The sequence below is a fragment of the Chenopodium quinoa genome, unplaced genomic scaffold (assembly GCF_001683475.1).
Source record: "Chenopodium quinoa cultivar QQ74 unplaced genomic scaffold, ASM168347v1, whole genome shotgun sequence".
NCBI classification, from domain to species: Eukaryota; Viridiplantae; Streptophyta; class Magnoliopsida; order Caryophyllales; family Amaranthaceae; genus Chenopodium; species Chenopodium quinoa.
Window position 1 is genome coordinate 2359006 of NW_018743050.1, and position 72089 is coordinate 2431094.

At 33.6% G+C, this 72089-nt stretch overlaps 2 protein-coding genes across 6 annotated transcripts; one reads left to right on the top strand and one right to left on the bottom strand.

Moving 5' to 3' along the window:
• Nucleotides 1-7573: 7573 nt before the first annotated feature.
• Nucleotides 7574-33770, bottom strand: LOC110730907 (E3 ubiquitin-protein ligase PRT6-like). 5 transcript variants are annotated; one of them, XM_021910733.1, is made up of 20 exons: nucleotides 33349-33770; nucleotides 30040-31149; nucleotides 20544-21652; nucleotides 20187-20327; nucleotides 18161-18404; nucleotides 17360-18061; nucleotides 16594-16773; nucleotides 15854-15946; nucleotides 15282-15778; nucleotides 13748-13799; nucleotides 13031-13673; nucleotides 11708-11916; nucleotides 11092-11624; nucleotides 10260-10364; nucleotides 10094-10160; nucleotides 9826-9903; nucleotides 9527-9595; nucleotides 9313-9415; nucleotides 9100-9234; nucleotides 7574-7869 (listed from the first exon to the last, which is right to left on the bottom strand). In XM_021910733.1, exons 1-18 carry the CDS (start codon nucleotides 33415-33417, stop codon nucleotides 9341-9343), a joined length of 5976 nt encoding a protein of 1991 aa, XP_021766425.1. In that variant the 5' UTR covers nucleotides 33418-33770; the 3' UTR covers nucleotides 7574-7869; nucleotides 9100-9234; nucleotides 9313-9340. The 5 variants fall into 5 exon arrangements, with proteins under 5 accessions (XP_021766425.1, XP_021766424.1, XP_021766423.1 ...); XM_021910732.1 differs by having other exon boundaries at nucleotides 15282-15946; nucleotides 20562-21652; XM_021910731.1 differs by having other exon boundaries at nucleotides 7574-7806; nucleotides 15282-15946; nucleotides 33349-33769.
• Nucleotides 33771-43228: 9458 nt separating this feature from the next.
• LOC110730788 lies at nucleotides 43229-48312 on the top strand. Its single transcript, XM_021910610.1, has 5 exons — nucleotides 43229-45168; nucleotides 47581-47771; nucleotides 47959-47988; nucleotides 48070-48196; nucleotides 48309-48312. Exons 1-5 carry the CDS (start codon nucleotides 43229-43231, stop codon nucleotides 48310-48312), a joined length of 2292 nt encoding a protein of 763 aa, XP_021766302.1.
• Nucleotides 48313-72089: the final 23777 nt, after the last annotated feature.

The window sequence follows — 72089 nt, forward strand, 5'->3', positions numbered from 1 at the left end:
TATGATCATTTACATTCTTACCTTACATCTACTAGCTAGCTTAGGGTTCATTATTGAGAGAAGATTACCCTAATTTTGTTTATGATATTTACATATGAATGTTTACTGATATTTAAACATATGTTTATTTGAAGGAAAATTTTTAAATTACCACCCAAAAATGTAACCATTTTCGAACTAACCTCCCGTTTAATTTTTTATTTTAAATTACCACCCTTTAAATTACATAAATGCTCATATTACCACCCATTTAAAAAATCCGGTGGATTTTCCGTCTATGGGCCCCATCTAACGCTTATTTTGACCCTTTTGATTGATTTTTTCCTCGAATTTTCTCTTTAAAAACGCTCTCCTAACTTCAATTCACATTTCCTTCACCAAATTCTACCCCAATTATAGTGCAATTTGGTATAATTTGGTGAACGAAATGTGAATTAAAGTTAGGAGAGCATTTTTAAAGAGAATAATCGGGGAAAAAATCAGTTAAAAGGGTCAAAATAAGCGTTAAGTGGGACCCACGGATAGAAAATCCACCGAATTTTTGAAATGGGTGGTAATCTGAGCATTTATTTAATTTAAGGGGTGGTAATTTAAAATAAAAAATTAAACGGTTGGTTAGTTCGAAAATAGTTACATTTTTGGGTGGTAATTTAAAAATTAACCTTATTTGAATGTAAATGCGTACATGTTCATTCTCATATTGAAAATATCCACATAGACTATAATAATACATGTTTAACTTCGTATTAAATTATATGCTCATGAGCATCATTTGAATATTATATTACATACATTTTTGCTCTAATATTGATAGATGCTTATTCGAATTTGATACATAGATGTTCATTTGGATATGTGTATATTATTCACACATATATTAATGTACTAGTTTTTTGCCCGAGCAAACGCTCGAATATTCAAAAGAATTTTTTTCTTATATATATATAAATTATGCGTAGTATCTATTTATATCATCAAATTCATATAGATTAAATACATTAATGTAAAGAACTTATCTCTAATTTTAGTTTGCTGACATGTTATGAATTTGAAATTGAGTGAATTTTTTTTTTTTAAGTAAAAAACAAACAATACATAGATTAAAGTGAATATATAATGCATTTTTACAGATTAACGATTAAATTTATTTATTTATTTAAGTTGTTATTGTTGTTACATTTTTTAGGTTGTTTATTAGGTTGTATATTCTCTTTTTATTTATTTATTAGCTATTTTATTATTCTGAAAATAAAAAAGGATATTAGGCGGGAAAGTTTTTAATGTGAGTGTGAGACGTGTAATTTGGGGATAATGCTGGTGATTACTTTAGTATATAGTATTGATGTTCATTCACATGTCAAAAAATGTTGAAAAATAAATTACATATTGTTCATTCATCATAAACCTTTGATGATTCTATTTTGAAATATGATTCTATTTTAAAAAAAAATTCAAGATATATATATATATATGTGTGTGTGTGTGTGTGTGTGTGTGTGTGTGTGTGTGTGTGTTCATGTTATTTGTGATAATTTGTTCATTATATAAAACAGAATGTACATTTTTGTTTTGCCAATTGAACATTCATTAAATTTGTAATATGAATATAATGTTTATGCATATATATTGATATACAAACACAATATATATTGTAGTGATGTTCTATATAGAGTGAAACACACGTTGCAATAATTTAGAGATGAAAACTCTAAGCCTATATTTATACAGGAGATAATGCCATCAATTATATTGAAAGATAAATATGAACAACATAGTAATTGGTGGGAATCATATATTGATAGAAACATGTTGAACCACAAGTAAGTTAATTTGACATATAGCATAATATTCATTTTTATAACAATGAATACACACATTGACATTGTAATTTGTTTGAATTACAAATAAACCAAATCAAGAAACTGAAAATGTTCATTATCAAGAAGTCATATGTTCATTATTAGAATAAAATAAGTTCAATTACGTGATAGTTATAACGAAATACAATAACATAATCATAACCAAAAAGGCAAATGTTCAGTGTCAAAACAAAATAGGTTTAGTTACATATCACTTATCAGGAAAAAAAAAATTAAGCTCGAACAAATATATATTGTTTCAATCTAAATTCTTACTTATTATTATTTGTCAACCTATTCGCTACATTAGTGTCAAAAAAGCTAACAACCTATTTTTCTTAGAAGAAATATGTTGACTAGCTACCACGTTGAATACTTTGAACATCTCTTGGAACACTTGGAGGAACTTGAAAATTTCTTGGAACACTTGGACGAAATTGAACCTTTTTTCTTGACACACTTAAAGAAACTTGAACATTACTTGGAGCACTTGAAGGAACTTAGCCTTTTCTTGGAGCGCGCACTTGGACAATACTAAACTCTTTCTTATAAGCATATTCATTGTACCTTTCATAAGCTTCTTGTTCAGATTTAAAATCTTAAAAAAGTAACTTTGATTTAGTTGTTACTTCATACATAATTTCATCACTAGCACCCACTGCATAAGTTTTTAAAATCGATAACAGATATGTACAATACAAAACAATACATATATAAATGATCATTTAGCATTATCAATTTGATCAAAATAATAAAATAAAATAAAGTATTAAATATTTAAAATATAATTTAAACAACTATAACAGAAACAGTAGTTTGAATTATAATGATCATTTAGAATTATGGAATTGATCAAAATCATAAAACTACTAAAAAAACACAAAAACGTATACAAAAAATATAATCAATCACTGAAAAAATCTACTTAATCACAATCAGCAATCATTAAATTAAAAACAGCAAACAAACTTGAATTATATTATAAATCATACTTATCGAAATAAGAGACTAAATTAATTAAAATAAAACTTCAATTCACTTGAATTATAACAACTAACCAAATTGAACTAAAATAGAGGCTAAATTAAATATAAAAAACTTGAAAAATCGAATAAAATCAGCAAACAATTTAAAACAAAATAGCTAACAAAATTGAATCAAACAATTGACCAGTAAGCATAAATTGAAATTAGGGACAAAATTGATCAAAATTGAACAGCTCCAATCAGAGACAAAATAACTTCATAATCGCGATCAAATTCTGCAATCGAAGAATGCAACACTTCATTATCACAATCAACAGCTCCAATCAATGATTTATCCATGAATAAGAAGGAAAAAACGTGATTGAAAGAGAAATAATGTTGAAGAAGAGAGAGAAAATGCAAAAAAAAAATGAACAAAAAACAGAAAATAGGTTTTGAATCATATATATAAATGACTTGAGAGATAAAAATAAAATAATAAGAAAAAGGAAACAAAAAAAAACCCAGAAAATTAGAAATTGAGTAAAATGACAATGTATAATTTGGGGGAGTAGGCAGCATTGGCTAAAGGGGGTTGTAGGTAAAAAATTTCACTACGGCCCACTCTTCAATCTTCGTGTCGTGTCGGGTCGGGTCGCTAATGGGCTCGTGCCATTCCGGGCCACTTCAGTGTTGTGCTGCCCGCAGGGCCCCACGACCCATGCCCAACTCTAATCAGAACTAAAGAATACGCAAACCATTGAGAAATAACATATACTATAAGGGAAAAAAAACTTTCAATTTATAATAAAAGAACATAAAATAAAAATATAATGATCATGAAGTTTATACCGGTCATTTGAATATCCAATGCTTTCATGTAGAAGTTATTTAATTATCATATATATACAACTAATAGATTGAAAGACCATACAATAATAACTTAATGAACATTCAAAAATAATATGAGTACATCATAATAACTCGATGAACATTCAATAATAACTCAATGAACATTCAATAAAAAAAATCAATAATAACTTATTGAATATTCAATAATAACTCAATGAACAGAAAAAATAAACAACACAAAAATCAAACAACAATAAAAGAAAAAAAGTCAAAAGAACATACAATTGATTTTTCGTATGAATTACATATAAGTCGAAAATCAAACAATAATAAAAGCAAAAAAGTCGAAAAAACAGTTTTTGTATGAATTGCCAAAAAAAAAAAAAAAAAAAAAAAAAAAACGATCAAATTTCAAAATAAACACTCATGCATGTCGAAATTGTACTTACATTTTGTTTTTGTCTGCCATATTTAAGAATTTTGCCTTCATAAGTACAAATTTCTTCAAAAACTGCTTTGATAGGGTTTTAAAGTTCAATTGGTTTTTTGGATTTTTTTTTTAACTTTTTGGGAAAGAAAACTCCCAAAGAGAGAAAGTAGTTTTTTGGTAAACTCAATAAATTGAAATGATACTCCTTTTGTCCCTTATATGCATGTATTATTAGAATTTATTTTTTGACAACATTTCCTCTTTTTATGAGTTCTCTCTCCTTTTCTTTTCTTCTTTTTTTTTATTTTTTTATATACTTTTGACATTATTTTCCAACACTTTCTCTCTATATATTTCTTCAATAATTAAAAATTACCTTTTCTTTTTTCTATCACTCTCTAACTCCACATGCTTATTTATACTTCCTAATCATGAGTTTTACATTTTTTGAGGCAATCATGAGTATTACTAAGTTCCTTAACTCCCGTGAAAAGTAAGAAATAACATGTAGATAAGGAATGGAAGGAGTATGTCATGATTGCGCGGTAAAAAATAAATTACTCCCTCTGTTTTTTTAAATGCATCAATTTGGCCGGCACATTTGCCAAAACGAAACTTTGACCATTAATATTTCAATTATTTTTTGATCATTAATATTTCTAATTAACTATTGGTAATACTTGTAAAAAAATTATTTTATGAAAGTATACATTGTGACGAAACTAATGATATACTAGTTTAGGTCCCATGCCATGCACTATAATATTCAATAGCTATTTTAAATTATTGCTTTTAAAAATAAATTTATTATGAAAGAGTCTATTATTAGAGGAATAAGTATTTTAAAATACGCATATATTTATATTTATACACGGTATATTTCACCTATACATTTATATCATTTTATTCTTGTTAACCAAATGAATATGTTAATAATATGTATTTAACCCATACACATATATCCTTTTTACCCATTATTATTCATTTTCTCATACAAGATATCGTTTCAATAATTAGGTGATAAATATTTTTTTCATGTCTTTCACAGCAAGCTTTTCACACATAAGTATATACAATTTTTTTTTTTTTTTTTTTTTTTTGACAAGATATACAAAAAAATTTCTTAAACAAATCCTTGTTGTAAAATGGTAGAGTTGTACATAATAATATGTATGTAACAATTTATGATAAGAATTTGATTTTATTTTATTTTTGTTACTTAAGTTTATGGTGTTAATATATAATGTGATATGATACATTAATTTTTTAAAATTCTTTTATTTATGTAAAATATTTGATATTTTTTTAAATAAAAAAAAACAACTAAGTGACACACTAGAAAATAACGCGTGTCATTTTTGGTATGTCTTTTAGTATATATTGATTATATAATAACATTTGTTTATTTTAAAATAGCAAAAATATAAAGTCAAACATAACATGTAGATAGTGTAAAAATCAAACTGATGCATTTTTTTAAAAAATGGACGGAGTACTTTTTATCTCTTGCCTTTTTTAAAAATTAGACTTGCTTAATTTTCACATTCCTTATAAACCAACCTATGTTCTTCTAAAAACTTATGTTCTTTTGCTTCAGGATATATGTTCTTTCTGCCTTTTTTTTTTTTTTTTTTCTATTAATCTAAGCAACTAAAATACCTTCACTTTTTTTTTTTTTTGAACCATGTTTTATTTACAAAGAAGTGTTTTTTGGAGGGGATGCACGATAGACGCTTACAAGGACCACATAGTATCCTACATACTACTCCCTCCGTCCTTTTATTATATGTCTATTTCTCATTTTGTATGGGAATTAAGAAAGTTAAAGATTTTTTAAAACTAATAATTTCTCATTTTGTATGGAAATTAAGAAAGTTAAACTCATTTTGGGGTTAACAGAGAAAGAAAAAGTGATTGAGAATTAGGAGAGATAAAATATTGGGAATTAAAGTCACAAAATAGAAAAAGAAAGGAAAAATTGCCCGGAATAATCCGACCTTTGCCTCATCCGCCAAAAATAATCCCACCTTTCGATTATTTTTTAATAATCTGACCTTTTATACCAATCCGCTTTAAATGGTCCCAACCGGTCATTTAACTTGTTATAACAAGTTACATGACACGTGTCGGCATTTGATTGGTTTAAAAAAATTAAAAGAACAAATAAAAAATTAATAATTAATAATTAATTAAAAAACCACTTGTTTCATAAAACTAAAAAAAAAAATAAAAAATCACCCCCACCATGCCCACCAGCCCACCCACCATCCACAGTTGTCCACCCCCACCAACCCTCCTCTCTGCCTGCCGCCCGACGCCGGAGTGTCGCGCCGACTTCTCTCCCCTCTCCCCGTTGAACCGCCGACTCCTATCCCCTCCCCCTAAACCACCAACCACCATCGAAAAAACCCTTCCTCCCAATTCCGACCTTCATTCCCTCCTTCCCCTATCCCTTTTTTGACTCCATTCCCTTCCCCTATCCCTTTTCCGGCCCTTTCCCCTTCCCCTCACCCCGATTTCGGCCCCCCTCCCCTTCCCATGCCCTAGTTTCGATTTCGACGACCACCCTTCTTTTTACGTAGTGCGCCTTGGTTTGGACGTTTGGTGGCTTAGAATTGACGAAATGAGCCGGGGTAGGGGCGTCGATCGGCGCTGGGCTGATGACCGATCTGGGCGCCGGAGTTGGGGTCTGGAACGATGATGGGCGGGGAGGTTTCTGGCTCAGGCTGGTGGTGGTGTTAGATTTTAATTATTTTTTTAAAAAGTTAGTTTTAAATTTGTTAATTAAAATTAATTAGTAATATCTTTTCTTAAATAGAATTAAAATTTAAAGTTATAATTTTAATCAATCACGTTGTGACAAGTGTATATTAAACTTAATAAGAAAAAAAATTACCTAGTCAACCAGTTGCAGGTCACTTGGGTCCATTTGAAGCAGATTGGTATAAAAGGTCGGATTATTAAAAAATAATCGAAAGGTGGGATTATTTTGGGCGGATGAGACAAAGGTCGGATTATTCCAGGTAATTTTTCCAAAAAGAAAAGGATGACAAATCATAAAAAAAGAGAATTAATTTTCATACCCAAAAGGAAATACAGACATAATAAAAACAAAAAAAAAAAACAAAAGGAGTACTAACTATGAAACTATGGATATACCTGTGGTACAAACCCTACAATACTTGGAATAATAGGACTATATGAGTGACTGACTACTGACTAACGGATGCTAGAAATTAGGACAAGGATTCTTTAAGGCCTTATTTTATTCACCTTACTCCCATAAGTTCCAGGAAAACAAGTTTTGATAAAAGTTCGTAAGGAATGATGAAATTTAATTTATAACTAAAGTAATTTTATAATAAAAACCGGACAATTTGAAATAGATATAGAAAATAAAACCCACCCTAAGGATCGAAGAGGTTAGAGACCCTGATACATGAACACATTAAAAGTTGCGACTAAAATAACATATTCAACAGCAAGCAGTTCCTTTTATGCACAATAATTTACATAGAAGCAAAGATTAACATCAATTATAAATAAACAAAATAATATTAAAAACAATGAGATAACTTTACATGGGAGCATAAAAGCTGGCATATGTAGCAAGTAATTTTTTACAACAGACCAACAATTGCATATATGAGACATTAAACCCAACATCTCTTCACTTGCTGTAATCCTAACTTCCTAAGCCCTGCCACATAGTTGAATCATCCATCAGCATCCATAAAAGTCAAGCTTACGAGTTGCATAATTACTGCATTAGACGGTGGAAAATAAAAATTACAAGTAAGCTGAAGGTCCCTGTAAAAGGAAAGACAAACGAAACAGTGACAACAAACATCTTCTAAGCTAAAAATGAAGGTTGATTGAAATATAATAAAATATTGAATACATGCAGCACCATAGTACTCAACTACTCATAGATCAAAAGTTGATACAAATTATAAAAAAAAAAAAGGATATGAGTTAGCAAAGAAAGCCATGCTCATTAGTCATTGTGCAGAAGCCTTAATAGATTGAAAAAGCACTAGTCACTACATAAAACTCCAAAATCCCAGACTAGCAGGCCATCCTCAATTACAGTCGAATCAAGCATCAAAAAGAAAAAATAAATAAAATTTCCTCCATTACAGAGTTAACTAAATATCTCAATTTGTCTAATTCAAAACTTAATACAATATTTGCGTAAACAAAATTATCCCCAGTTAGCCCAAGTTTGTGTTTTTCTTCATAAATTTTCATCACTGTTTATAGCATTTAGAGAAGTGTGACTGGGAGTGAGGGGAAAATACATACTTCCTTGCAAAATAAACAGTGATTTTATTATGTTTATTATAGGAAAATAAGTACTGTGAAGTTCGGGGAAATAAGGGCTGCCAAAGTTCAATTCACTTAAGTTTCAATTTCAGGAAAAAAAGATAAAAGTTCAGTGCCAATATGGGCTACCCAATTGCAATTCACAATTACAAGTTCATGCAAGTAAAGCCAATAGGTTACACAATACTAAGGGCTAATAAGCATGGATAAGTAAAATTCAAGTGAGGAGAACAGTCACACACTCACACACCCTTAGTTGCAGGCCATAAGCTTAAATCACACCCTATCCATAATCAGCAGTTCCTTACCATGGCAGGATAGTCCACCATCTCAATATGAGCTTAGCATACTCATTTTTATCTTCTCTCTTGAAACTAGCATTCAGTGAAGAGGGTTGCCTCATACCCCACCCCAAGGCAAGCTTATGTGTCATTTTTGCAAGAAGTAAACTAGCTCATCTTAACTAACAAACTACAACTACACCCTTTGTAGTTGTTGGACTCGAAACACTAATGATTGTTATCCCCAGAAATCATACATTAGGGCATGTGGAACAGCTGCTCCCATGAAACATAGCATATGAATACAGGCAATTACAAAAACTATTACACAAGAAAAAGAATAAACAATACAAGATACGGAAATGAAAAAAAGGGAAGAACTTTACATGATTGACCAGCACGAGGGCTCTGCAGATCAAGGGTTTGAATGTAGATAAGGACCCTGCGGAATCTTTACATCTCCTATTCTCCTACCCTTTAATGTCATGTCATGTAAAATGCTCTTGCAGAATGGAACATGTCTGATATTAATCATGAATTTCAGTAAACAAAAAATAAAATAAAATAAACATTTACACAAATCAGGATAGTAATCACACCTAGAGCTTTGAAGGACCAATTTAAGAGTTAAACCATGAAGAAGGTGCCAATTGTGGTTTGATGAAGAACTTTAGAACTCCGATCGAGGCCATGAGAAGCAACCTAAATGAAAAAGTTTTAAGTGTGCCAAAAGGTGATATTGAATTATTGTAATAAGGCATGATGGAAAACAATCAAAAATAGAGTAATATATAGTAGACTTTCATCCCTCACCATGTATGTCAAAGCTGCATAACGTTCTTCATTCAGGAACAATGGTTTGCCCCGACGCATTTCAACATCCTGCAAAATAAAAAAGTACAAAGAGTTAAGTAATGATAACCCAAAAGTTCTCTACATTGCAAATTTCTTGATTTAAAATACATACAGCTTATTACAGCCTATTTATCTGACCTAAAGAATTAACGTGCCCTAGATAACATTGGTTTAATCCAAACATCAACATAAAGTGAGTAAATGTATTCCACAAAGAGAAACTATATGCGCAACTTGAGCAAATAAATCTTCGGTACCTCTTCACCATATGCATCAAGGTAAGGTGAGGGCCAAGGAGCTTGGCGTGCATTTCTCTGAAGCAATATCATTGTTTTCTATTCACAGGGGTAAGAAACTAAGTTAGCAAAAACCTACACGGCCCCAAAAAAAAAAAAAAATTTGAGGGGGGGGGGGGGTGGTGAGGGGATAGGCATGAAGTCCATCTAAAAAGGGAGCAATTTGACAATAGGAAGACAACTATAACAAAGAATATGTACTAGCATAGAAAAGTCTTGGAACCCCTACCCTGATTAAAAGGAATACCCCAGTCCCAGCACCACAGGACGCTGCATGAGCTTGACATCCACTTTCACTATAGAGAGCAATAGTATCAGAAAGCAGCCATAACAAAACAGTTAAATATATATATCAAAACTACTGATTCAGTAAGAATGAAAAATTAATACTGGACCTGCAGCAGGACTTCCAGGCTGGAGAGCACAGTCTACCACACAATAGGCATAAAGCAGGTTCTTCTTGCACAACTTCACAATTAGGGCATCGAACTTTTATAAACCTGAATAAGAAGGCGTCAATACATTAAGATCTTTAGCATAAAGCAGACGTGAACATACACATTGGCATAAATATACAGTTGGATTCAACAGGAACAATAATTATGGTTAAAATTAAAATAAATAATTACATTAAGGCTTAATACTAATTCAACAGCTGGATTCAACCAGAGCACCAATTATGATAAAAAGTAAAATACTAGTAGATAATAGCTACATAACGACATAATACTAGCATAATAGTAATAGCAAGGAAAGAGTTGAAGATGCAGTCGTGATCACGGCAACAGTTGTTCTGTAGTAGAAGCGGCTTGTAACAGATTCTGTCAACGCGGTGTGTGAAAATTTTCACAATGATGGATTATAGCCTCGTTTACATTTGATATTAGTTTAAGTATTCTAACAACATAATATAACCAAACCTATGAGTGGTTAATTTATTTGGTAATTAGTTATGTAATTTCACATAATTAGTTATGTAATTTTGGCCAATTTTGAAAAAAAGAATAGACATATTAAGGGGGAAAACACATTCTAATGCGGCAAGTAACCACTAGATGATGGGACACAAAGCAAGAAAGACGTGATTTATGGCGGAAGTTCGAGGAGCGGCATCTCCAAAATCCATTACAGAACGACACGAATTTACTTCAATATTGTCCACGAGTATTAGTAGGCAGGGATCGTATATAAAAACAGCAAGAATAAAGCAACAAAAAGAAAGGAAACCTCTGCACAAGATCCTGATAAACAACAGGAAGACGCATCAGCTGAAATGGAACTGCTGGAGTTGAATGCAGAACACGCTGAACACATTGATCTTCAAACTCTTTAGAAAAATGATCAAACCATTTTAACATCATAGAACGTAAACCTCCATCTTTAAGAGCAATATCCAAAGGAGGAATTCCAAACATGTTGCGCAATTCATTAATCTCATCCCTATCCCCCAAATTACCAGTAGCCTCCTGACAATCAGAGATATCTAAAGATTTATCAAAGTCGCCAACCCTTGGGAGGGAAGGTGAAATTGCAGAACACTTCAGAAGTTTCCATAACAACAGACATCTTCGCAGATATGGTAAGCTTAAATTATCAATCATGTCTTTGACATGACAAGAAGGATCAACATATTTTGAAACAAAAAATTTCTTTGCAATGGCAGATTTTCCAGCTAACTTGGCAATATCAGCAACCAGGCAATCATGGAAGCCTAAATCAGTCACGTTGCATTGTGAATATGAGCAGTAAGTGAGTATAGCCTGCAGAGTTATAAAAGTATTCAGAGATGAACATGCTGAATCAACGGTTGCAGCACCTATATTATTGATTTAAGATATCTTACCTGAATGATAGAAACACCATAAAAGGTATGCACAAGAGATAAGAAACACTCTTTTGATGACAAGAATGGATAGGGCAGGCAAAATAGAATCCACATCAATGTTGAGAAAGGATCATGGATAAGAACAGGATGTGAAGCCTGGTCCCAAAATTGCATGTCAGGATATTCCATCCCCCCATTCGTATGTTTTAATAAATACAAAAGTCTCCCTGCGAAATCAAACAAATCAGAGGAAGCATGTTCACGACATAAGCTCAGTAATTTAAGAGCCAGGTTCAGAAAATGAGAGCAGTTAACTTTTCATAAAAAAATAAGAAAGCTTTAGTAAAAAGTTAAATAAATATTTTAATCAAAATACACTGTCACAAGAGACATATTGATCACATCAAGTACAATGTACGATGCCTCTCACCATCAGAAAGCGTCAATCTTTACACAGTACAACACGAATCAATAATGAAATTTCTTCAAAGTTACCAGTATCAAGAAACTTTACTTCTCCAGGGTCAATATCCTAATTGGTTCTGAGCCTACCAGCTTAAAATCAATGAAGGCAGAATCCAAGCAAAGAAGGGCCATGGGTCAGAAATAATGAGTATGCTTAACTAAAATGTAAAATTATACTACGCCACCATAAAATGGCTTGACACTTTTTTTTAAAGCAATTGAAATGTTCTAAAAAAAAATAATTACCGCATTTCTGTGCATATGACATTAATGGAACTGATGATATTAATGGAACCGTGGAAGACCCACTTATGCCACAGCCATACCTGCACCCCAACCCCCAACCCACCAAGCAGAGAGAGAGAGAGAGAGAGAGAGAGAGAGAGAGAGAGAGAGAGAGAGAGAGAGAGAGCTCCCTCTACCTCAGGGTAAAAAAGAGGTACAAAATCAAACATCCTTTTGGGAAGATCATCAATAGGATTCAAAGAAGTACTTTCTAAACTAAAAATAAGCAGAAGCCTGATATGAAACATCAAAATTAGACCTAAATCTCCAACAAGGGAAGCACAAGACTTTTAACACTTTCAAGGTTATTACCCTTTTATTTTACGACAACCTTAACTCACATGAACACACAAGACTAGGCAACATGCAAGTGCTAATTGTTCAGAAAAAGACGAGCAATGCACTCGATTCCAGATACAGTTTTATGATGTATACATAGGAAGGGGGTGGGGGGGGGGGAAGCAAATATTCACTGATAAGATATGATTGATATCAGATAAAATTCCAAAAAGACAAGGGGAATGCACTCAAGTTTTAAGATGAATACGGAAATGATGGAAATATACATAGATTTGAAAGGAAATCTCTTACCTTCTCCACTGATACCTTCCCTGTGGCCCTTACCATGGGTTAGGCCACAGCAAATGGATTCTGAAAAGAGTTGAAGACCTCTAAATCTTACAAGTAAATCAGGCAAATTTTTGCTTCTAGTACTCTGGATGATTTTCAGCAGCAATGGAAGTATAAACCCACCAGATGAGTTAAATTCATCATACAGAGAGCTTAGACCATTTCTTGCACCAAGAGAGCTCTTTCCGCAGCGAGCTGCAATTTCTGTTGAGATAAGAGAATACTTGAGAGTGGCCCACATAAGAACAGAAGGGCTCACCCTCCCCGACCTTGAAATTGTATCCTGTTTATCTGGAAAATACATTCCACTTAACAATTGAAAGACAGGTTCAAGATTAGGCCTAATCCTTCGGTTTCTCTGCATAGGCAAAGCCTTAAGCATTTCACCCCTTGAAACAGCAGAAGCTGCAGTTTGTAAAATAGACAAGGTGTATTGAAGCTGCAAGGAACCATTCTCCTTTTTTGACTCAGTCAAAGAACCAAATGGATGCACTGTAGAGATGTTGAAATTCGTAGGCTTCTCCCAAAGTTTATGAGAATCACCTGGCACAGCAGGTAGTGTAGAATTTGCAAGGCGACGACATACTGGACAGAGAAACTCACCCTGTAAAAAAGCGATAAGTGAAAGATAACAGAAATCTGGAGAAAAACAGTACAGAAGATTTTATAAAACTGTACTTGATCTGGATCAACAATATGCCCGCCTTCAAAGACCATTCTTCTTATAAGTCTGCATTACAAAATAATCAAAATAGTTGTAAATAGACCTGAGTAATAAGGTAAGCAGATGACCAGATATATAAGAGAAGAAAACTATCACCACAGAAATATACCATACTATCACCAACTATTTTCCATGAATAAAAATTGATTGTGCAATAAACAAAACATAAGGGGAAAAAATGAGTAAAGAAAGTGAACAATGAAAAGAAGTACATTTAATGCACTTCACTAATAAGTACAGGTAAAGGGGAGTTGAAATGTGAGTGTGTGCATGTGCGTGCACGCGCTCGCGCATGTGTGTGTGCGTGACCGCGAGCTCGCATGTGTGTGTGCATGTGTATTTGCTACTATAGCCAACCATTGACATATACAGATATAAAAACATGAATTCAGCACAAAATAAGGAAAAACAGCTGAAGTTGTCTCCCAATATGTATAGTAGATATAACCTTCATGGTGGCCAGGTAACACAGCTAACATACTAAGGATAGTTTTCAAACCAGATCCATAACCCCCCGTATAGTAGATATAACCTTCATGGTGGCCAGGTAACACAGCTAACATACTAAGGATTGTTTTCAAACCAGATCTATAATTCTTATCACAACCCCCCCCCCTCTCTCCCACTCTCTCTCTTCTTCAAGGATGGGAAGAGAAATCAGAGAATAAAAATTGACAACCAAAAGAAGCAAGTATGCATACATCAGTGTGTGTTTTCCTATTTTTCCTTTAAACTAGCACACTAAATTGTTTGTCACCATCTAGAGGATCACCAATATTGTATACCTCAGACAGAGAGATAGTCAATTCACTGCAGAGTAGACAGTCTATTATGAGACACCCACTGTTGTAATGACAGCGAATCAGCTATAATGGGGCAGGAGCTGAGGTCCACTTTCTCATAACATTAAGTGAGGGTTTGTCCCATCTAATGATCTGAAATTGTTAATTAAACTTGTAGCTCTAAGTGGAACTTTTCCAATTGTGCTGACATATTTTATGCTCATTGTACTAATGCCTTGAGCAACAATGGATGCTCTCATTGTAACTGTCCTAATATAAATATAATTCTCCTCTTTCTTTTTAGAGGCATCACTTTCCTAAAACAGAAGTTTCAAATTAGTTGCATCACTTTTTTTTTTGTTACCCTATCTCTCTCCTACCACATGGGTCCAAATTTTTTTTCTTCACCCTCTATCTCTCTCATCTCCAAAAGTTGCCTCGGAGTCCACAATTTGCAAAGTGATGCAGCTAAAAAAACGGAGAAAGTACAATCATATAAAGAGATTTCATGTTTTCCTTTATTAATTTTGTTGTTCTTACAAAAAAATCATTTTTAAACAGTTCTTCGGACATAAAATTTCTAAAATGTGAATAAGAAAAACACACGGCAAAAGGTAACTATGCATGAGTTAAAATGTTAACAGAAAAATGAAACAGAAGGTTAAAAAGTAATCACTCAGATAGTTGAACTGCCAGCAGAACTCACCTTTCTTTTAATGATGATAAATAACGATCAAGACATCCTTGATGAACTGCATGGCCGCAGGAGGAAACATGAATCCCATCACAACCCAAGGGGCGAAATTCACCATAAGACGAAATCTGCACATCAGGCTCCATTCTACGGGAATTGCTGTTTTGCAAAGGATCCCTAGACTCTTTTGTAAGAGAAGCTATATATTTCCCGAGCAACGAGGAGTCTCGGTAAGATGAGTTTGCAGCATCCTTACCCGAAGAGGATCCTTCACCATCCCTTATAAAACCAGAATCATGAACAACACTAACCTCTTTGTGAATAGAACAAAATAAATCTTTCTCCAATGATTCAAGGGAATATACAGCCTTATCCTTCTTCTCAGTAGATTTGCCAGGGTTTTTAATTTTTCGAAGCTCGGGAAATTGAGACTTGAGGTAATCTATAAAGGCATGAAGTTCTTCAGGGTGACCCTGAGAAGCAAACTCATCTACAGCACCTTCTACTAACTGTGCCAACAGAGAAGATGGTAAACTATCCACAGAGCTAGCATTAGCAACCATAGCCGTAGGATCTATACTCACAGATGTGGACACAGAGCTCTCCAGCCCATCAGACTGCCAGCCTTGTTCCCATGAAGGAGGACCTCTATCAACAAAGTTTACAATCCTAGATTTCTGTTATAATTTGCAAAAAAAAAAAAAAAAAAAAAAAAGGAAACCTAAGAATTAATGTTTTCACCACTATTTGGAAGATTAAAGATGACAATATCTATTACTGTTCCAGCAACCATTTTAAAAAAAAAAACAATAAAAATAAATCTAATGCAGTTGTCTAGAGATTGTCGTATTGAGAGAAAAAGGGAAATTCTCATTCATAGCCCCTTATAATTTAATAAAACATTGGACATTACATTTGATAGTGCCCTCACCCAAGAAGAGGGAAACGAATAAATAAAAATGAAACCCGCCTCTCTCTTGATATGCCCAATGTTACTGGTATAAATGTGGGGTAGGGCGGCCATGATGGTTAAAAGTCACAGCTTACAGAATTGACCCAAAAACTTGTAATGACTGTCTCTTTCTTTCTCGTGTTATAATTAAGAAGGACTTGACAGATGAACTCCAACCTCCTCAACCTCCAAAAGAAGCCAAAAGAGATAGAAGTATTTGTAATTCGTATTCCAACATGATTTTTGAACCACCCAAGCAAGCCCTTTTGTTAAAGTAAATAATTAATTTGATTTTTTTTAAAATCCCATTAAGAAACAAAAAAAAGACTTCCATTACACTTAAAGCAATATAAGAGGATGAAATCAGCATACCTGAAGCAAAATAAGAAAAGATACTGGGTTTCTAGAATTAGGATCATGACAAAGACAGCAGACATGTGTTTCTTCGGAATCTTGGGGTTCATTAGCGCCAGCATCATCTTTCTCAAAACCAGCATCAGCTGAAGACTCCATGGTTGCCAGAAATTTAGATTGCTCAGCTTTCATTTTTGCCTGCCCAGCAAACCAAGGCAAATCATATTATGAACAACCATCACAAGAAACTTTTATGGAATAGTGATACAAAAAAGTCAAGAAAGTATCTAGGTCTATACAATGATTTATCCAAGTGAAGTTTGTAACAATAAACATTAAAACTGAAAGTTGTACAAATTAAAATTGTTAATTAAACAGCTTTAGGTAAGAATCCATATTTGACAAGCTGAGACGCTGAGTTTTGTTTCCTGCACTACTTAATCACCCAATTTCAGCAATCAGCATCTTATCATGCAAAAGTACTGAAATTGAACTTTTATTGCTCCCGCCTCCCCCCCCCCCCCACATTCCCTGAATAAACTCCACAATTTTTTAAAAACGTCCCAAAACAAACTCCGCATATCTCTATCAAGTAAACCTTTCCCTTTCTTACACATCAGATCATCAACCACTTCCTTGTCTCCCTCCCAACAATTTCTCTTGCATTTAACCTCTCTCTGACCATAACCAAAGTTAGTTCATGATTAACTTCATCTCAGTGCCAAACCAAAAGAAAAGTCAAGTTTATTTAAGGGAAAAAGGAAGTAGAGACATGATATCTTACCAATATGGCAGCTTGTTGTTCTTTGGCTTTCATCTTCCTCTTCTCAGCATCAGAAGCTGAATTGCTCATTGTGTCGTCAGCTTTGTTAACAATTTCAGGAGCAAACTGCTGAAGTTTTGATACGCATTTAGAGTCTAGGTCAGCAAATTTTTTCAGCAGAATTTCTACAAGGGAAGAAATTTTGAAGTTCCCTGCTTCTATTGAGCTGCCCATGTTTTCTTTCCTGTGCATCCTCATCAACAAGACCAGAAGTGACAGTAAACTCTGATAACTAGATCCACCATGCAAAGCCACTTCAATTTCCTCAGTTGCAACATCTACTAACAGACTGCACTCCCCACAATGAGTAGATTGATGGCCAGAATTTCTCTCTAGAGAACAAATATCCAGTGCTAGAGAAAGCAAGTGCAGAGCAGTTATAAGTACTCCATCAGGAGCACGTGATTCTGTTGATCTATCCGTAAAGACAGCATAAGCGAGGACAGCCCGAATGACCTGGAGAATAGTCGTGCAGGTAGCTACTCTAGCTATTCCAATCAATGGTTGATAAATATTGGTCCACTTAGGCAATTGAGCACTAAGGGCAGAAACCCCACAAAAACGAGAGTATCTTTCCTCAGCAACCTGCAAGTCTCTAGGATTCCAACATGGATGGTACAGATCTAATTCTTTCCAATATGGCATTCGCAGAGAGTACTTTCCCTAAAATACATAGATGATAGATTATGAGCAAGGATGCATCAAATATCTAGACACAAAACAGAAATAGAAAGGGGAAAAGAACAGGAAGAAAAGGCAAACCTGATTTAATCCTGATGGATTAGAGTAATGAGCAATTCTATCTAAGACCCCCTGTAATTGATCCAGTTTCGATAGGTCCTTAGGTAGAGACTTCACAAGTTCACTGTGAGTAGCATCACCAGTTGCAAGCTTGCAAACCAGTTCTCTTTGCAGACTCTGAGATGCCGTCAGTCCACAAAATCGCCTCTCTTTGACTAGTTGAATTATTAGGGTAAGCAACTCTTGCATTAAAACAGGCTCATACCTGCAAATGGCAGTAAAAAGTAAGCCAATTTGATATATAAGATAAGACAAGCATCATTATTAAGCAAAAAGGCATGGGAATAAAACAAGCCTAAACTGAAGCAAAAGACCAGGTGGAGTCATACATGATGTCAGTCCAGAAAAATAAAGGATTTAGAAGTTAAGAGGTACTGGTATAAAATACAAATAAATGTGCTAATTTGAATTATCACTGCAGTAACTCTTTTGAAAGCCTTAGTGACACTCAAATAAAGGCTAAGACAGACAACGAACAAAACACTTATTCTAACAAGGTTGAAAAGAGTATTGAACAAGCAATAAATTAACTCAAGATTACAATGGCTTAAATCAAATGTCTCACAGAAATATCCTTCCAGAGGTTATACAATAGGTTGGTCTGACACCTTTAGAATTAAGGGTCTACCAGAACAGAGAAAAAAAAAAAGATCCAGCCGTACAGGTAATAATGCGCACATATATGACTAGCTTCCCTCACTCTGCCCAGGCAGAAGCCTCAACATTGGTGTTCAGTAACGACAAATTATGGCAACACAGAATAACAAATTTCACTCAACATGTTTTGTTTCTTCATAATAACTTATATGGTATAAACAAGACAAGTACTATCCTATTTATGGTCATATTCATTTGAATTAAGGGAGCATAAGCAGGAGCTAAAAGTTTTGCTCAAGATCGGTCTGTTCAGTAACTATTGTGCTCAATTTCAAATCATAAACATCTCCTTAATTAATTGAGTTGAGATCACAAATGAGCTTAGTTCCTAAACAAGCTTTGTTTAGAAAAAAGTATTATTCATAAACAAATATTGTGTTTCAAAGCCTCAAAAGTTACTTAAAACATAAATACAATATTCAGGTTTTTATTTCTATTTATAAAAAGATCTTTATCCTACCGCTCATTTGTTTTTGAAAAATTTCCTTTGATGCCTATATATTATGGAAAAACAGATCTACATATGATTATATCTAAAAATGGTTGTAGTATAATCATTCAATTTTATTTTATTTTGAAAACAAACGAACTCTCTTAACGATAATAACCAAGCTATTTCATGAGCATTAACAAACGAATAGTTCATGAACGCATATAAAAACAAGTTGTTCATGAACATATATAAATAAGTAATTCTTAGTTCGTAGGGTCCCAGACCAAAGAAGGCAAAGTTAGCCTACAAGCATACAAGCGCCGCTATTAGACGAGCTTCAAAACATCAGTGCATTTACTAGATTAACGAACATAAATAAGATTTAGCTGAACTCAAGTTGTTCACTAAGAGTTTTGAGACTAGCTCTCAGCTCATTTACACCCCCATGTTAACAGAGAATCAGATAATCCATAAACACTAATATAGTTTGTCAACACAAAGACCAATTTTTTGTTTACTAGATAAATGAACATCAAGATTTAGCTGAACTCGGCTGTTCACTAAGAGTTTGAGCTCTCAGCTCATTTTTACAAATACATATATGACAAAAGGGGTACGCAAGCAATTGCACCAAAGGTCATATAATAGTAGCAGGATTAGCCACACAGGTTTCGTTCTTTTCACCTGAAATCACCTTGTCTGGAATTACCTAGGTTCTAAAATTATTTCCTGAAACTTTATTTCTCAGATGAAATGAAAAAGGCCTTTATCATTTAGTTGTATTGAAGAATCACTAGGCATAAAGGGACAATCAAAAAGCACAAGTTCATTACCATATCCAAAGAAGTGCTTCAGAATATAAAAATAATCTCTGTGAGGTTTGAGGAGATGACATACTCACTAGAACGCTTGAGATCCAAGGCAAGGTAATTGGACAATTGAAACCGTTCTAAGATTCTTCTTACATATAGATCAGCTGGAGCAAGTGCAGCACATAGCTGCAGCAAAAATAGATCAAGCTCTAGCTCATGATCAGACCTGCAAACAAAGAAGGGAATTTTTGACAAACAAATGAGCAAGCAGTGGCAACACACAATTCCTTTATATACATGCACAATACTTGTCTGCCCATATGCTGATATGCATACACTCTCACAGCCTTACCCAACAACTTGTGCAAGGAAACACCATATCAAGAATTAATGTATAGTGTTAGATAGGTTGATAATTATTAATCCGTACATATAAACATACCAGCGAATAGAACGATACCAGTTGAAACACAATATTGCAGCATCACCATTTTTCCTCCACATACCAGCACGAACTTGGGAACAAAAGACCCTGCTTTGCAGTGGATGCTCCATCATGAATGAAGAAAATCCATAGGGATGACAGCCTCTAAGTAATTTTCGGAAGAAATCAAGGTGATCAGATGATAAAGGATTCAGATAACTGAAGTCACCCTTATCTGTCAGTACAAATTCACCATAATAGTGCCTAAGAGCCTCCTTCAAAATTAAAGATAGTAATCCATGCAAGGGCATATGTAATGATATCTCTTGTGAACTTACATCATAATCAATATCTGGCCAATCAGATAAACTCAACAAAGACAAGGCATCTTTTTCAGCAGATGTTCCTGATTCCATAGTACTCGCATCCTTTTCAATATCCCCAATTTCCATTGGACAGGCACTTGTCACTGAGGAGCCGTCAGATGGACCTGAAATGTATGTTCCCCTCTTGACACTCAACAAGGCTTCCTTGAACGCTGATAATTTGCAACATGAAATGTCACTACTAACATGAGATACAACATTACTTCCTGCCAACCAACCATCAATAGCCTTTGTTGATTCACATGTCAACTGCAAGACAGCAGGTATGACTACAAAATTACAAGTAACATCAAACTTCTGTGATGAAGATTCTGATGTACTATTGTCAGCAGCTGAGCTGCATATGGAGCTTTCTTCAGAAAGTCTACCAACTTTAGCATGTCTCTGACTATATCCATCATCAGTATCTAATTTCTCTTTCTCAACAGAAGCCTCCTTATCCATATCTTCACTATGAGCAGCAGAGAAAGCACTCTTCACTAGAAGCAAATGGATGCTAGCAATAGAGTTGCACACAATAAAAGGCAGGTGTGTATTTTCAGGATCTTCTTCAATGTGGATGCTAGTCTCTCGCTTTTGAGGGTTCATGCCTTGCACTAAAGACAAAATCTGCAACCAAACTTTGACAATGTCTGGTCGTTCATGTGTCACATACTTGGCTACCACAGAATGACTAACAACAAATTTTATGTCTTCCATCACACGGCTACATGTATCAAACACACCAACCCACTTGTTAAACTGCATAAGATTTCCAAACACATGAGAACGCAAATGTAAAGCAATGTCTACTAGCTGGTTTTTTTAAAAAAAATATATAACATTCCTCAAGAAAATGAAGAAAATGAAAGATGCAAAACATTCAGGCAACTGAGCAAAAAAAACCCATTACTACATAAGAAAAGCCATATGCTCACCCAGCTAAACAAAACCTCGTCCTTCAAAGACGGTGATTCCAGGCATATTTTTCCTTTCTTCTACTATCTAATTTTTTTTCCTCTAGATCTTTATATCTTCTTCTTATCAGCCTTTTTTCTTCTCCTTAACTTTTCAGTTGGATTGTGGGAACACTCCCTGTGCACGCCCTTTCCGATTCTTTCCTCTCTTCTGTTTTCCAGTTTTTTCTTCTTTTCTGCTTACTTTCCTACCTCTACTTCTATTGGTATATTTTACTACCTTTTTTTGTCCTACTCGCTTTCCGTTTATGGTTATTGCTTTTTTAAGTTCTACCCACTTTACTTCATTCCATTGTTGGCACACTACTTTTACCATCATAACTATCTCACACCTCAATAATTACACCTTTTCAAACTCTCTCTCTTACTTTATCTTACACTAAACCACCTTTTTACACCCTCTCTTAGACCCTATTCACTTTATCTTGAATAAAATATATGCAAGAAAAAATTTCACTTCAGGAAAAATTGTTCATTTCAATATAGCAAGGAAAATTTCTATTCAGCAAAAAGAAGGTGAAGTGAACGGGGCTTTACTTTTCTTACATTCATCATCTTTTTTACATTCTCTTTCTTACTGTATCTTACACCCGCCCAATCTTCAGTCTCTTACTTTTTCTAACGACCACTCATCATTTTCATATGTTTTTTAAACTACGTATCTACAGTTAATTAGTCAAACAAAATAATCAAGAGGTTATACATTTTTTCTTTTCTACTCTGCCCCTACTCCTTTTCTTCTCCGCCATTTATACCAGGAAATAATATACATACCCACCTGTCAAAACACCTATTTTAAATTTAACCACCCCTTTTTTTTTTAATTTTAAATTATCACCCACAATTAAGGAAAAATTGCTTTAAATAATCCCAACTTTCCCCCATTCGCCCAAAATAATCCCAACTTTCGATTATTTTTTAATAATCCGAACTTTAATATGAATTTGCTTCTAATAGTCCCAATTGACCGGTAACCTATTGATTAGGTAAAAAAAAAATTAAAAGTTTAAGTTACACGTGTCACCACGTAATTGGCCAATTATAAGTTTAAAAATTAACACTTAATTAACTATTTTAAAAAATAATCAATACAAATTAATTTCAAAATAATAAATTAAAAAAAAAAAAACAACACAAAATTAACCCCACCCACCAACCACCTAACACCAACCCAGCCACCTCCACCACCCTTCCTGAGCCACCATAACTACCTCAACTGAAATCTCATCCTTCTCTATCCTCACTCGCCATAACTACCAATCAGAACCTTATCCTTTTCTATCCTCACTCGCCTGCCACAACCTGAACCGCAACCTACCTCAACTGAACCAAAACCACCCACACCCAAAACCCTAATTACCACCTAAACCGAAAGCCGCTAATGGTCTGCTTTTGAAGAAAGAGATAAGAGGTGGAGCCGATCTTTGAAATCAGATTTTTCTGGGACGGGAAAAGGGTTTTGATTTGGGTGGCGTGGGTGGATGGTTCAGGGGAGGGGGATCAGTACGGGGGGAACTGGGCGGCTGGGCAAGGCCGGAGGCGGGGGTTGCCGGGTCGGGTTGGCAAAGTAGGCGTCGGGGAGGGTGGTTGAGTTGGTGGGGTGGTTTTTCTTTAATTAATTACTTTTTTTTTCTTACAACTTTTTTTTTTAATTGTTTTATAATTTTTATAATTTTATTTTTATTTTTTTGTCCACTCATGTTTCGACACGAACACATATTAAGAAACTTGTTATAAAAAGTTTGAAGACTTGCTAGGACCATTAGAAGCAAATTCATATCAAAGTTTGGATTATTACAAAAATAATCTAAATTTTGGGATTATTTTGGGCAAATGAGGCAAAGTTGGTATTATTCTTGTCCATTTTTCCTATAATTAAAAATGCTAGATTTCAACACCCTTTGCCAAACCCCCCGCTTATTAATTTTCCACCCCTTTTCACCTTTATTTCCACGAATTCTTCTTAATCAATACTATATACTAAAAGACACACCATTGATGACATGTGTCATCTCTTGGTGTGTCCTTAGTTATTTTTATTATTTTTTTTATTTAAAAAAAACTACTTATTAAGAAAACAAATCATTTATAAAAAAAAATTATTTTTGTATACATACTCCATATTAATGAAGTAATTTTTGTATACATATTCCATATTAATGTGGTATCTATTATTATGAATACAAATAGAATTCAAAAATCTTTTTAAAAAAGTTTTGGCAACTACAAACCCAAAAATATATTCTTAAAATAATTTATAACGTATTTTTCAACAAGAAAAAAGATTGCTTGGATTTTTAGCCTACTTTTGTTTTAGTTGTGTATTAGAAACTCATGCAAATACAAATCAACCTATCACATACTTTTATTATTTCTCGACTAATATATGATTATAATTCTTATCAATCAATAATATATAACTACATATAATTATAGGTTACCGTGCATGGCACGGGATCTAACCTAGTTCACTACTAAATCCCTACTTTAACCTCCATTGAATTCATACAACCTCTTGTCAATTCCTTTGATCTCCCTTCCATTAATGAAATTGTTCTCTCTTTCTCTCAACTAACCTAATATGGGGAGAAATTAATCTCATCAAAATCATAGAAAGGTCGAAGAATAAAAGCGCTAAAACAAAGGTTTTTTTTTTTTTGAAAAAGTGGGAGAAATAGGAAGAGTGAGATTTTGGGTTGTGAAAGTACGGATTTTTCAAGGAAATTTGTGTGCAGTTGAAGTGGAAGCAAGAGAGATGAGAAATTAGGACATCAATAATCAGTCGTTGCATTATCAGCACAAGCGGCGACATAAATTTGGGGTGGAGGGCGGCAACGATGGTGGCAATGGGTGGCTCATTGGAAGCACGCAGGGGAGTTCACATTCATTGTCTGAGAATCATGTGCGATCCAATCATTAGGTTAATTGTTGTTGAATATGTGGTGAATTGCTCCTTTAATTGCTTAACTGTTGAGTGAAGTAGTTAATTTGAGTGGTAGGAGAAATTAAGGTTTATGTAAATGAAATTGAAGATTTCTTAAAGTTGAAATATTATTGCAAAGAAATCATATTTATATAAGGTTCTATACATTTAATCAGTGTTTATTAGTTTATTAGCCATTTTGTTGTTGTAAATCGTAGAAAAAGGAAGGGTAGTTATAAAAGTGGGACCCACGGCTGAAAACATGACCGGAATCCAACAACATGTGATGAAATCTAAGTTTTTCTCATTTAAGCGGTGGTATTTTAAAATGCATCAAAAAAGGATGGTTAAATCAAAAGAAGGTATTTTGAGGGGTGGTAAGATACAAAATTTTCTTTATATTAGCTTAAATTTTATAATTCAACTTTCTTCCTATTTATTATGATGAATGAAGAATCCAACACATCTTCTACAATTCATTAGATTTGATTCCGGCTAGGAACCACGACATAGAAAAAGATAATTTGGCATTGTAGACATTGTGTTGATTGACAAAGGGAGGAGCACATCTATTAAAGCAACTCTTGGTAGAAGCCTAGAAGGTTTCAGAAATGTGGCTAATTACCCTAGGTGTATTCTAGGCATGTGAGGGAGGAGGTGAAATGACTGAAATCCTTTATGTTATCAAATGGCTAACGACTTAAGCTAAAGTTAATTTTTAATAATGCCAAAATATAATAAACTTGATGTTGATGACATTTGATAAGGAAGAGGTGGATTGCGTAACATTGAACTTGGTAAGGGTAGCTCGGGTCAAATAAGTTGCAAACCCGTTGGATGTAAAGGGGCCTACGGCCATTTTTCTTGTTACTAATCCCAAATATACATTGATACGAAGAAAAAAAAAAACAATGGCATCTTTAGGGTATGTGATAACCACATTAAATAAAAATGGCAATTTGGTAGTTTTGCATTTAATGCAGCTACTTTTGATAGTTTTGAAGTGATAGAAAAAACAAACAACAATATGGTGAATGGTCCCAAATTAAAGCCAATAAGTACGCATGGGTTAAGAAATTCTCTCCAATTAAAAATAGATGACACTAAAACCAACTTAAGGAGCAAAATCAGAGGGCAACAAATGGATGTAAAAGTTTAAACAACAAATGGTATAATTAGATAGTCCAAAAAGATATTGTGAACTTCGGCTTAATGTTAGAGGACATTATATTACTTCCAAAGGTCAAAAATGCTTGAGAGAAGAAAGACTTTAGAACAAAAGAGGAATTGGCCAAATAAAGTGTAGGGGAATAAAGTAGCAACCTTTAATTGAGAATATATATAACAATAGCTCTCTTTAGAACGTGATGAGTAAGGATAAAAGTAATCCGATTAACACCAAACCGAATTAGATTTTTTTTTTTTTTAAAAAAAAAAAAATAACAGTTTGGCTTCATATTGGAAAGTTTAAAAGTTTTGGATTTTCAGTTTTGGCCAAACCGAATTTTAGGCCAAAATACGTAAGCTCATCTCACCCTTTCACATAGACCCTTCATGCCTTTAATATATATAAACTAAAAACAACCCTAGCCCCCATACTTAGCTACTCTCTCCTCTATTTGCTACTCTACTTCCTCTCTCTTCTAGTCTTCTCCCACTATTTTTTCCATTTGATCTCATGCAACTTCTATCTCCTCTCTCATTATCTGCTCTAGATTAAGCAACTATTGAGCTCCTCTCTCTCTCTCTCTCTCTGAACTTCAATTTGAACGGATTAGTCAACATAGGTGCCTATGACTTTGTTCTTCATTAAGTTCATCAATTTCTCCACCTACACGCCATGTTTCAAAGGGTTCTTTATGATGAAATAGAGGTGAATGTAAGGAAGCAAGCAACAAGCCAACAAAATCTTTGGGTTTTTTTTATGTAATTTGTATGTCAAAATTATTGTTCAAAGAATTAATGCCATAAAAAATAATGTTAAGATTATTTGTCAAATTATGTATTGTTAATATGTCTTCAAAATCATATAATTTACTTGTTAATGTCGCAAACCTATAATTAGGCTAAAAAAATATGATTTTCGAATGGATTTAATTTCTGTATAAGAACTTCGGTGCGATTTGGATTTGGATTGAAAAATCTAGAACTGAAATATTTCAGTTTGGGCCATAAATCAAACCAAAAACCGAACTTTCACCCCTTATGATGACGAGATTCACAATCAAAGACAATTGTAAAATCTTACGATTACTAGATTTGTAACATCACTCATCACTCTTGATCAATTACAAAACAAAAGAATCCTTTGAGAACATAAGCAAAATACTTCCAAGTGGACAAATGAAGGGTGGGGAACCTCTCTTTTGCATTATACCTGATTAGTCTGAGGAAAAAAAAAAAAAGCACCTATGGAATGTGATTATGAAGCCCTAGATTAAGAAAAGGAGGCTACTTCTAAGACTTTTGCAATGGGGAAAGAGCACAGCAATTCAGCACACAAGCCTACATAAGCATTAATAAAAGATGGGATTTTCAACTTCAATCTCTACATGTGATTGGTTACATTCTAAATCTAGAGAAATATTGATAATCCAAAACAATAAGTTTTTAAGGAAGTATTAGGAATTGTATGATTGCATTACAAGGTTGATTTCGAATCTTGAAACTCAAGACAAGAAACTTACATATTTAAAATTATATGCATTTATAAATGTCGTCGGTCCTTTTGGTCATCATATGGCAATTAGGCAAAGGAATACCAAATTAACATGTAACAAGCTTATAAATATGTAATAAAGATTGAAATACAATCTTAAAAAATTACTTTTTTTTTTTTGGAACGGATCTTAAAAAATTACTTTAAAATTAACAATATTTTAATTTCAAAAGTAAAGTGGTGGTCTTGATTTGGATCTCCTACTTTATAACCCCCTTTAGCCTCACTTGTAGTGCTTCTGTCTCCTAGAGGAACTTAGCGTTTTTTAACTTGTAAGTTGTAAGTAGTTTTAAATTTTAATAATTTAATTTACAAAATTACATTATCTTATTACTTTATTAGATGATTTAACTAAGAAAAAATTGTTTTTAATAATCCCACCTTTTGCCAATTCGCTATTAATACACATTACTCTCTTCGTCCCTTAATACAAAGCCTCATTTTCTTTTTGGAAAAACCAAAATACAATGCCTCTTTCTATTTAAAAGTTGTATTTTTTTTACATTATTACCCTCTTTTTATGAGTTGTCATTTTTTTCCTTTACTGTTTTGTAATTTAAACATCAATTTTCAACACTTCCTCTCTCTATCTCTTCAATTATCCACAACTACTTTTTCTTTCTCTCTATAACCCCACATGCACATATGTACTTTTAACCATTAGCTTTAAAGAATTTACAACTTTATTAATTCCCACGCAAAAACCAAAAGAGGTTTTGTATTAGGGGGCGGAGGAAGTATTATTTAATAATCCCACCTTTATAGGCCATTCTCTTTTATTGGTCCTAACCCTTGGTAACCAGTTTTGATAGATAAATATGTTAAGTGTCACTTTGCAATTGGTTGAAAAGTTAAATTAAAAAATAGAACAAAAAATTAAAAATAAAACAAAAACTTTAAAAAAAAACAAAAAGAAAAATTAAACAAACCCACCCTAATCCCAAACCCCTCCCCTACGCCGCGAACCCCCCTTCCTTTCCCATGTACCCTCGCCGTGACCACTAACCTAACAAAAAATCCACCCCCTCCATTCCACCACCACGAAACAGCCTCCCCTCTTTTTCCCACACCTCGTTTTGTGGTTTTTTCATGGTGGGGGAAAGGAGGGGGACTGTTTCGTGGTGGGAAAAGGGAAGCAGTGGGTTTTTCATTAGGGTTTAGGCATGGTATAAAAATGTGGCCGGTACGTCGCGATTTGGCCGGTTGTACCGAATTTCAAGCCTACCGATCCGAGTTTTGCCGCTTTGACACGGTGTTTTTAAAAACGTCGAGATTTTAGCTGATTCAACCGATACAAAGTAAATTTCGCCCGCATTGACCAATTTTATCTCCCAGCTCGTTAATTTCCAATGAATTTCTTGCTTTATAAAGAATGAAATGGGAAAAAATGATAAAACAATGGAGAAAGCTCCATTAGAATCAAAAGAGTTCTTTGCTAAACTCGAACAAGAGAAAGAAAAGAGATCTGACTTTTTTTATTTTAAAAAAATCCATAAGTGGGGGTAGATGGGGATAGTGGGGCAGTTTTTTTTTTTCAACCAAAAAAAAAAAAAAAAACCTAAACATCCCCACGTGGAGGTACTTAGCCAAGTTTTTAACTTTACTTCTTTTTTCTTTTTTTTTTTTTTGTTGAATAGGCATTTAACTTTACTTTGTACAAATGTGTACTACTTTTAACTTACTGTAATACTTCTTTCAATTTATGTTTAGTGAAATTCGACTGTTATTTAGGCTAAAAAGTTTAAACTATATTGATTAATTATAAAATTTAAATATAAAATAAAATCCTAAAATATAGTTTTTAGTTTAAATAAATTTTAAACAAAATTCTGCCGCTACAACCGCGACCTAGCCTGCGACTAATGCATCAATTCCGTTACCGTGATACCGCGACCATTTCCGCGAACGCGACCGATACCGTGTTTTTATTCTATGGGTTTAGGTGGTCGTGGTGGGGGTAAGGAGGAAAGGAAGGGGGTGAAACGGCAATGGAAGTGGGAGGTGGGGAGAGGGTGCTGCCGGAGGAGAGATGGCGGTGGGGGTTGGCTTGAGGTTATTTTCTGTTTTTTTTTTTTAACATCGTTTTTTATTTTTTAAATAATTTTTATGACCAATCACGTAGTAACACATGTAATTTAAATCAAAATAAAAAAAAATTACCCAATTTACAAGTTACTTGTCACAAAGGACCGGTAGAATAGAATACCACATAAAGGTAGGATTATTAGATATTAATTAAAAGGTGGATTATTCATAGCAAACCGACCAAAGGTGGAATTATTAAAAGCAATTTTCCCTTTAACTAATAAGATTTACTACTATTGGCACAAGATAATACTAAATGGATCATATCCTAATAAGCTTTCAATATTTAATTCCCCCTGTCCCCAAAACTAAAGAGTTTGAATCTAATTATACCAAAAAGCTGGCATGTTCATTATTCTACACTAAACAAACCAGGCTCATATCACGTTGCATATAAACGCAAAAAAAAACAGCACAGAATTTTAATAAACTAAAAGCAAATTACCTGAAACTGACCATCTTCTCCACAGCAAGAAAAGAGAATTTCACCTAGACATTCCAGAAGCATAGCCAAAAGATTTCGTTCTTTAACAAGGTATGGTATTAGTGTTGGCACAGTTAAAATTTGCACAGAAAATGTTGATATTAGAGGGTATTTCTTAAGAACATTATCACTCGATGTCCTTAGAACCTCAGCCACAGGAGCAGGGTAATAATCAACGAATGCCTTAGCAAACTCAAGCTTAAATATGGGTTCAGCCAGAAGTTTCAATAGCAACTCATGCAACATCTTTGTGGCATCATCACCTAAGAACCTCTCAGCTCTTGCCAACATATTTAGTAAATCAACTGTGTCACACAACCTCTTAGAAACAAAACTCAGCAAACTTTCACTTTGATTGCAAAAATCAAGAAGCATCTCCACCACAACATAGGAAAACGCATTAGCTACTATTCTTGGCTCGGTGTCATGTTTGGTGACTGAATCCCCTCTCAACATGTTTTCAACAACTGATAACTTACCTTTCCAACACCTGAGAAGAAGATCTAATACTGGTCCAACTGAATTACCAATCTCATCTGGGAGAGGTTGTATTTGTTCTGCACCTTTGTGCTTTGAACAGAAGCCCTCTCGTTTCCAGGCAGTCTCATCACCACAATCACAGCAACCCCCTCCAGTATATATGATTGAATAGTCATGATTCTCGTGATTTCCATTCTGGAAACATGGAACGCAGATTGCACAAGTTGGATCATGCTCACATGTTTTACACCGAAATGCTAGATCATTCCTCCCCCAAACAGAACCACACACACCACGCTGACCAACATTCAAACTAGCCAGGTTTTTCAAAGCAATACTCGGTTCATGTTCAAACATCAACCACTTAAGCCAAATCATGCTTTCATTATAGACATCTTTCAAATTAGGATGACCCAGAGCCTTCTTAGACCCAAATTTCTTTTGACCAACCACTCCTTCAATATCTGTGTCTGTAGGCAAAATGGCTGAGACTATATCAGGCAACAGATGCTTGTTGAATTTTATGAAACGAATCAAACCAGACTGAAGATCTTTAAGATAATCCTCAGGAACTCCAATTACTGCCAGTCTCTGTCACAGAAGACAATAAAAATTTTAAAGAATGCGAAATCAAGATGAATGTACAAAAATACATGACCAGAAGTTATTTGTGAGCAATTGTGTGCAAGTAATTGTGCCAGAGATAATTTGATGTTTTATTTTAAACAGAGCTGAAAGTGTCACAATAGCACATCTTTCTTGGGTGTGAAATAGTAGTTCAATTGATGTTCTTCACATTTGAAGAGCACGAGCAGATATTAGCTTAGGCATAGGTTTGCAAGTGGCTCATTAAACCTTTGACACTCGGCGTTTGTGGATCATTATTGAGTGTTGTGCCAATGGCTTGATATAGAGAGACTCAAAGAGCAAGAATTTCATGTTGACACTCAGGGCCTCATGAGATAGAGTTGTCTTTTTGGTTTCTCTGAAGTTCTCATGCATCAAAGACTTTCTCGCCAAAGTGCCGCCCCTTTGACTCTTTCCTGATCCTCTTTAAGGTAAAATTACTACATTATCACTTAGGGATACAACATATATATTTTTTATAAATGGTATTATGGAGACACCTTCAACGCAATAAGGGTTAGGTAATTCCCATCTCCGCTAGGGCAGGAACCTTGTGAGAGGCACTGATGCAACAAAAAGATATTTCCACTGCAGATTTCATATCGTTTTTAAGAAAATGGTACAGATTGTCAAATCGACAACCTAAAAAAGAGACTCTAAATATTTCCACCACGTGTAAGACAAACCTTCTCCGCATGCAGGAGACATTTAAAAATTGACAATCCCTCATCAGCAAAAAAAATAAAATAAAAAATAAAATTTTAAAAAAATCAGAGCCAAAACTCCTTCGAAATGCATAACTCATATTTTTTATTGACAATTGATATCACTTCTGAACATTATCAATAATACGATAACAGAATTACTGTGTGAACTTCAAACTCCTTTTTTTTTTTTTTTGGTTACTTATGCAGACTCTTGTTTCTAGGAAAGTTGGTACAACAAAATAGTAAGAAAGAGCAAAAAGATGGGCGGGTGAAAAAAGGATGGATATAGTAAGAGATAGTGAGTGGAAAGATGCAAATACTATCAGCTAAAATGGTAAAATTTTGCTAATAAAAGCAAAAAGACCCCAAAATGGAAAGTGGTAGAATACGACAACAAAAAAAAAAAAAAAGGACAAGGGGAGTACAAGATTACAATGTTTCTTATCGTCATGGCCCACAGCTCCATAAAGATCATTTAACCAAAGCTCATACTACATTGAACTGACCTACAACTTATCCAACCCATTTCAAAATTCCTAACATCTCCAAGCTCCACCCCATTCTAATTACAAATTTAGCTTTAATACCCACATAGAGCTTTTGCATCTATTGTGTAGGACATTAAAGTGTGTCAAACATGACTATCATATCAAATTTTGCATTTTTTTTGGTCCAAAATAAGACTGCAAGTGTCCATGCAAGGTATGTGTCTAACAAACCTAAGAAAGTAAGAATCAATCCCAAGATTCTATCTAAAATGCACGAGAAGAAACATGCACTGAAAAGCACCAAAATTTCGCCACAAGATAAACTGCAGCATCATTTCAGTAGAAATAGCCTCAGTATTGTCAATACATATGGTTATATTACAGCCAATCATAGTACATTAAACAACCCGACCGTGTTTCATTCTAAAATCTCACTACAACATCATAGAGTGTCAAAATGTTAGATCATGTTCGTAAGCAAGTGCACGATTACAATCAGCCCAACATATCAACTACACCGCCTTTATTTCCTTATTGATACAACCAAACTCCGACTTATGTCGTGTCGAGTAAGGAATATTAATGGCAACTATTTAAGCAAGCTACAAATACTTCCATAATGTCAACAAATGTCAGTGAAACTGAAAGCCACAACCTTTGACGCCAATAAATGACGGTTCAGCACGATACTTGCAGCCAGCAAAACAGCTAAAAATATGCTAATTGATTATAAAATCACTCTTCAAATTTGATAATAATTTAACTTCAGATTCCATAATTAATTAAATTAGGTATGACTGAGTATAGAATTATTCCAAAATGTTATTTAATAATTTCAAATTAAAAAAAAAAAAAAAAAAAACCCAAAGTCTGACCAAAAAGCACAACATTATCATACCATTTACCAAAAAAAAATGAATTATTGAAACAATTCATCCAATATTCAATCAATAATTAAACCACAATACCTGAATAATCCGATGACGAGGAGAAAGAGACGGAGACGATGAAGACGGCGAAGGCGAATCGTTGTCCATTTTGAGAAGCTTAAGTAGCCAATCAACACAGCGACAACAGTTGCCGGATCGACAAGTTTCGGAGCCGTCACTACCCAGTATTGATGATTGCTTTTACTTCAAACATCCAATTTCCGACCAGATTCGCCGGTGACAGAGTTTGTCGCCGACAACAACAACAACCGTATGCGGTGGTTGTAGTAAAAATGAAGATGAATTGATAATGATGATGTTGATGTTGTTGATGATGATATTTTGAAGGTTAGAGAAATAAGGAAAGAGAGAAATGTTTGTGGGAGTTGAACGAATCTACGTTTTCGGGTTATCATGGATTTTTATATTTGTGGGTTGTGGTGGGTTGGTTTGGGTCATTCTAGTAGGATTTTTGTACTGTAGGTTTTAGAGAGTTAAAAATACGCATATTAATGGATAATCTCTCTTAAGTCTAAATCCTGATTTATAATGTGAATACGGTACATTATATCAATCTTCTCTCGTGGCTAAAATCCTCTAGAATTTAGAATGTACATGCGGGGCCGTTTCTGAGATTTCGGAGGCTCATGGGCGAAAGAATTAATCGGGGCCCTATTATATTTAGACATTTTTTGGTTAATATAGAAGAGGTATTAAGAGTATTCGAACTGCTGACTTAGGAGTACAACAAGTACTCACAAACCATTCCTTACCACCAAGCTACAAAGATATTGATCTTAACAAAAGCATCTCTAAACTTAATATAATTGTACTCTTAGACTTAAAGATGGAAATGAGGCCCTTTCTATCCTAGGGCCCTAGGCGGGTGCCTCGGCTGCCCTGGGTCAGCGACGGGCCTGTGTACATGCACTTTGTATAAGGATTTTTTGTTATTTATTTGAATTTGATACTCAGTTTTTGTTTTTCAATAAGGTGTGAGATTATCAATATTTAACATTGTTTGTCCATTTTTGCATTTATGTGAAGCGGCCCACTAATATTTATTAGAATACTAATAAAGATATATATACTAGAGGTTGAAGTTAATACCTGATTTAAATTGTAACCACACCGTGTTTATCTTCGATCAGTCAGCGCTAAAATATAATCTATAATGTACATTAATTGTGTTTAAGGATTTTGTTATTTATGAGACTGGATCTTTTAAATCTATCGGTTTTCACTTTGTCTATCTTTACATTCGTATGAGATAATCAACTGTTAACATTCGTTCAAGACCAAAATATCAATGGTTAAGGGCCTATTTGCTTCATTATTTTCCGTTCAGTTCAATCAATCAGAACATGCCCTAACATCGTTTGTCCATATTCTGCATTTATGGAAATATTAATTAGAATATCATTAAAGATACACAAAACTAGAGGTTGAAGCTTAAATTGGATTTAAATTGTAAATACATTTTTCAGTCAACATTAAAATCTGATCTATAATGTAATAATGTACATGCACCATGTTTAAAGTTTTTTTTTTAATGCGACTTTGATATTTATTGGTTAACACCTTATAATTTCTCGTGGACTAAAATATTGTGAAATTATCATCAACTACTCCATAACTTCCTTTTTTTCCTATTTTTTCATTCGTGTGCACTAACATTAATTAGAATATCAAGGTTTTTGCCCCAAAACAATAATTGTTAGATGTAAGCTCGTGCGATGCACGGTTCTTATAACGTGATCTTTACCATTATTTTTTGTTATTTTAATTTTTTTTAGATAAATCTAAGAATAGAATTAATAATACAAAACAATTGGGATGTTAAAATTAATAAAATCATACATAACAATATAATAAAACTCATTAGTTTTATTCTCAAGCTCCTATGTTACAATGGTTGACATAACAACGAAAAATGCTTAGAATAAGAATAAAAATTAAATAATTAAAAAATACACATAAAGATAGGAATAAAATTGATAAATAATAAATCTAAACATGTTTATGTAAAATAAATTTATATGCTTATATTAAAAAGTAAAAGGCAAATATACCCATGAAAATTATATTAGGGAATTGATCTAAAAATTGTAACGGTACATATTGTAGGGAATATTTCAAGCCATCCCACACTTGAGCCCCACTGTGATCATACACTTAAACATGGTGACGTCCAAAGGGAAGGAAGTTAGAGTAAAAGAGTCGCCAACAAGGTTTAGGGACTTGTAAACCGTTCACAGGGTGAAAGTTACACCCCTTAACGATCCAGGAGATCGTTAACTCCAATAGGTCTGGAACTATGACTGAAAGTTCGGGGATGAAGGTACAAATCCAACCTAAAAGAGATTGAACTTGCCCTAATAATAGGCCTTTAATTTATTCTTCTCGTATTCATGTGCGCTTTTTTACTAACATGCAATCAATAGGTTTACCCTAAACATGTTTATCTATATTGGTTGAATATTAATGCACAAATAAACTTATTATTGGCGATCACTTGAATTATAATCAAATTAGCCTAAACAAGATTATTAATTATCTAATTAAGCGTGATTATAAGTACAAATTCCCTATAAACGTGCATAAAAGGCGTGATCAAGTAATAACAATAATAATATAATCAAGCAACATAATGATCATCATCATAACAATTATAATCATAATTGAAATAACAATCATAATTAAAATAATCATGTTAAAGCATAATATAATTAGCAAGATCCTAGGCATGATACTAACAAGATTAATAACAAACTCTAGCATGTCACTAAACAATAGAATTCAAAGATTAAAGCTTTATCTCTAACATGATATTAAGGAAAGAAATAGGAAGCATTCTTTTAATCATATTTAATATTAGAAATATTAATTAACCCTAAACATGATACTAGGAAGCAATAAAACATCCTAACATGATTGTAGACACCCATTTGTGTCTCCCCAAAACCAAACCCGGTGATGGGTACCTTTCGCGTCGAATCATAATCGAATGAAGTGAAAGTGTGGAAAGTCTAGCGTTGCGGATAGTTTTAATTTATTTTCTTTTCTCTCTGTTTTTGAAAACTTATTTTAAGAAAACAGCCAATCCAATTTGGTTGGTCCGTGATACGGGTCTAATAGTAGTGTAGTTGGATGGGGCTTGCAAAGACATTTCCAATGATATATTATAAGCCCAATTCCGATGAATATTAAGGAAGTTATGGTCAATTTACTAAACTGGGCCCGTTTTGAACCTTATATGCGGCCCAATGATCTAGAAGAGGGCCTATTATTAATTATCATTCCTAAAGCTATTAGGATTGATTATAGTCTTCTAGAATACTCTAGAAGGTTCTTTTAAATCCTAATGGAGTTAGGATTGATAATTATGTTTTAAGAGTTTGAAATTGAATAAAACTACTCCTTTTAAGAATCCTTGTTTTGTACGAAGTGGAATATATTTAGATTTTATTTTCGTGCCTCATAATATTTATCCAAACTTTATATGGTTGGATAGATATTTCAATTATCTTTCCAATGATATATTATAATATTAAATCCGAGTTATAACGAAAAAGATATGAATGAGACATGAAATTCTATCGAAAACTGACACCTTTCCACTATTTTGGCCATATATTTTTATATACAAAATATTTTAATTTGATTCTAATTGGGTTGGAAATTAGAATTTAAGAGCTTTCCAACGACATATTATATGCCTTATTTGGACTTCCGTATCAAAAGATATGATAAAAACAAAAACGCGTTAAAAACAGGCTTGGCGCCCTACCCTAGGCATTGACGCCTGGAACCAGGCCTGGCGCCAGGTGCTAGCCATTGGCGTCAGGCGCCAATGGCCAATGCCTGGCGCCAACCTATTTTTACGTGCGCCAGACTTTGTTTTGTTAATTTTATCTTTTTGGCTGATTTTTTCTATAAATATCGTATTAAAACTCCGTTTTCGATAATCAGATTTCATCAATTCTTATTTCAATTCACCAATTCTCCTTATTCACAAGTTTTAATTAGCATTCTTTAATTCATTCAATTATTTCTTACTTTGTTTTCATACAAAATTCTGCATTCACAAGATCTAGAAACACCTAGCCATATTCGAATTTGTCTTCGCCCTAGACGTGAAAAGTTTTAATTTCTGAGGGTTTGGTCCCAAATCTCTATTTCAATTATTTAATTTAATTGTTTGATTTATTATTTTCCTTGAAGTTACTAACGTGTGTATTTTGTTATTAGAAAGAGGTACGAGACATCAAAGTAAGTACTTTAATTGAATAATTGATATTATGATGTAGAAATCATGTTTACATTGTTATTATGATATTCCTAGTATCATGTCTAGGGTATTTTTAATATCAAATATGATTGCTATGATGCTTCCTATTTTCTTCCTAATATTTATTCATGTTAGTATCATGTTAGGGTTAAAGATTTGATTTTTATTGCTTAGTGACATGCTAGAGTTTGTTATTAATCTTGTTAGTATCATGCCTAGGATCTTGCTATTTTTATTATGCTTTAATATTAACATGAACATGATTATGATTGTTATAATTCATGATTATTATTATTATTATTATTATTATTATTATTATATTATTATTATTATTATTATTATTATTATTATTATTATTATTTTGATGATGATTATTTTATTTATGATAATTATTTCAATTATTATTAATATGATGATTATTTTATTTTATGATTATTATCATGATTATTATATGATGATTATTTATTATGTTGCTTGATATTTATTATTTCTTTATTGTTTGATCACCTTTTATTGCATGTTAAAGGGAATTTGTACTTGTAATCATGCTTAATAAGATAATTAATAATCTTGTTAGGTTAACTTTGACTATAATTCAAGTGATCGCCAATAATAGTTTATTTGTGCATTAATATTCAACTAACATAGATTAAACATGTTTAGGGTTAATTCCTATTGATTGCATGTTAATCGAAAAGCGCACATGAATACGAGCAGAATAAAGTAGAGGCCTATTATTAGGGCAGGTTCAATCTCTTTTAGGTTGGATTTGTACCTTCATCCCCGAACCCTTATTTGGTTCATAACCTTATGGAGTTGACGATCTCTTGGATCGTTAAAGGGTCTAACCTTCACCTCGTGAACGGTTTACAAGTTCCTTAAAAACTTGTTGGCGACTCTTTTGCTCTATCTTCTTCCCTTTTGGACACCACCGTACTTTAGTGTATGATCACAGTGGGGTTCAAGCTAGTGGGATTAAGGCTTGAAATTATTCCCTACAATGATACTAGGAATCAATAAAATAAACTAAACATGATTTCTATATCAAAATATCAATAAAAACAATTAAAGTACTTACTTCGATGCTTTGTACCTCTTTCTAATAACAAAATACACGCGTTAGTAAGTTCAAGGAAAAGTAATAAAACAAACAATTAAATTAAATAATTGAAATAGAGATTAGGGACCAAACCCTCAGAAATTATCAACCTTTCACGTCTAGGGCGAAGGCAACTTCGAACTTGTCTATGTGTGTCTAAAACTAATGTATGCGGAATTTTGCAAAAGGGAAGGTTTAGAAAAAGAATAGAGAGAGAAAGAAAGCTTCTAGCTTTTAGAGAGAGAGAAAGAGAGATGATTGTAGATGTTGATGATTTGAAAACAGGGAGATACGACCCCTATTTATAAATATTATAATAAAAACAGCACGGGATCAAAGAAAATCATATTCAGCGTAATACCCCTCCCGTCGCAAACGACAGGTGCCAGCTCCAAACGACGAACCTCGTCGCCAGGCGACGGGGCCAACGCCAGGCGACGAAGGTCAGCGCCTGGCGACGACTTTGTCGTCTCGCGTTGGTCCAAAAATCAACACGCTTTTCCACGCGTAATTACCTTTAACACCGGTTGCAGGTAATTAAGCATCCGGGCAGTTTTCGAAATTAGATTTAATATTTTTATTCTAAATCAACGTTACATGGAACGCGGGACGTTCCGGAACTTGGTACGGGAACGTGGAACGTAGCCTTTAAAGTTCCCGGAACGTATGGTCATTTATTTTAATAGTGTTTTAAAAATTTTATTACTGATATTTACCGTAAATAAATACACATACAAAAAAAAAAAAAAAAAAAAAAAAAAAAGATAAAGGTGGAAATTGTAATTAATAAGCAGTATTGATTCCCGTGTAGGCAATTTAAATTTAGTACAGTGATTACAGTGTAGGCATTCTAGGCAATTTAATACCACGTAAATAGAAAGAAAAGGGGATATAGGGGTCCACAATAGTACTGTGTAGGCAATTTTTTTTTAAAAAAAAAAGAAAGAAAAGGGAACATAGGGTCCACAATCTTGCTCTAGACTTATTTATTTGCACGTTTCTTCATCTCCCTCCTCCATAGATGAAAACTTTTTATTTTGAAACACCATTGACAAAACCTTTAAAGTGTTTTAAGCTTTCAATTAAACATGAAATTATAAACAAATAATAACCCAATTGTCACTCAAGATTGCGTCCTAGATCTTACTAAAATCGGGTTCATCGTCATCGACGAACCAGAAGGCGAACCAGATTGCGTCAGATCCGCGTTTCGGTACGGACGTTCCGGTACGGGGAACGCTATACCGTCCCGCGTTCCGGGTAACATTTTTCTAAATAAAACATTCTTTTTAAAATAATAGTTAATAGGTCCTTTTCTAGATCATCGGGTCACCTTTAAAAATCAATGGGCCCTAATCTAATTTAATCCATAATTTTCTCATAAGCCATCGGAATTGGGCCTATAATATATCATTGGATAGCTCTTTTCGAGCCCTATCGAACTACACTATTATTGGACCTTTATTATGGACCAAACCAAATTGGACTGGCTATTTTTCATAAAATAAGAGTAAACAAATAAATATTTTTAGAAAATAGAAAGAGAAATATTTTAATAAAAACATTCTCATCATTAGACTTTCCACACTTTCACCTCGTTCGATAATCAAATGACGTGAAAGGTATTTATCATCGGGTTTGGTTTTGGGGAGACCCATTTGGGTGTCTACACATATAAAACCTAATATTCTTATGAAGTCGAACCATGGGATGCAAGCTAAGTTTTTTTTTTAATTAAATGTATCCAATAGAGCAGAGTTTTCCCTCTATATATGTTAAGATCATTTCAAGGTATAGGTTTTACCACCTTAATGCATGCTATAATTAGAAAAGTCTCTCGGCTATGGGAGAGAGACTGCCATTAATGTAACACCCTAATAATTCTCTCTCTAAATATATGAGTTTCCTGAACAAAATCCAAGAGAATTACTGGCGTGTTACCGCCACGTGTTCAAATGTTAAGGCTATATAAGAAATTAGCAGCGAAAAAACTAATTCAGTTATAAATAAGTTTCAAAACCAACAAATAAAACCAAATTAAGTATTACAAGTTGAAACCATTAAGGCCCTTATTCAAAACCCAACAAAATTAGTAAATGAATAAAACAAGAGTTTAAAGAAATTCAAACTTATGAAAAGAAATAAACTGCGAACAATAAACAACTCTCCACTTAAAATCCCACCACCTTAATGCAAGTCCAAACTATGTAAAACCTGTGATGAATCTGCTCCCTAATATTACAAGTGTAAAGATTGGATCATCACAGGGTCATTAAAAGGCAAAGGCCATGCCAAAGAAAGACACACAAAAGCATGCAATCAGCAAAGCTGAGTACATACAAGTTACGAAAAATAATAAGAAATTCCTAGCATGCTACTAACAATCAATCATCAAATACAATTTAATTATAAACTCAAACACATGTCAATTGTTTACATTACTAAGACTCCATTAAATAATAATAGGTAAATCATTCCATTTTATTCATTGGATTAAGCAATAGACAAGGTTGTCCATCCCATGCTCTATTTGGAACATCAATATCACTACTAGAAATGGGCCAATTTCCGACCGAATTATGCCGACGGACATGATATTCCGTCGCAAATCCTATAATCAACGACGGATTTAAGTTTGACGCTAATTTTGGTCGGAAAACATAGTTAACGACGGAAATTTCCTCGCAAAGTTTCCGACTGAATTTAATTCGGTTGGAAAATATAGTTTTCGACGGAATATTCCGTCGTAAATTTCCGTCGGAAAATTAATTAGACAAAAGTCAAGGGTTTTGATGTTGGGTCCATTTTCTACGAATTCAAAAGAAAGAGAGAGGAAGAAACAGAGAGGAACGAAAGAAAGAAGAAAGAAAGATCCGCCGCCGTCCTTCCGTTCGCCGCAGCCGGAGATCCGTCTTCCGTTGGTCGACCCGCCCTTCCGTTGGTCGGCCGCCGGTAAGTGTAGGTTTTGTTTTGTTTTTTTTTAAAAAAAAAATATAAACACGCCTCCACTCCACTACAATTAACCACCGTCTGCAACAGCCACCACCCTGCGCCGGTCAGAGGTCCCGCGTCGCCCAACCACCGCCGGCGCCTTTACAAGCAGCCACCACCGCCGGTCAGTGTAGGTTGTGTTTTGTTTTTTTTTTTTACTTTTATTTTTAAATTTTAGTCTGAAAATCCTTCGAACAACCACCACCGCCGGCGCCTTTACAAGCAGCCACCACCGCCGGTTCCTCCTCCATTATTGTCCTCGCTCCAACCACCACCATCTTCACCACCCGCCGTTCTACAACCGGTAATTGTACATTTATTATATATATATATTTTTTATTTTAAAAAAAATAATTGTACCTTTATTATAAAAATTGACATATTAATTTTTACTATTTGTAGGATTTGAACATTTACTTGCTTTGAATCTCAATAAATAGTGCAGATCTTGAGGTTAGTGACATGACATTTTTAAAATTCTTAGTTTAGTTTATTTTGTTATAATTTTAAGTTACTTTAGTTTGATTTATTTTATTATAATAATGGTTGATATGTTAGTTTAATTTGGCTTATCATAATAATGTAAGACATGACATGTGAAATTATAATAATGTAGGGGCTTATCATAATAATGTATGACATGATATGTTAGTTTAGGTTGATATTTTATTATAATAATGTACGGGATTATATGTTAGTTTATATTGGTTTTGTTTAGTATAATGATGTATGTTAGCTTAGTTTAATTTGTGATAATTTTATAATGTATATTAGTTTTGTTTTATGTAATGTAATGTTCACTAGTTTTGTTTAGTTAATGTAATGATTAATAATTTTTTGTATCAATTTAATTATGAATATAAATTGTTTACATATGATTATTTATATTAATTAAATGATGATTATGATATATTTGGTTTACTTATAATTATTAATTTAATTTAATTAATTGTGTTCTTTACTTTATAATGGTTGTGTTACTTGCTTGAAATATTTTAAAATGAGCGTGTTATAATAATGGATGTGTTATAATGAATGTGTTATAACAATGGATGTGTTTTGGGATTTATATACTTTTGAATGAATCATTTGCATAATCATTTGCCTAGATACCCGTTCAAGTCATACTCATTAGGAGTATGACTTGAATAGTCCCCGGTTGGGACTGTCCTTAGACCTTTATTCTCACTTAGGTGGTGAATGTATGCCTTGTTATTGATTTTAGGGATTATCCTGCTTTGTCATTTCTCTACAATGTTCTCTGGGTACATATGACGGGTTATCTAATACCCTTGATCGTGTACTTGGAGAACTTAAGGGAAATGCTGCCGGATTTTCCATAGAATTGAAAACCTGGCATACATTCGCTAGTGAGATTAAATGTCCAAGGATGGGTTAGGTTGGAGTGATAAGGACCTTTGGACATCATTTACAATCTTATTTGCATATTCATAACATTTTTATGGATAATGAATATTCAATACGCATTGTGACTAATGTAATTATACATATTCGTGAGTTGTGTAGAAGTTGTAATCATGAAACGAACAGAACATAGCTGGATGTATGAAAGGAAGGTTGGACATTTTATTAATCCGGATTTTGTGAAAGGGGTAGATGAATTCCTTAAATACGTGGAAGATCATCCCGAGAGCAGCAACCCGAATGAAGTTAGGTGTCCATGTTTTAAATGTAAGAACAAGCGGCTATGGTATGCGGAAACGGTTAAAATTCATTTGTACCGCAAGGGTTTTGTGCCTAATTACTATGAGTGGATGTGTCATGGGGAAGGGTTTCCGGGAGTTCCTGAAGGGCCGTCAAATGAATACCGTGAAATGGTTTTCGATGCTTTTGGTCATAATGAAGATCAAGGGCATTCTGAAGAGGCAGAGGAGGAGCCTAATGCACAAGCTAAGCATTTCTTAGATTTGTTAAAAGCTTCCGAACAACCATTATACAAAGGGAGTTCGTTGTCTGTCTTAGAGATGGCTGCCCGAATTACTAGTCTTAAGTGCGAGTATAATTTGCCCCATAGATGTGTTGATGGGTTTGCTTCTTTGGTCAATGAGGCTATTCTTAACAACAACCATATGGCCGATACATTCTATGAGGTGAAGAAGATTGTAAAGGGGTTGGAGTTGCCTCATGAAAAGATTCATGCATGCCCGAAAGGATGTATGCTATTTTGGAAGGATGATGTTCAACTATCTTCTTGTCGGGTGTGTGGTAGCGACCGATACAAGAAGACTTCCAAAGGTAGCTTAGTGCCTTTGAATGTTTTAATTTACTTTCCGATCACACCGAGATTGCAAAGGCTCTATGCAACCAAGAACATTTCGGAGGAAATGACATGGCATTCGAAAAATCCTCGAGTTCAAGACACAATGGCGCACCCTAGTGATAGTGAAGCTTGGAAACACCTTGACAATTGCTTCCCAGAATTTTCCAATGAGCCTCGTAATGTTCGACTTGGCTTGTGTACAGATGGTTTTGCTCCTCATGGTAAGTTTGGGGGACAATATTCTTGTTGGCCTGTCATATTGACCCCTTATAACTTGCCTCCCTCAATGTGTATGAAAAGACAACTCATGTTTCTTTCATTGCTTGTTCCTGGTCCTAAGAACCCTAAGGGCAATTTGGATGTGTATATGCAACCGCTGGTAGAAGAGTTGAAGCATTTATGGGAAGTTGGCGCAAATACTTATGACATTTCAAGGAAACAAAATTTTAATCTTCGAGCAGCCATCCTGTGGACCATTAGTGACTTCCCAGCTTACGGTATGTTGTCTGGTTGGACCACAGCGGGTAAGAAGGCTTGTCCTTATTGTATGGATAAAAGCAAAGCATTTTGGCTTGAACATGGTGGCAAAGTTTCTTGGTTTGATTGCCATCGCCAATTCCTTCCAACAGAACACCCTTTTCGAAAAAGCAAAACTGCATTTTATAAAAACAAAGTAGAAAAAGGTTCATCGCCACACATCATGTCAGGTGAGGAATTGTGGGAATGTGTGAGACACCTTCCAAAGGCAACTGATGGAGCGGAGGCATTGAAACACCTAAAAAAAGCAAAAAAGGGGTGGTTCAAGCAAAGCTCGTTGTGGGAACTTCCTTATTGGAAGCATTTGCTCATCCGTCACAACTTGGATGTCATGCACATTGAAAAGAACTTCTTTGATCAGCTAATCCACACCATAATGGATGTGAAAAAGCATACATGTGACACGCCATCGGCTCGAAATGACATTGCCAAATATTGTAAACGGCCACAACTTCATATGGATGAAGATGATAGAGGAAAAGAGTTTATGCCAAAAGCCCCATTCGCTCTTGACAAGGCTCAAAGAAAAGTGTTGTGTGAATGGGTTAAACAGTTGCGTTTTCCAGATGGATATGCCTCCAATTTGAGAAGATGCGTAGATTTACAAGCCTGTAAGCTTCATGGAATGAAAAGCCACGACTGTCACGTGTTCATGGAGAGGTTGTTGCCCACTGCTTTGAGGGAATTGCTCCCTACCCATATTTGGAATGCGGTTACAGAGATCAGTCAATTAATAAAAGAAAAACCCCATGCTCCTTTCGGAAACATCAATAAAAACATTCAACGACCACGGGCGCGACTCCGTGACCGTAGCTTGTATGAGATCTCATCTAACTTCTAGTTTTGAAAAGTATTTGAAATATGAGACTCGTAGATCAGACGACCTCGAGAAAAGTGCACGGCTAATACCCCGTGTACCCAACCCCTGATTGTCATTACTCCAGATGTGCACCAATCTAGAGTTTTATTGCTCATCCATCTTGCACTTTACGTGATTTACAAGTTTAGACTTGGTGATGACTCATATGCAAAACAATACAATCAATCCAATATCAATTCAATCAAACAAACCAAACCAAACTTAATTCAATTCTTGATTTATTAGTGACAAGCAATGTTTATTATTGATTCCTTTAACTACCTCGGTGTATAAACACCTTGAGTTCATAGGGCACCCCAAAACCTTAATCTCGCATTATAAGGCTTGAATTCTTCCTTTACTCATTTTATTTCAATAATCATGAACAAAATAAATAAATCATTCCGCCAAATCACATACCTTTGCCTCTAAGCGCATCTTGCAAAATTAATACATAAATAATATTTGCAAAGTAAAATAGTGCACAACATACGGAAATCACATTGTATAACGAAACACTTATGCCCAGTCTTCTCTATACATGATACTAATAAGTTCTCGACACATCCTTATACATGCTTCTAAATGCAAGGTTTCGTAACTCGTACGTACCTTGAATAAACGAATTGGTATGCCACTTTACTAACTAGAAATCATCTTCAATAAAGTCCTCTCCTAAACCAAACAATAAGATCTCAATCAATACCTAACATGTCTGTTTTATAAAGTATTTTACCCCCGTCCCTTGGTCATAATTAGTAGTGCTTTTGGCTCTTTAGAGCCACTTTTATTACTAATTGGTGTTTTCTAGTGTTTTCGTAGTTTTGGTTGACTTTTGTGGGGATTTGCACTTTTTGGAGCATTTTCCCGAGATATTATGGAGTGACTACGAACATTGGAGGAGCACAACCATTTTTTATAGCCCAAGGCCGGTTAGAGTCATCGAACCGGTGATTAAGGGCTTAGCATTTGAGATTCCGAGGCATTTGGACCGAGTAATCAAGACCCGAAGAGGAAATCTGGATTGGGCCGAAGAATCGAAGCCCAATCAATAAGTCCAAACGTGCCCAAGTGCCCGGGCCCGGCCAAGAGAGCTCCTGACCGGGCGGGGAAGAGAAGTTCGCGCCCGCCCGGACGCGAGAGAAGCTCTTACTGAAGAAAAGGCGGGCTTGATCGGGCGCAAGATTTTTAGAGCTAATTCTGGCGATTTATTTTAGTTTTAATTAGGAGTATTTGTTTTAGATATAAATACGATTTTAATGCTTTCAATTAGGACCTCTTCTCTCAGACTTTTTCTCTCTACTTATCTTTAGATTAGTTTTCTCTCTCTATAACTTTGTTCTTAATTCAACTCCTTAATTCTTATTTCTTTGGTAACGATTTCTTCTACTTTAATCTCAGTTATTTACTTTATTTCTTCCATCGTGTCTCCTTTAATTGCTTTGTTTAGTTTATATTTAATTATGTGTGAGTAGTTTAATTCTAGGGTTTTGGGCAATCCATAATTAATATGAAGGGATAATTTGTTATTGATGATTATTGATGTTGCATGATAATTTCTTATTGAATAGTTTTAACGCTTTACAACCAGATTATGAATCGAGCAGATGTGATTTGCTTGTAAAAGTATAGCAATATTGAATTGATGAATCAAGCAGATGTTAATTTGATATTAAAGGCTATTTTCAATAGGAACTTAGATCTAGTAAATTGCGAGAGCCTGTTAGATCTATGTTGATTAATAAATTGCGAGAGCCTGTTAATCATGTTATATGTGCAATGTTAATTATCGGTTGTTATGTTTTATCCCGAATTATTAATTATTGATGAACCTGTGACCCTAGGCCTTTTATTATTGATTTCTTCCTACTCTTAATCTTCGTAGTTAGTTCCCTTTTATTAATAACAATTTGGTTACTTGATAATCTAGATTATAATAATTAATTAGGAATAGAAAGACGCAGTTTCCCTGTGGATTCGACCCTACTTCCCTATCTATTATTAGTTAGTGGTTTTAGGAATTACTTTTGATTAGGTGATAAGACTTTAGCCTGTCAAAATTTGGCGTCGTTGAGGGGAAACAATTTTTTTTTTTTTTTTTTTTTTATTTCTGATTGTTTTCAGTAGTTTAGGTTATTTCTTCTTGTCTCAGAGAACGTTAGTTCTTTGAGGCAAGTCTCATATTTGCTTTCTAGTTCTTTGTTTATGCCCAGGTGTTCCAGATCATGCCATATCACATTCGATCCTGAGATCGAACGATCTTTACATAGACAAAAGAATCTTTACAGGCAAATCCTGGCGGGTTCTGGTGATAACAATAATCGCCTAGACCCTCCAACTGATTCTAGCGATTCAGAGGTATCTTCAGATCCAGAATCAGAGATGGCGATACCTAAGAAGCTCAGTGATTATTCGCAGCCAAAGCTTATAGATTTTCCACATCTTACTCCCACTCCGGCTCTTGATGGGGTATAATTTGAGATTAAACCCCAATTTATGACGATGATAGAAAGGAAGCAATTCAGTGGATCTAAGGGTGAAGACCCAAATCTTCATATTGCAGACTACTGTCAATATTGTAATACCATCAGGCAAACTAGGGTCACACAGGACCAAATCAGGTAGATTCTCTTTCCTTTCTCTTTATGTGGAAAAGCCAAATTATGGTATAATGGATTAAACAACTACACTTGGTATAACAGACTGGGAGACTCTTGTTTTAAATTTTTATAATAAATATTACCCTGAAGAGAGAACAGCTGTACTAAGGAGTGCCATTCAGAACTTTGCCCAAGTTCCAGATGAAACTCTATATGAGGCTTGGGAGAGGTTCAAGGATATACAGAAAGAATGCCCCCACCATAATCTGGCACAATGGCAGTTAATCCAAGCCTTTTATAGTGGATTGGAAATTCATCTAGAACAATATTGGATTCTGCAGCTAGTGGGAGGTTTATGAACCTTAATGTTGATGATGCAGGTCAAGTTATTGAAGATATGGCAATTCATAATTCCCAATATGGGAATCCCAGAGGCTTTGCTAACAAGGGGAAACATAGTGTCAACTGATAGGCTAAAGTCGAATCACCTAATCAAAGTAATTCCTAAAACCACTAACTAATAATAGATAGGGAAGTAGGGTTGAATCCACAGGGAAACAAGTCTTTTTTATTCCTAATTAACTAATATAATCTAGATTATGAAGTAACCAAAATATTATAATCAAAAGGAACTAAACTACGAAGATTAAAAATAAGGAGAAAACAATGAATTGAAAGGCCTAAGGCATAGGTTCACCAATAAATAATATTCCAGGGTAAAGCATAATAATCAATTATCAATGCATAAATTAATCAGATTATAAATGGCTTTCGCTACGTTTACAATCACACAACTAATTTACCTGTACTAAATCCCATCTCTCGAATCTCGACTTAACTATTTATAAATTAACCTGCCTATTGAAGCTAAACCTAAACATCAATTCTCATCTTTTTAATCTCGAATCAATATTGTCAAACTCATGCATAAAAGATCTGCGCGAATCTAGTCACAGAGCATTAAATCAATCAATAGGAAATTAATCTAACATTGACAATTAACAACAATAAATTACCCCTTCATATTATTTATGGATCCCCATAAACCCTAGAAACTCAGACATAATTAAATCTAAACAAATCAAAGTAATAAAACAAGACATGATCAAAGGAATAAAATAACTAAGATTAAGAGAAGAGAAATCGTTACCAAAGAAATCTGGAATTAAGAATAGAGTTAAGAACAAAGTATATGAGAGAGAAACTAATCTAAAAGCTAAGTAGAGAGAGAAAGTCTAAGAAATAATTAAGAAAAAGTAAAAAAAGATACTAAACTCGCTTAACGGAAAAGTATTTAAACTACGCGAGAATCCTAAACTAAAACAAACTTAAATGTCGATAATTAACCCCTAATAATAACACGCGCCCGATTGGGCGAGGCACCGCCTGATCGGGCGTGCCTTTTCTCTATCAGGTATAATTCTTGAGCCCGGCCGGGCGCGCCTCCGGGCGCCAGCCTCTTTAGCCAGGCGGCACTCTTGGGCCACTATTTGGACTTCGATTGGGCTCCAATTCTTCGGGCCAATCTGGATTTCCTCTTCGGGTCTTGAATACTTGGTCCAAATGCCCCGGTATCACATATACCGAGCCCTTAATCACCGGTTCGATAGCTCTAACCGGCCCTGGGCTATAAAACTGGTTGCGCTTCTCCAATGCCTGTAGTTGCTCCATAATATCTCGGAAAAATGCTCTAAAAGTGCAAATCCCTACAAAAGTCAACCAAATCTACGAAAATACTAGAAAACACCAATTAGTAATAACAGTGGCTCTAAAGAGCCAAGAACACTACTAATTATGACCAAGGGATTGGGGTAAAATACTATATAAAATAGACATATCATCGACTCTGTATCCTTCTTACAAGCTCAATTAACCTCTATTTGCCAAAAATTAGATAATCTTAGTGATGTAAATATAGCTAATGTTTATGCAATTAATAATAATGCTAATGAGGCTTTTTGTGAAAATTGTGGAATTGTAGGTCATTGGGAGCAAGATTGCAGGAGTTCCATGGAGCAAGTCAATGCCTTTCTAGCTTGTAGGCAGAACGACCCTACGTACTCCAACACCTACAATCCTGGGTTCCGGAACCATCCATATCTTTCCTACCGAAGCACCAATGTTCAAAATCCGCCACCTCCACAACAATCACAGGCGTCACAACAAACACAACAAAAATATTACCACCCCAATGCTGACCAGAACAACCCTCCTCATCTTCTGTCCCTGCTTTGGCAGAAATTAGAGCGATGCTGGCTAGTATGCAGAAGCACATGGAGAGTAGAGATGCCCAAATTGATTCGATCATAGCACATAATAAAATTGTAGATAATCAAATTGCGCAGATTTCTACTACTCTACAAGCCAGTCAACAGGGAGCTTTGCCAGCACAGCCAACTAGGCCTACAGATCAAGCTTTTGCAATTACTCTAAGGAGTGGTTCACACTATGAAGGGCCCACTATGCCCCGAAATGATGAACCTGTTTTTAATAAATAATGATATCTTGATTCCATTAAACCTAACAATGTAGCTAATAGCCCTGCAGGGCTAAAGAGTAGTACTAATATTTCTGATAATACATTACGACTCTAGGGGAGGTAGCAGCTCCAGATAAGAGCAGTATTGCTCCAAAGCCAGTTATCAAACTTCCATTCCCCAATCGTCACTTAAAAACAAATTTGGATAAGCAGTTTGGTAAGTTTCTGGAGATGGTTAAAGATTTGCAGGTAACAGTTCCCTTCACTGAATTAATTACACAAATTCCTGCATATGCAAAATTCATGAACAACCCCTCCTTTTCCGGTGAAGCTCGGACACCTTACCCCTTTCCCCTTCCCACGAACAACCCATACTCCCCAAATTCCCCCACCCGACGCACTGCCCTCCTCCCATTTCTCCTCCCCTATCCACCGCATAAACGCCCCTTCCTTCCCGGAATGACCCCGCCCCCTATTCTCCAGCCCCCAAAACTTCAGATCCAATTCAAAATGTAGGGAATATTACAAGCATTATCCCTAGCTTGAATCCCACTGTGATCATACACTTATGCATGGTGGCGTCCAAAGGGAAAGACGATAGAGCAAAAGAGTCGCCAACAAGTTTTAGGTACTTGTAAACCGTTCACGGGGTGAAGGTTACACCCCTTAACGATCCAGGAGATCGTCAACTCCAATAGGTCTGGAACCATGACTGGTAGTTTGGGGATGAAAGTACAAATCCAACCTTAAAGAGATTGAACCTGCCCTAATAATAGGCCTCTACTTTATTCTGATCGTATTCATGTGCGCTTTCTGACTAACATGCAACCAATAGGATTAACCCTAAACCTGTTTAATCTATTTTGGTTGAATATTAATGCAAAAATAAAACTATTATTGGAGATCACTTGAATTATAATCAAATTAACCCTAAACAAGATTATTAATTATCTTATTAAGCGTGATTACAAGTACAAATTCCCTTTAAACATGCATAAAAGGTGTGATCAAGCAATAACTATAATAATCATCAAGCAACATAATAATAATCAAAAATTAATAATAATAACCATAATCATAATCATAATCATTCATGTTAAATCATAATAATAGCAAGATCCTAGGCATGATACTAACAAGATTAATAACAAACCCTAGCATGTCACTAAGCATGTAAAAATCAAAGCTTTAACCCTAACATGATACTAACATGAATATTAGGAAAGAAAATAGGAAGCATCGTAGGAATCATAATAAACATATTTGATATTATAACCTTTTCCCTAAACATAATACTAGGAATCATTGTTAACATCAAGCATCCTAACATGATACTAGGAATCATAATAACAACCTAGACATGATTTCTATATCATAATATCTATGCAAACAATTAAAGCACTTACTTGGATGCCTCGTATCTCTTTCTAATAACAAAATACTCGAGTTAGTAACTTCAAGGAAAATAATAAATCAAATAATTAAATTAAATAATTGAAATAGAGATTTGGGACCAAACCCTCAGAAATTTACGTCTTGGGCGAAGGCAACTTCGAATTTGGCTAGGTGTTTCTACATCTTGTATGAGGAATTATATTTGTAAAAGGGTTGGTTTAGAAAGAGAGAGAGAGAAAATAAGCTTTAGCTTAGAGAGAGAAGAGAATTAGAAAACTAGAGAGTTTATGGAAATTGATTATTGTTGAAAATTGATGATTAAAAACAGAATTTTAAGAGGCTATTTATAGAGAAAATCAGTCGAATGGATAAAAAAACGAATAAGAGTTACAACGAGAATAAAACACGATTAGCACCAGACGCTGGTCATTAGCGCCAGGCGCCAAGCCTTAGCGCCAGGCGCTAATGCTTGTCGTCAGGCGCTAATAATCAGTTTCACGCGTTTTTGTTTTTATCATATCTTTTGATCCGGAAGTCCAAATAAGGCATATAATATGTCGTTGGAAAGCTGTTAAAGTCTAATTTCCAACCTAATTAAAATCAGAATAAAATCTTTTGTAGATAAAAAGATATGGCTGAAATAGTGAAAGGGTGTCAGTTTTGGATAGAGTTTTGTATCTCATTCATATCTTTTTCGTCATAGCTCGGATTTAATATTATAATATATCATTGGAAAGATAATTTCAAGATCTATCCAACCATATAAAATTTGGATAAAGATTATGAGGAACGAAAATAAAATCTAAATATATTCCACTTCGTACAAAACAAGGATTATAAAAAGGAGTAGTTTTATTCAATTTCAAACTCTTTAAAACATAATTATCAATCCTAACTCCATTAGGAATTAAAAGAACCTTCTAGAGTATTCTATAAGACTATAATCAATCCTAATAACTTTAGGAATGATAATTAATAATAGGCCCCTCCTCTAGATCATTGGGCCGCAGGTAAAACCCGGTTTGGGCCCAGTTTAGTATTTTTGCCATAACTTCCTCATTATTCATCGGAATTGAGCTTATAATATATCGTTGGAAAGGTATTTTCAAGCCCCATCCAACTACACCATTATTGGACCCATATCATGGACCAAACTAAACCAGAATGCACGTTTTTCAATAAAAGGGTAAGAAAAGAAATATTTTCAAAAACAGAAAGAAGAGATATATATTTTAATAAAAACATCCTCATCACTAGACTTTTCACACTTTCGCTTTGTTCGATAATCAAATGACATGAAAGGTATTCATCACTGGGTTTGGTTTTGGGGAGACACATTTGGATGTCTACACAAAACTACCCAGAAATCCCGACGAGAAACGTACCTTAAACAACCCCAAAACCATCGGGGGGTGGTGAAATAAGCCAACGGGGTGAGCTTCTCCAGCGGGGGAAGGGGAAATAAGCCAGCGGGTCTAGGCAGTGGTCGGAGTTGGGGGTTAGCCCAGGCTGGGGGCGGTGGGTTGCTGCGTAACGAGAAGCGTACCTTAAACAACCCCAAAACCACTGGGGGGTGGTGAAATAAGCCAACGGGGTGAGCTTCGCCAGCGGGGGAAGGGGAAATAAGCCAGCGGGCGCCGTCCATGGAGTCAGCTAGGCAGTGGTCGGAGTTGGGGGTTAGCCCAGGCTGAGGGCGGTGGGTTGTTGCATTGGTGGTGTTTATTTTTTTTAATAATATTTTTTAAGTTAATTAATTAAACAATTATCAATAATATAAATTAAACTTATTTTTGACCAATCATTTAATGACACATGTACATTAAACATTTTTTAAAAAATTATCTATTGAACAGGTTACTGGTCACTTGGGACCATTGAATGCAAATTCATACTAAAGTTCAGATTATTAAAAAATAATCAAAAGTTGGGATTATTTTGGGCGAATCGAGCAAAGTTGGGATTATTCCTGTCAATTTTTCCTTTATATATTTTTATATATTTTATTCTTATAATAGAAAAGCCATCTACATTTATCATTTATATTGGGTTGGAGTAGTATATTATATCTTTTCAAAAATCTTATCATACAAAAAAGTCAGATATTAAGTTGTAATGTTGTATAATTTATAACATATTGTAGTTCCATACTATGTTGTATAGTATATAACATATATTGTAGCTTCCATATTAAACATTTTGTTTAAGTTGTGTTATTTTAATATAAATAAGTTAGATATATGATATATGAAATAGTTATATAACCATAGAAAGAAGATTTTATATTTATAAAAAAACCATGATAAAGATATATTGAAATAGGCAATGACAAATGATATACTTAAATATTAAAAAACTTAAAAAAGCAAACAATTATATTATATAGAATTTATATCTAATACAATTGTGAGATAAATAATGAATTTAAACTCTCAAATTTCATTCGTTAATTTTGCTTAGGTGGCAAGTGATTTTTTTAATTCTAAAATAAATAGAAAACTTTGTAATTGGTCGAAATAATACCTTTGCTTATGTGGCGCGCTGAATGCTCCAAAAAAATGTCTATTTTATTTATATATGTTAGATTGATCCAATATTTTTAATTCATAATTATTCATAAACAAAAGCTAATGAGATCACATTTCCTCTAAAATTTTACAAATTTCAACCTCGCATAAAAAGATTTCCTAAAACTTATCCTCTTCCCGTAACTTACCAATTTCATTTAATAATCAATTTTGAAATTCGAAACTATATTGATAAACTTAAAAAATTATCTTCCCATAAGAGTTTCAAGTTTGAATTTTCCATCGAATACAACACTACATCCATACATTGTCTTTCACATAAAACATCTTCTTGATCATACATTCATTTTGAAGGTCATCTAATTTACTTCTAATAAAAAACCTTAAGAAAAATAATGACATATAATGTCATTTACTTTTGAAATGATACATGTACCTATTAAATCAATTATTCAATAATATATTTAAATTTTGGATATTTAAAAGTGGAGTTGGTGGATCTATTTGGTTATTTGCGATTCATACAACGACTTAAACTTTTTAGTTATGATGGGGTGTGTTGTAGAGTTTGCATGCATCTGATGATAGTTAGTTCCTTCGTAAAAATGGAAGATATTATGGAATAGGCTGAGACGGTGAGACATGTACAAGAGTTTATACTATAGACTAACTAACTACTCTTAAAGCTACAACCGAAAAGAAAAAACCATTGCAGATCACTAGTAGAATAAGGTAGATGAACACCAGTTCAAAATCAGCTATGGGCATTGGTTTTGAACCGGTGTTGATTAAGGGGTTACCCATGTCACATATTATGGGCACCGGTTAACTGGTGCCTATAACATCAGTTATGGGCACACCACTACACAACCATCTATTTTTTACTTCCACCTTCACCAGCCACCCTACCACTTAGCCAACCCCTCACCCTTCTCCGACACTCACCACCCCATGAAAAGCCCTCACCACCCTTGAAAAACATTTCCCACCACCATAAAACCCTTGAAATGCCTTCTCCTTCCCCCAAAAAACGTCGGCCGCCACTACCTTACCCTAGAAATGCTAAGGTGGGGAAAGGAGCGGTTGGCGATTTTTTGGGGGAGGAGAAGGCATTTCTAGGGTTTTGCGTTGGTGGGGGATTTTTTCGGGGGTGGCGTGGGCTCTTCAAGGAGTGGAGAGTGGCAGGGGAGGGGCAGCGAGTCGGATGGGTGGTGGCTGGGTGGTGGGGGTAGTATAATAAGGTGGTAGCTAGTGTGGGTATGGTGGTGTAGTGGTGGCTAAGAGATTAAAAATAATTCATTCCACACATTTACGTACGTTTTCCTCTTAGCTCATCTTGCAATTCAAGTTAATGCATTATTAACACTTTCAAGATAAATCAATACGCATTTCTCATACATGAAACAAAACCAATCATCACATTAGTCACCGATCAAATTAAACTTGCTACCATAAAATTCAAACCAATCTACAAGTTTCCTAACATGATTCTAAATTTTCCAAGTCCTTAAACATGCTCTTAAAGTCAAGGTTTTCGTATCCTTGTATGTACCTAGAGTAAACGAGTTGGTTGGCCACTTTAGGAACTAGAAATCGCCTTCTACGAAGTTCTCTCCAAAACCAAACAACAATAGTCCAATCAATACCATAACAATTAAATTTACAATAATACTTACTTTGAAACCTTCAAAATTCAATTAAACAACATTTCAAAATCTTCCCTTTTACTTGAACTAAAAGCTTATATATAGTTCTTTAAGTTTACTACATAAAACCTTAATTACATCAAGTTTAGAGCTTTATAAAAATCTGAAATTTATTTTACCCTTGAAATCTTGAAATTATAGAAATTTTTATCACTACATACATTATATAGAGTTTAGTATGCTTTAAACCCAAAAATACACCAATTCAATGTAATTAGAGGCTTCAAAATAATAATTATAAAATTTGCAAATTAACTTTTAGAACTAATCTTTAAAATTCAATACTTTATACTCACAAATTAGCCCAAACAATTATTTATAGAAACTAGAATCATGGAAAGATGAAATTACTACAAGTACAAACCCAAAATTAAGACTTTAGCACAAACAAAAATTAGTTTATAATCAAGATAATTGAATTAAAACATAATTTACACATAATATAATTAGATAACTTAATCAACACGTTTTAGGCCCTAAAATCATGAAAAACTAAGGTTTAAACCCTTATTCTCTCAATTAAATAAATGTGAAAATTACTTCACTAATTTAAACAAAATAAAGATCATAAATTTGTAATCTTTTACAATTAATATACTTAACCAAACCATAAGAATGTCAATTAGAAACAAAAACTTATTAAAGATTGAAACTTGAATTAATCAAAACAAAAGAAAAAAGAAAGAAGAAAGGAGAGAGAAGGGGGTGGACTGGTGTGCTATACGGTGGTGGTGCGATCGCCAGATGGGTGGCGCCGGCGGCATCAAGGTAAGCAGCGATTATTTATTTAATTTTTTTTAATGTTTTATCGTGAAAAGCAAGGAGAAAAACAATAATGAGAAGGGGATTGACGTGAGGAAGGGGAAAAGCTTGAGGGTTTTTGGGGTTTTTAAATAAGCATGCGGGCTTGATTTCCAAACTTAAGCGGGAATAGAAATTTGTAGATTGGGCTTGAATATGAGTTTAGGCTCTCTTTATTTGAAATTGGCTTACTAAGGCCCCGTTCTCTTCATCTTAATCTTGCTAAAATGAAATTATTTTTACTGAATTGAAATTATTTTTGCTGAACTTAAATTATTTTTATTGAACTGAAATTATTTTTGTTGAACTGAAATTATTTTTACTGATTTTTTATTATAATTCTTCTTTAAGAAAACTGAATTTTACTGATCTGGACTTATTTTTAATGAACTGGAATTTTTTTACTAAACTGAAATTAATTTTACTGAATTGAACTTATTTTTACTGAATTGAAATTATTTTTTACTTAATATTACTTTTTTAAGGTGAAGAGAACAAGGCCTAAGACTATTGACAAAATATGTTGGTGTGTATAGAAAAGAGGAATTTAAATTAGATTAGTGCTTATTACTTTAATAGAGTTCAATTAAGTTTCACATAAATAATTTATTTAATGAAAACAAAATAAAATACTTGTTTAAATAATAAAGAAATATGGGGGATTACATTGTTCTTATGAAATAGTGTACGCTGTACAGACCATTATACCTTGACCCTCAAGTATTTGTTTACCTTTTTACCTCCAAGTTTAATTTAGTAATTTTACTTAAGACAGATCGATTAGTTAGAAATTAAATGGAGAATGGAATAATAAAGTTTAAAATTTTCTATATTAATTAAATGGGATTATGGTTTAATTACATGACTACATTAGTCATTGGACAACGAAAGTTGTTTCTTTATGTGGTAGGAGATTGTTCTTATGAATAGTGTATGGACCATTATACCCCTCAAAATGTTTGTTTACCTTCTTACCACCATGTATAATTTTGTAATTTTTCTTAAGACCCATCAATTAATAGAAATTAAATGGAGAATGGAATATTAAAGTTTAAAATTTTCTATATTTTATTTAATGGGGGTTATGGTTTAATTACACGACAACATTAGTCACTCGACAACAAAAGGTTGTTGCTTTACGTGGGAGTTGTTCTTTTTCTTTATTGTGTGGAGGTTAATATTAACGACTTTATACATAATTGTGTTTAAAGAATATTGAAACTAATGATATTAATCTATGATTGTGCCAAAGTAGATGTACTAGGAAGAAAGAAACCAAACTGACTACTGTGAAAAAAGAAGAAATCAAGAAGGGATTCAAGGAAATTATGGGGCTGCATAGAGCTTATTTTACTGCGAAACCAAATTGTTAGGAGCATCTTGTCCGAGTTCATTTTTCGATTAAATTATCTGTGAACTTTTGAGCATTGTGAAATCATGTGTATTATGCCACTACAATGTATTGTGATGTACCCTGTACTGTTATATGATGTACCTTGTTGTTTCTAATTAGGTCAATGAGCTAAAAAATTATATTAGTATCATGAATTCCTATATAAAGTGTTAGCACTTTTTTTTCACTACTTGAATAAAGGTGCAGCCTGTTATATAAGATTTCCCAAAATATCCTACAACATTAAAGACAAGAGCCCTTGGCAAAGATATTCCTTTATCAGCCCATTAACTCCATGTCAAGTGCAAACACAAGGCAAGAAAAATTAAGCTAAAAGGGCAGGCCACCCAGCGTGCGACACTCATTAACTCCTTTATCAACGAGTGCTTTGGCTGCCCTAGTTTAATTGAAAATTCTCATTTTCATTGTCTATCTCGATCGGTTGTGTTCGTTGTCATTATTTAGCTTTGATATTATTTGAGAAGAGTCTCTAGGTTCTGTCTTCACAGCTACATGAGAACCCTCATTAGCATTATCAACCACATAAAAGTTTTGTGATGCTTGACTATAGCTAACACAAATGATTCATTTGTTTTAAAAGCCGACGACAATTGATGCCCACGGTGTCATATTCATTAACCTAGTGTTATTGTCATATATTCACCAACAAATTCATTGAATTAAAAAATTTGTTCTACTTAAATTTTATCAATGCAAGAATGAATTCCATATAATCAATTTCCATAAACATATACAAACAATGATGCAATTAACTTCCACTTAGGCATTTTATTGAATTGAGTAGCTAGGAGCACCTAAAAATTATCTTTAAAATTGTGGGAAAAAAACATCATTCAAATATATACCCAAAAAAGAGCAATTCATCATAATCAATTATTGATTCATCAACTCCTCTAATTAAACATCCCAAACTAAACAAATAATTTACAATAACCTAAATTAAACAACATGGTATGACAAGGGGAATTTTTTTTTGCAAATTCAAGCAAACAAAATTCGAATTTCATGACGATTATCACAAACCAAAAAAAAATGAACAATCTATCTTACTCACATAAATCAAATTAAGCGGTAAAGTAGCAAAAATTCATATTGAAAAATATAAAATAAAAATAGAAATAAAAGTGTGAGGATATATGATTGATTAGACAAATATATGAGCTCGAATTTTATGTTAAAGGTCTAACAATGGCGGTAGTGACAAAAGTTATAAGGTAAAATGAGGAAAGAAATTTCAAACAAGTTTGTGGGTTTATTTATCTTAATTCTTAAGTAATGTTTTTTACTTGTAGGCTTATTGATTTGTAGTTTAGGTTTCAAGGTTTGTGTTTAGTTTATCAACCTCGTCATAAAATGAAGGATTTATGTTTTCATCGTGTGCAATTACTAGATATATAAATGGATCAAATTATGGAGATAATTAAGTTCGTACATTTGGGTTGTCGTTTTATCATAACTAGAGGTACTAACGATCTTTGGACTAGTAAAATAGGCCTTGGACGGATCCTATAAAGTCACACAAAGGGTCTAAATTGGGCACGAGAGGACAAGGCCCATGATGGGCTTCATCCTTTAGTATGGTCGGCCATATGGAATCGGATAAGAGAGTCTTGGGCTTCCTAACCCTAGTCTAATTATAATGTTATTATAAATAGACTAGGTGCCTAGGGTTTGCATACATGCAAATAACTGATGAGATCAAACCCTAATTAGCAAACACGAGACCACCCCCTCTCAAACTCTCCTCTATCTCTCGGCTCTCTCTCCTTCCCGGCGCCTCTCTGTGGTGGTTCGTGGTGGTGGTGTTTCGTGGTGGTCGACTTAGTCCATAGAAGGTGGTGATCGCGGTTTTCCTCAATCACTCGACCAATCTAGTAATGGTGGACGGCTCGCTCGAAGCTTGTGGACTAAGTAGAGGAGCAACACTTGGGGCTCTATTCTCTCCCTGATTTGTCTATCAAATAGCTATGTGGAATTCACACATCAAAGGTATGATTATGTGTCTTGTGTGTTACGCATGCTGTTTAGGGTGAAAATACCCTAAGACACGTGGCCCAATAAAGGCTTGACACGTGTCTATCTTTCAGCGGTCTGCAAAGGCCCAATTCCTTTGCAGACACGTGTCCCTTATACCCTAATTGAGGTACAATTCACCCTTACTATAAATAGTAAGGGTAGACCTCATTTATGACATACAGACATTAATTGCAACCACAAAAAAACCAAACAAAGCCCAAACCTACTGAAACGCTCTCGAACCGAGAAGCTTTTACTGTTCTTATTCCACTTCGAAAAGATACTAACTTAATCTTCGGAGGCGGAACTCCCACCCCCCATCCGGAGTCTCCGTTACTTGTGCAGGTACAGGCGTAAGAAGGAAGTCTGCTAGGTGCAGGTACAGGCGTAAGAAGGAAGTCTGCTAGGAAATTGTAACTCTCCCGAAGGACACATAGAAAACCCCCAAACACATGCGATCTTGGGATTAGGTGCTTGATTGAATATGATTCATGTTATTTCCGCTTTATAGTACCTATAAACTCCTACATAAATCCCATCACAATAGGATGAGATGTAAGCTTATCATAAATGGACGATTATTATTAATTAAGAATTTTGTAATACCCCCAAAATTCGAGTCTTTTAAAACAATAAGAGTAACCTTTTAAACTTTCAAACTCAACCATCGAACCCTGGGAGTGTTACCGCTACACTTATTTTCTGTAGAGAATAAATGCAAAGAAAAACGAAATACAATTTAATAAACTAAGTGATCTAAGTGATGGCAAAATAAAATAGTCAATGCATCAAAACTACAAATTATTTTAAAAACATTAATCAAAAAGGAAAACCAATAAGTTCGGAATTAAACTAAATTGTCTTAGTTACGTGATTATTCTAACGTCTCCTCACACGTAACCGAATACCCTCTTACCGCAATAAGAAAAATCAAAAACAAGAAAAGAGAGTAAACTCCCAAAATAAGATAAACTGAGTAATTCCAACTCCATCCCGCAAAATAAATAATTTTAGTTTGAAAACATTTTATACATAATACACACTAGTAGAATAAACGTAATGCGAAGCGGTTCAAACCCCCCAATGGCAAGCGGTTTTGAACCGCTCGCGCTTGGGGGGCTTGCCATTGTCCATTTAAATGGCAAGCGGTTCAAACCGCTTGCCATTTGAAGAGAAAGGGCAGCGGTTTTGGCGCCAAACCGCTGCCCATTAGGGCTATAAAAAATTAATTTTTTTTTTTTTGGTTTTTTCCAACTGAAATTGATACAGAAATAAACAAATATAAAAACAATAATATTTTTATTAATTAATTGATGTAAGTATTACATTTTCATAAAAAAATATATATATAAAAATATATTTTAAAAAATTAATACAACTAATTAAATTATTACAACAAGTTGTCTAAAAAAAAGAGAAAGCTTGTTCCACCACCAGCACCACCACCGTCCACAAGCACCACCACCACTATCCACGCGTACCACCACCACCACCATCCACTCGCACCACGCACCAGCACCAGACCACGCACCAGCACGACCACCATCCACCAAATCCCAGCCTACTTCGCCCACCACGACCCCTACCAGCACCAAATCGGCAGCCTGGAAAAAAAAACTTCAAAAAAAAAACAAAAAAAGGGAACATACCTTGAATTCCCACAAAACCTCGAAAATTGGCTTGAAATTTGGGTTTTAGGGACAAATTCGACCATAAAAACTCTAGATCAAAACTCGAAAAACCCACACGCACCACCACCGGACTTCAAGGGTCGTCGTGGTCCATCGTGCACCACCACCGGACTTCAAAGAGAATGAATGGAGGGAGGGGAGAAGAGTGAGCGTGAGAAAAATGAGGGTAAGGGAGACTTTATGTGTCTATTTTATATAGTATTTTACCCCTGTCCCTTGGTCATAATTAGTAGTGTTTTTGGCTCTTTAGAGCCACTTTTATTACTAATTGGTGCTTTCTAGTGTTTTCGTAGATTTGGTTGACTTTTGCAGGGATTTACACTTTTGGAGTATTTTCCCGAGATATTTTGGAGCAATCACGAGCATTGGAGAAGCACGACCAGATTTTATAGCTCAGGACCGGTTAGAGCCATTGAACCAGTGATTAAGGGCTCGGTATAGGTGATACCGGGGCATTTGGACCGAGTATTAAAGACCGGAAGAGGAAACCTAGATTGGCCCGAAGAATTGGAGCCCAATCGTAGTCCAAATAATGGCCCAAGAGAGCCGCCCAGCTAAAAAGGCTGGCGCCCGGAGGCGCGCTCGACCGGGTGGGAGAAGCTAAGGTCGGCGCCTGGTGATGCACCCGTCCTGGCGCGAGATTGGTACTGACGAGCAAAAAGACGCGCCTGATCGGGCGCGTGTAATTATTAGGAGACGATTAGCGTCGTTTTAGTTTGTTTTAGTCTAGGATTTGTACGGAGTATAAATACTCCTCCGTAATACGATTTTGGGATCTCTCTCTCTCTCTCTCTTTTTACACTTTCTTTACTCTCTGAATTGTTTTCTTAGATTTTCTCTCTCTTAAACTTTTTTTCTTAATCCATTCTTAATTCCAGATTCGTTTGGTAATTATTTTCTCTTCTCTTAATCTTAGTTGTTATTTTATTCCTTTGATCATGTTTTTTTTTATTGTCTTGATTTGTTTAGTTTTTATTATGTGTGAGTAGTTTTCTTTCTAGGGTTTAAGGGGATCCATAAATAATATGAAGGGATAATTTATTGTTGTTAATTATCAATGCTAGATTAATTTCCTATTGATTGAATTAATGCTCTGTGACTAGATTAGGCCTGATGTTTTATACATGAGTTCGACAATATTGATTCGAGATTCGACAGATGAGAATTGATGTTTAGGTCTAGTTTCAATAGGCATGTTAATTTATAAATGGTTAGGTCGAGATTCGAAAGGTGAGATTTAATACCGGTAAATTAATTGTGTGATTATAATACGTAGCGAAAGCCCTTTATAATCTGATTAATATATGCATTGATGAATGATTATTATATTCTACTCTGGAATATTATTTGTTGGTGAAGATATGCCCTAGATCCTTTTATATATTATTTTCTCCTTATTCTTGATCTCCGTAGTTTAGTTTATTATTTAATCATAAATATTGGTGTGGTACCTGGTTTTTAGTGGACAAAAATTAGTCTAAAAATGGTTCTACTTAGGTGTCTGATAAGACTTATAAACAAAACTTAGAGTCGCCACCTTATTTTTATCCGAATAAGGACGGATTTTAGAACAGTCAATTTTAAGAAATTAAAACTTAATAAAAATCAATTGCTAACTCCATAATAGGAAATAAGGCACAGGGTTCGGGGTTTAGGTTAAGAGAATCGAACGTCTGGAACTCGTCTTCTCTTCCGTTCTATGGAACGGGCTCTTACTATTGCGTTGTCAAAAATTAAGTTTTAAGACATATTAACCACATAAAAAAAAAAAATTAATACAAGGTAGATTTGAGCACCAAAGTTGCACTACGTACCGATCATAGTGAGATTTTGAATTCACTCACGAATCAAAACTTTCGTAGTTCGGACAGATGCCATGTTTTAAATAACCAATTCCATTGGGTTTTTAATTTGGGTTGTTGACATAAATGTCATTTTCGTAAGTGGAATTTTAGTGATCTTTGACGGATTCACTCATAAAAGTAAAACGAACCACCTTGGTTGAGGAAAATCACCCCGATTAGTGATCACCAAAAATGTCTTTTGAATAAGACAATTCAACAAATGCATCCCAATTGACGACTTTTTAGTGGGTCAAGGTATTTTTTTGAGCAAAACTGTAAGGGTTCACTATATAATCTCACTTTGGGTTTAAATTCACTCAAGGATAATTTTTGTAAAGTTTTAAGGGTTATGTGTTTAGGCTTAATGGCATTGGCCAAGTAAAACACGACACCTGTCAAGGCCTTACTTCCAAATAAAAGGGAACAATAAACTATTTAATCATATCTGATTGTCAATTAATCCATCGGGTAATTATAATGGAATGTAAGCTTATTTTCATGGAGATGGATAATTGTTACAACCTTATATGGCTAAATAATTAATCTTAACCTCATGTTTGGAAATGAGGCCATAACCTCATATTAACTATCATTACCTAAAAAAACAAACAATCAAAGTTATGATTCATTCTTGTTCACAAAAGGGTTTGAAATAAGAAGGTTCACAAAATTATAAAAGAAAATAATGCTTGTTAAAACTTTTATTTCTAAAGTCTTAAAAGAAAATTAAAGTCCTTAAGACATCATTTATTTCAAAAGGTATCTTAGATACTAAGATTAAAGATTTTAAAAACAACAACATTAAGAATTAAAGACTCTTATTTCTGAAGTCATCTTTAAAATAAGATTAAAGTTTCTTAAAATAACACTTAGAATTAAGGCTTGTTAAAACTCTTATTTCTAAAATCATTTTAAAAATAAGATTAAAAATATTTTCATTAAAACTTCATAAGTTAAGAAGTATATATATATATATAATATAGTGTAATATAGGTTTCATACCACCATTAGGTTCTTACAAAAAATAATAAAATTTTTTAAAAAAGTAATTAAGAGAAAAACGTGCATATTTCATCTTTTTGATAGCTTGAACTAAAAAAATCATTAAAAATCATAGAAAAATAAAAAAAAAATTATTGTTAGATATGGTTGGAAAGCTCTTGAAAATTTCTATCACTTGAGTTAAAGAACTAGAACTGATTCTGGTCGTAAAGGTTCTTTAATAGGCCATCTTTGGGACGTGGTAAGTAGTTCTTTACTCTTGAACAACCTTTGCTTAAACTCTTAATTCCTTAGGTCTTTAAGTTCACATTAAGAAATACATCATTCTTTTAAAAAAAAATATTAGATAGTCACGTGAATGCATTAACCTTTCATATTTAAAATGCATTATAAAGAGATACAATGCAAAATGCAATTAACCCCCCACTTTGTAACCTATCACCTCACCAATAGGCTTGGCTTTCTAATGTGGAGTAATGAAAGATTTAGGGCTAATTTAGCACCTAAAATCGTCATTACCCCTATTGGTAACACCACATGAAAACAAACACATTAGTTAGCATAATAATAATAATTAAGGAAATTAAGAAAGGAATAAAGATAATACTTTGAACTAGATGTAGCAATTATTTTGGATAACCCTACTTACTTATCAAGAATGAAAAGATGATTACTCCTTAGTTAAAGTGTAATAAAGAGACTAAGTGATTTTTTTTTGGAATTTTGAGATATTAAAAGAAATTAATGCAAAACAAAGCTAAAGAACCTTTTTTATGATTTTTTTTTATTATAGAAAATAATCTTGAAAAATAAAACTAACTTAAGAATGAAATTTTTTTTGGTTTTTTTAATATAGACTAGGATACTTGAGCAATTAAACTAATATTTTTAACAAAGATAATAATAACAACAATACTTGAACTTGAAATATTTTTTGTGTTTTTTTTATAGGAATTAAAGATAATAACAATACTTAAATAAAAAAATAGAAGTAGCAACTTAATTATCAGATGCTTTTAATAAACTAATAACTTAAAAATAAAGCTAAATTAGAGAGATTTTAACTAAAACAAAGATTAGAAGAGAGATTTTTAGAGAGAATTTTTAGAGAGAGAAGTTGTAATAATTTTTTGATGTCTAAAACTTGAAAATTAGGGGGGTATTTATAGGAAAATAAAGAGGTTAATTTGTAAATAAAAGAAAGTAAATAAATTAAAATTCCAGGATTATTTTGGTAAATATCAAGATTTTGGTAATAATGAGAATCTTGATATTAAATTCTCTTGTTTTACATGTAACAAACTTGCTAATCTGTTTTGCAACGCTTAAACAGATAAAATAATTAAAATCGTAATAAAACCAACTCTAATATTAACATAATAATAAAAAAATGGTTCTAAAATGCCATGGTATATATATATATATATATATATGACCAAGTCGTGTCATAACTAAAAAAAAAAATACTCACATGGTATACAATAAAAGAGTGCCTAAATTTAATTAGTCACTATTATACTCACCAAGGTATTAAAAAAAACATTTATAATAAAAAAGTCAGCTCTGAGATGTCAACTCTAAAAGATACACAAAGACATTATGTTACAATACTAATAGGGTTGGACAAAATATCTCAGAGTTAGTAAAAAAGGTAAAAAGAGAAATAACCCCGGCCCTTATTAGATAGTACATATAAATTTACCCCATAACATCTGAACATACGACAAAACCTTATACATACGGGCATTTCAAATAATAATCCTTACTAAAAAAAGTAGATCATATAAAATCATAAGATTGACATGGTCAACGTGAAAATACATCATACAATATTAAGCCATACAACATAAATTTAAGGTGGTCAAGAGTAAAATATATTCCCTTGACCGGATAACCTTTAAAAAAAAAGGTGAACTCTTATCTTACTTTACTCTACTAAAACACAAATTTATATATATCATAGTCGTAAAAAAAAAGACAAAAGATACAAAACTAGATCAAAACAACATAACAACAAATAAAACGGAAGCCATACTCACGTCGGCAAAGTAAATTATCATAACAGAAATTACTATATGGAATAGTGTCAAATAGTATTTGAATAGTGAAATGCAATACATGACACGTCTGAAATCTAGTTGTCCCAACTAGTGTCAAATAAATATTGATGCAATTGGTCCAAATTGAAATTTATTGGATACAATATTAACCGCGGGGAGTAAAAAAAAGGTGACGTTAATTCACTATTGACAATTGCTTATCAAAACTGAAGAAGGAATACACAAACTAGATCAGAGAAGGAAAAAGAAAAAGAAAAAAAAAACAAAATAAAGAACAAAACAAAGAGAAAAAAAAACAAACAACAACAAAAAAAAAGTAAAAAAAAACGGATAGCATCTACATGAATGTCAGATTGTGGATGAAATCTCATAAAGGCACAAAAAAAAAAAACACGATCCTATTTTATCGCCGAAAAAACTATTCATCTAAATAACAAACATACACAATTATAAATATGTATCCCTCGTTTACTCTCGTCCATACAACACCTAGATAAATATGGACAGGTTAGGTCCGAACTTGTATTTATCGGATCAAGTATTAACTGCGGGACAAATATATTATAACAAGCGTACATAAAAAGGGGCCCCTTTAGCACTATAACATGTAGTATTCATTTAGGTGTGGAAATATTTGTCATTTCCCTATATTGGTTGGATATGAGTCTTTAGAGTAGTGGACTTTATAGCTTAGGTAAACTGGTCATATAATAGGGTAGTGCACAGATTAAAAAAATAAATAAATAAATTCTAACTGTCTAAGTGAACATATTAATATACTTACTATACTCTAAAGGGTTAAACGATACTTGCTTATAAGGAAAATGACATATTCTCATGGCGAGACAAAAAATATTATACTTTATACTATACGATTATTATACATATACGTATAAAAATACGGTCTAAAATACTTACTTTTACTATAAAAAGAAATTACCCTTATCCAAAATCTCCACTCACCACTTAATTCTTATCTTCTTCCATCTTCCTCCTTACCCGAAAAAATCAAACAAAAACCACCATTAAACTCAACCACCATGTTTCAAGAAAAACCAGGAAGAACAGCCTGTCTTCACCTTTGAGGAAGACATGAGGATGATAAGGGTGTATTTCATGTACATTGTGGGGCTAGTGGTCCTCCTAATGGCTGTATTAATTTACTTGTTAATCCATAAGTAAAAAATCGAAAATTACTTCGGTGGAGCAGGGTAGAAATGTATGTAGTGTCAGTTGTACTTCAATATTTTGTAATTTAGTAATTTAGAAGTACAAATTGTAACATGTATTTTGGAAATTATGAATAAAAATCATTATTATTTCCCGTTTCCTTCATTTTATGTAATAAAACAAACGTCATTAAGTTTATAAAAATAATTAGCAAAATAATAATTATTATTTGCAAAAACACAATAATTATAGTAATAAAAAATAATTAATAGTGATGATAAAAAAAGGTAGGATCAAAATTTGGTGCAATTGGTTACTTAGATAATTTAAATTATAATAATTGATTAGGAGTAGAAAGACTTGTTTCCCTGTGGAGTTCAACCCTACTTTCCTATCTACTTTAGTTAGAGGATTTAGGTAATTACTTTTGATTAGGGGATACGACTTTACCCTGTCAAGATTGAGAGGTAAGGGGAGGAGAGAGAGCGTGAGAATTAAGGGGTAAGGGGAGGAGAGAGAATAAATAGCTGGGTTTTTTTTTTAGGGTTTCTCTTACAAATGGTAAGCGGTTCACGGTTTAAACCGCTTGCCATTTACATTTTGGCAAGTTGTTCACCCCAAACCGCTTGCCATTTGTTTATTTTAGGTTTTTTATTAAAAATCGGGGAAATGGCAAGCGGATTTATCAAATCGCTTGCCATTTGGGGCTTCCCATTACGTTTATTCTACTAGTGACAGTCTCATAGACATTATAACATTAAGCCAAAATCAAATTGTCACATGACACTTTATTACTTTAGTTAGGAAAGGGAAAGAGAATGTCAGTAAGCCGGTACTAGTCCCTATCACCACATACTTTACAGAGGGTCGCGCATAACCCCAAATGACCATAAAATAAAACAAAATGTCCCTAGTGTGCATATCCCTCACTAATACCCAGTGATTAGGAGAAAGACTAACAACAATATACAATAATTTAAACCAACTAATAGCAACCATAACTACTAGTAGCAACCTATTTTTCACCCTTTCGGGTTTCATTTCCCTTCTTAGATTTAATTTCACTATACATTTTATTAGATTAAATCATCTGATTACACTGTACACAAGTATTGCACAAATCAATTTAATCCCAAGTAACAATACTTTAATTTTAATATTATTAGACCATAGTCATTCTACATGATATACTAATTACAACTCGTTTCCTAATAGGTCTTAGAGACCATCAATCACATATAATCAATCATCCAATTCCCAAGCTTTTAATTATTTTAAAAACTCATATGATACCAATTAATCAAATTTTTGATTATACTAGTACACAAAATATAGAAAACTAGTATTAAATATAATTCCATAATATCATACGATAACACACTTATCACATATAATTACATAAACACATAGTTGTCACACAATAATTCAAAATAATTTCCTTATGGGATTCTAAGGATGAAGAACATTGAAAATTACCTAGATCGTGCGTAAAAACTCGATGTAATCAACCTCCGAAACGTTCACCTAGTAGTCTCCGTCTACAATAAACAAATAAACGGGTGTAACTTAGTAATATCGTACACTACTCCTCAAAATATACTTGTATATAAGGTATATATTATGAAGAGCCAAAACATAGTACTTTTTCTTTAAAAAAAAACACAAAGTTAACTTTATAGTCTAAAAATAACAAGTTACTTCAAAAGTATAACTACCCCTGCCATCCTCCATTACCGAAATTTTTAGCTTTCCCCACCTTTTTTTTTTATAATTCAATGTTTTTTTATGAAAATCTTTCGGTAATATATTAATGGTAGATTATATGATTTGATTGTGAAAGGCAAAGTTGAAGTATTTAGGATATAACTTAAATGAGAGAAGATGATGGTGTTTTTTGGGAGTTAAAGTACGGTAACGAGATTTGAGTTTAAGGGGTTTTAAATTTTGAGTTGTTTAGCTGTAAGCTCGATAACAAATTTTCAAAAAAAAATTTATCAGCTTTTAAACCAGTTTCTGCAATTATCAAAAATTAATTTTTTTATAAAATCCGAAAATAGAAAATAATTAATACTTGTGTATATTTGAAAATAAATTATAAATTTAAAAGTTTATACTAGCAAAATTGTTGACTAAATATACTAAAAAATTTAGGGTATTATAACTTTTAGTTTGACGAAACATTAATTAAGTCTTTTTTTGTATTGTACTTAAAAGAGATATTAAAGGGAATGAGAATTTTAGGAAAATGTTAAATTTGAGATGAGTTAGTATTACCCTGAGAATAAACCTTCAATTTTTTTATTTTTTTATTTTTTTTTTTTTTTTTTTTTTTTTTGTAAATTTAGATACTAATTTATTTTCATTACCATCTACCAAACAGACTAATAAATTCTTTCTATAATACATGATACTTCATGTTTGCAACTTGAAATAAAATTAGTTAATAAAACATGAAAAATTAATAAAATAAATTTTATTAAATTAGTTTTAAATTAACAAATTACGTGAAACTTATATCAACTCGAGAGCTTATTGATAGTGTGTCTTATATCAACTCTAGGTTCATCTTATGCGTTTACTTACAAAGAATGTTTAAATACAAACATTCAGACTAATTCGCAACATGATGCTTATTAATGTAGAAATATATAGTCGTTGTGTCTGCATATGATCTAAAAACAAATATAAGTCAAATATTAGTCAAATATTAAACAAGCAAATTATAAAATTGTAACAATTAAAAGCAAAAATAAAAAAAAACCTTCCGCAAAAGACGCACGACACAGCCAGATTGGTGGTATGTACCGCCAGAACATGTTAACGAAAAGCATGTTGAGTAGGAAAAGAGCTGCATATTTAAAAGAAAATACATAATATCAATCAATAACATAATACTAAAACAGACACCAAGAATGACACGTGTCACTTCTTGGTGCTGTTTTTAGTTTTTTTCCCTTCAAAACATTTTTTTTTATTCACTACCTTAAAAAATTCGTTTTTTTTTTATATATTTATGATTCACTTTATAAAAAAAATATTCACCAAATCATATAATTGTAGTATTTATTTCCTAACAAAAATATTCACATATTTTCCATATCTTTTATTGTATAAAGTATTAATTTATATCTTTTACATTTTGATTCGAACCTCAATTCTAGATATAAATTATGATTCAACCCTTTTCAATTTCAGTTCAAAAATATGAGGATTATTTTTTTGGTAGATTTTGAATTAACATTATTATTTGTTATAAAATTTTGTAAAAACTGCGCGTGAGAAGGGACTTAATATAATTATAACCTATTTTAATGAAAATAATATTTGGAAGCTAAAAAAAGTTACTGATAATGCTAAAGTAGGCAGAGTAACTAAATAAATACCTATTTTTCAATAAGTAACACAACTGACACACTAAAATCTAGCTAAAAGGGAATGGAAACACCTAGAGAGGATGGAGAATCAAGTTGAAATGATTTGGGGGAATAGAGAGAGTAAAGAGAATGGGGAAAAATGCCAAACAAATAATAACAAAGGGATTATGGCAGTTGATTCTCATTTACTCTGATAAATACCCTAACCAAACGACATTAATGTTAAAAATCATATTATATTTTTCTTAACAAAATATATCTATTTTATATTATCTAACACTCCAAATCTTTATTCCTTAAACTTTGTGTATCTGTTTAATAATCTACAAATAACTTCCACTTCTTACATATTAACACAAACAAAAGACTTTTTAGAATTAAACTTCTACTTTTTTTTTTCTTAAATATATATACTACCATGGTCGGACTTTACCCTCTCAGCCTGTGTGGCCGCGACCCAAATTTAGTTGGAGCCTCAAATTTACAAATAAATAAGTAATATATACTGCAACAAATATAGATATATGCTAACTATGGATCAGTGATTTAGGGATTGAAAGCATTCTGCGGGAGATAGTGGTTCAATTCCCACCAACAACTATACAGTTGTCGCTCCTTAAAAATTTAACTGTTAGGAACTTACGG

Excerpts from the sequence above, each read along its gene's own strand:
- LOC110730788 (XM_021910610.1), top strand. The coding sequence starts at position 43,229 with ATGAAACGAACAGAACATAGCTGGATGTATGAAAGGAAGGTTGGACAT. Across the intron at positions 47,772-47,958 it reads GGCGATACCTAAGAAGCTCA|GCAAACTAGGGTCACACAGG; the intron begins GTGATTATTCGC and ends TAATACCATCAG. Across the intron at positions 47,989-48,069 it reads GTCACACAGGACCAAATCAG|ACTGGGAGACTCTTGTTTTA; the intron begins GTAGATTCTCTT and ends TTGGTATAACAG.
- LOC110730907 (XM_021910731.1), bottom strand. The coding sequence starts at position 33,417 with ATGGACAACGATTCGCCTTCGCCGTCTTCATCGTCTCCGTCTCTTTCT. Across the intron at positions 16,774-17,359 it reads AACAACAAGCTGCCATATTG|GCAAAAATGAAAGCTGAGCA; the intron begins GTAAGATATCAT and ends TTTGCTGGGCAG. Across the intron at positions 10,365-11,091 it reads TATCAGGATCTTGTGCAGAG|GTTTATAAAAGTTCGATGCC; the intron begins GTTTCCTTTCTT and ends CTTCTTATTCAG.